This window comes from Chiloscyllium punctatum, chromosome 51, assembly GCF_047496795.1.
Source record: "Chiloscyllium punctatum isolate Juve2018m chromosome 51, sChiPun1.3, whole genome shotgun sequence".
Classification (NCBI taxonomy): Eukaryota; Metazoa; Chordata; class Chondrichthyes; order Orectolobiformes; family Hemiscylliidae; genus Chiloscyllium; species Chiloscyllium punctatum.
The window spans coordinates 22,923,751-22,995,839 of record NC_092789.1 but is presented as its reverse complement, the minus strand read 5'-3'; positions in this window follow the sequence as shown (position 1 = coordinate 22,995,839).

Sequence of the window (72,089 nt, the reverse complement as noted above, 5' to 3'; positions counted from 1 at the left end):
CGATGTTCCACTCTATCTCCCACCTCTTCCCGCTGCTTCTCTCTCTTGCCTTCTCCCACGGTCTCTGTCCCTGTGCTACTCTATCTTCCTCTGCGACTCTCACTCTCCACACCCTCGCTCCCAATAACTCTGGCACTTCTCCCGCCCACGCTCTCTCTCGCCCCCACTCTCTCTACCCTTCATCCACTCTCTGTCCCCACACCCTCTCTATACATCTCTCACTGTTCTTCTCTCAAACTCACTCCCTCTTTCTCCCCACTCTCGCACCGACACGCACTATACCTCTCCTCGCTTCCCATTCTCTCTCTGCCCATCCAACTGTGTCTCTCCTACCTCCGATTCACTCTCTCTTTATGTTCGTCCACTCTCAATCGGTTTCCCCCTAAAGTCCCTCTCTCGCCGCTTCCAACCCTTGAACTCTCTATCCCCTTCCACCATCTCTCTCTCTCCCCACCCCTCTCTCTTGCCCCACTTACACTCTCTCTCCCTCTCCCTCTCACACTTTCTGTTCCCCCAGTCTCTCTCTCTCCCAAATTTTGCAGTCTCTCCCTCTTCCTCTCTCTCGATCCTCCACCCTTTCTATTTTTGTCCAACCCATTTTCCCCCTCAGTCTTTCTCTCTCTTCTCGCTCCCACTGTATCTGCCTCTCCCTTCCACACTCTCTCTCTATCTGTCTCTCCGACTTCTCTCTCCTTACTCTCTCTCTCTCTGCCCCTTTCACTCCGACAGTTCCTTATCCATCTCTCCCTCTTGCACTCCCTCTATTACTACCCCTTCTTCCAACGGTCTCTTTCTCTCCCTCCTCCAACGCTCTGTTCTGAAGCCCCTCCCAGTCACACTCACTCGAACCCTCCTACTCTCTCTACCGTCTCCCCAACTTCTTTCTCGCCCCCTTCCACTCTCTCTCCCAATGACTTATTCTCTCTCTCCTCCTCACACCCTTTCTAATCCTTACACCATTTTTTCCAACAAACTCCCTCTCCCAATCTCCCAAGCCCACACTTTATCTCTCCTTCCGTTCGACTCGCTGTATCTTTGCCCATCCGACTCTCTCGCTCTAACCTCCAATTATGTCTCCCTTTCTGTTCCTCCACTCACTATTTCTTTTTCCCCTTCCCAAATCACAATCACTATTCTCTTATCATCCTCCTTTCTGTAACCACTTCCACCCCCATTCTTTCCTGTCCTACACTCTTTCTTCCTTTCTGCCCCGTTCTCTCTCTCTCTCTATCTACACCGCACTCTCTGCACCTCACTCACTATCTAACTCTTCTCGCTGCACTGCCGCGGTCTCTTCCCTTTTCTCGACACGCTCTGTCCCGCAACACCTCAAAGTCACTCTCTCTCACCATCTCCCTCTCTCTCAGTCCCTTCTACGCTCTCTCGACCTTTCCAATTCTCTCTCCCCATCATACTTTCTCTCTCTTTCTCTCTCACTCGCATTCTCCATCTCACCCCACCTCTTTCTGTCTCTCTCAATCTCTCTCTTTCTTTATCTCTTTCACCCCACACTATCAATCTCTCTACCCCTTCTCAGTCCGTGTGTCACCAACAGCCCCAATCTCTCTGTCTCTCAATACCCCCACCCTGTCTCACTCTTTCTTACCAAATCACTGTCTGGAACCTCTCCCACTCTCTGAATCTCTATGCCAGCCCAATCACTGTTCCCTCCCTCTCTCTCACACTCCCCCCCCACTCGATGTCTCGCCCCCCCGTGTCTGTGGGTCTCAACCTCACTGTCTCTACCCCAAACCTCACGTCCTCTCCTTCGATCCCCACTCCCTCTCTCCCCCATATTCTCTCCCCTCCCATGCCTCGTCTCTGAGGCAATGAGGCTGAGAAAAAGGAGAATAGATGGAAAGGACGTAGACTCAAACAGAGACGGCAGGAGAGTGGGAGAGAAGATGAAGTGGAGAGAGTATAGGGAGACATGGGGCGACTGGAAATTGAGAGAGAGTGAGTGTTAGGAGGAATGAGTGAAAGTGAATATGGCGAATGAAAGAGAGACGGTTCAAGAAGAGAATGCAGAGAGATATAGAGAGCGAGATGAAGAGTAAGAGTGAGGCAGAGAGAGGTAATGGGGTAGAGAGCGTAAGGAAGGGGGCGAAGGCAGAATGAGGAGAGCGAAGGATGGAGAGAGAGAGAGACGGGTGAAGACGGTGCGAACGTGGTGGAGAGATCAATTCTGTGGAGGCCAGGTCAGAGTGGCTGAGACAGAGTTGAAAGCAAAGACAGATTGACTTAAATTCAATCCCTGAGCTCCGGACCCCTATGCTCCCCTTTCGCGAGGACCACGACTTGGAGCTGAGTCTGTTTCTCTCCAGCTCAGCTTCTTCAACTCACAGATAAACATCAATACACTTCACTCCACATCATCGCAAGTTTTAATCAATGTTTTCATTATTTACAAAATGAAATGATAGATACAAGTTGGGATGGTGCCGTGTCTCACTGGCTCCTGACTGGAGAGAAACATTAAAATGTGTCCATGTCACACCCTGTGGTATCATTTTGGGAATACTGGACCTACCTTCAGTCTGATACCATCATGACAGATGCTTCATTGGAAACATATTAAACTGAAAAAAAAATCCAGAATGGATTGATTAATGAGTGAATTGGATTGCTTGATGAATTTGTGCGAAGGGATATCTCAGCACATTCTTCAGATTTTGTCTGACCTTAGTCTGGTTCATGGCATAAATCGCGGTGTTTGTGCAGCAACTTAGGAATTGCAGCATGAAGCCTAATTCCTGCACGAAGGGATGGAGATATACAGGGCTACCCATAATATACCACATTCGGAACCATACACAATAGAGCATAAATATTGACCATAAAAGGATGAAATTGGCTGAGATCATAAAAAGTAAAATGATGGATTTTTTTCGATTTCTGATTTCTGTGTCAGGCTGAGGGTCCACTATGGAGTCAGCCCGGAGACTTCTCCAGGCTCTGCTGGTCGCTAAAATGTGTCTGACGGTGATAACATTGAGCAGCAGAATGAGGAGAAATGGGAGAGGCGGGTTTAGAATGTAGTAGAGAAACTCGATTGTGGCCCAGACATGCGAGGATAAAACATCATCTGTTTCAAAACAAAACCAAGGGACGTTATCCATCCAGTACCAACCTGTGAGGATAAAATACCAGAAAATGTTCTTTAAACTGCTCAGGACAGTCACTGCTGCCAGAACCACAACCGCCGTTTTCTCATTGCATTATTTACTTTTCAGCTTCTGGCAACAAATGGCCACAAACCGATCAATGGTGAGAGTTACAGTGAACCAGACAGAACAGTCAGTGGCTGCATAGAGCAGGACGGCATGGATATTACACAGTGGGATGGACTCGAAGAAATAAAACTGTTCCCGATAAACAATGGGGATGTGTCTCAATATCAAGTCGAAGGCAATAACCAATAGATCTGCTACTGTCATGGTCCCTAGGTAATGTCTAGCGCAAGAAGACAATCCACAATCTTTATAAAGCAGGACGTAGATCGTCACTAAGTTAACTGTGAGAAAGGAGAAGAAACACATTATACCTCAGTCTGAAGAAAAAATAACCAGATTGCTTGAGGGCAAAGTGATACTTTCACGTGTCACTTTATACAGAGAATTATTGAAAAAAATTGGAGATGAAATAACAAATTGAAAGGTTTGAATTACTGACGAAAATGTGACGTATCCCACAAGGCTCCCTCCCTCCCCAAGCACACAGGCACACATTCACAAGAACGCGTGGTTTCGAGAATATTCCCACATAACTGATCACTCAAGAGCCGACACAGCTCACTTCTTTACAGTTCCTAATACCGATAGTGTTGCCATCCTGAAGGATTAACGCCCAGTTCCTTGTAGACAAACGGAAGTTGGAAATGTCAGTCTTTTAATCTCAATTGTGGTAATGCTCATGCGTGAATGGATGTAAATGAAGGGAAAACGTATTCATTCTTTTATCTGCCTGAGGAGGCTGCGGAACAGTATCCCAGGAAAAGGATCTCTTCCCTCAGAACCTTAAGGTTTGCAGAATTCACTGACGTTTGGCCGTTCATAATTCCAGGGAGTTTCGGGGAAGGGAATGATCCAGCGAATGTCGGTTACAGCACATTACAGCGAATGTAGTAACGGAAAGTTCTGGGAACTATCGGTTGTAGAATGCCACCGAGAATGACGGTGGAAGAATTTTCATTGGAATGTCGGGTACAGAACTTCCCGGGAACTGTTGGTCAGAGAATGTTCCAGGCAATGTCGGGTACATAATGTTCCGGGAAATGTTGGTTAGAAAATGTTCGTGGCAATATTCGGGTACAGAATGTTCCAGGCTATATCAGTTGTAGTATGTCACAGGAAATACCGATTAGAGAATGTTCGGGCGAATGTCATGCACAGACTTTTCCGGGCGTGTCGGGTACAGAACGTTCTGAGGATTGTCAGGCACAGAGGCTTCTGGGTAATTCGGGTACAGAATGTGCTAGAATCATGAAGAACCACATCATAAAGGCCCTTTTGCCCACTAGGTTTGGTGACACGCATTCAACTTCATGGTGGACATCTCTCCCCATGCTTAACTCAACTGGCACTTTGTACACAAAACCAATGTGGTCAATATCCCATTCCTTGATCAGTTCCGCAAGATGCTCTTTTACAGTCATACAAATGCCATCGCCGATGAGGACGTCGACCTCACCTCCTTTTCATTCTCGTTTAACACACCGAAATATAAAATGTCCGAAATGGTCAGTTCCCTATATCTTTCGCTTTGGAGCCATGACTGATTAATACCATTATATCATTTCCATTTACCTCGATGCATGCAGTGAATTCCTCAATCTGTTTTGTTAATGCAACCCTATTCATATAGAGTGCCTTTCAATCACCTTTTTAACACATTATTCTGTGCTCCATTTTTAACTTTTATTCGTCATTTTGACGAATCATGAAGCAGTCTGACATTTCGATACTCGCATAATCAGATCTGATGGTGAATATTTCTTCAAGTCCCATCACCCATCCCTGCGTATATCCTGTCCCATGGGCAGGACAGTCCCTCACTTCCGGCACCGTGGTATAGACTCAGGACAGGCATTGCCTTGGAATTCTCAAACATTGATTCTAGTAACCCGGAAATCTCATGGGAACAAGTCAAGGAAGTCGCCGGATGATATGCACCGACTGACCTAGACATCACCCATCAAGGATAACACAGTTCCCCTCGACGTTGAAAACAAATTGGAGGCAGCATTGAGCGCGAAAGGGACACAAAACGTCCTCTGGGTGTTATATTTCAATGTCCATCACCAAGAGTGTCTCCAAAGACCCACACTGACTCAAAATGGCGAGGTCTCAAATATCCAAGAGGCAGACTGTAGGAATTGATGGGAGAACCTAAAAGAGGGTAATAATCTGACGAAACTAATTGTCACAGATGTATCTGTGCCTAACAATATCTGCAGGACATACACCACGCAGTCCTGGCGGCGGAAAAATCTCAGTCTCATATTGAAGAAATCATCCACTGGGATAAATTATTCTTTACAAACTAAATAGGAATTAGATCAACAGAACATAAGAAAGACCGTCTGGAGGAGGCCAACTGTCCCTCAAGCCTGCTCCATCTTTCAATAAGATCATGGTTGACAGTTTAGTGGCCTCAGCTCCACTTATCCACCCAATCTCATGACCCTTATTTTCTTTAGTATTCAAAAATTATATAACTTAGCTTTAAAAACAATTACAGAGTAAGGTTTACCGACATAACGGAGCAGAGTATTCCATAGATTCGCAACCTTTTGGGTGAAGATGTGCCACTGCGCATTTTTCACCATGAAGAAAAGGATTTGCAATGCATAAATAGAGAGAGATTATCAGACTTATTCAGACATGTGTCCGAGAGTGTTCACTTTGACGCATTCAGACACCGAAAGTGTTCCACTATCTCCTTGACTGTCTCTTCCAAATTGTTAAGTATGTTACCCTTGGCTAATTTCAATCTGACCCACAGAGAACATCACCTCACGATGTAATCTGTTAAATTTGGAGGATCAAAGAATTATCCCAGTTAGCTCGTATTCAAATTAAAAAATAATTTTATTCTGTAAAACAACAACTAGTTTCTCTTAAACCTATCCTTTACCTCCCACTCCACAATAATGACCTGATTTTTTTAAAAAAAACATTAATATGTGCAAAAACATGAAATTACATTTCAAAAAGTCAGCTAGCTTTGTCAATTCTCCTTTGTAGATGTTCCTCTGTACTTTCCTCCGTCGTCTTCTCTTCGGTCTTCTGCTGCACAACTTTTCTTATGGACAGGCATCTGTCAGCGAGTAATTCAGCTCGCAGTGCATACTTATTGTTGCACTTTTCTGCTTTTCATCTAACTGTTCAAAATAATCAGTTTTATACCTAAAAACTTCGGAACATGTTATTGGTTTGATTTGTCATCCCAAATGTCACTCTTTAAAGGTGACAGGTGGAAAGTTTAAGCGGGATACAAGCGGCAAGTACTTCACACAAAGGGTGGTGGGCGTTTGGAACGCGTTGCCAGCAGAGATGGTTGAGGTAGGCGCGGTAGTATCATTTAAGATGCGTCTGGATAAATGTATGAGTAGGTGGGGAGTAGAGGGATACAGATGCTTTGGAATTGACCGACAGGTTTAGACAGTACATTTGGTTTGGCTCAGGATGAGCGAGCCGAAGGGACTGTTCCTGGGCTGTAAAGTTTCTTGTTCTTTGTTCGAATACGATTCAAATCATTTTGGATTTTGGTATCAGGGTTACAATTTATGCTAACGGACAGTATTTGGATTTGTTTCTGTATCATATTTACACAGAAACAAATATTTATTTCACCAAAATGTTACATGTTAACCTTGTTCTGTGCATTCTTTCTTTCCTTGCTCTCTCTCTCTTCAAGGTACAGTACACAATTAAACCCGACAACAGCTGGAGCCGCATTTATTTCAATACGCACGGGATATTTTGATGTGGATCTGGAGACTGGTGATGGGTAAAGTGCTTATGACCATGTAATATGGGGAAGCCTTCATCTGAGCGACCATCCATTCTTCCTTCGTGGAGATTCGAAGAAGATGAGAGTGGCTGACTGCTTCTGTTTTAAGAGGCCGTGGCTGCTGCCAGGCAATGGGTACTCACCAACGTGAAATATTGTGCATGGTCACACTGCAACATTAATCGAGTAAGAGATCCTCCAGTTCCACCATCTCTCCCCATTGACATGGGGACCCCGCAGAGCCATGTACACGATCGGGAAATCCGCTTTACTTTGAAAACAAGATCATATCCGGCAGCGCACTGCTGAGGGAGAAAACATTGTTTTTAGCTCATGTGGCATTTTGGCATCCATCAGTGGATGGTGATATTGATGTCGACATACTGGGTGATGATGGATATGTCACACACTACTGCCTGGAAAGTTCCAGATCCTCGAAACTGAACAAAACTGTGACACTAACAACCACTGGCAGCACAATCCTTTCCCTGGTGCGAAGCTGCAAGCCGTGCTGAAGGCTGTGACACTGGTCTGTGACGAACTCATTTTTAAATCAAGTCCTCTCATACTCTGGTTATGGGCGAAGTGTAGCTTGGGAAGCTGCTTTTGCAAAACACAGAGAAGATACAACAAAGCCCTTTCCCCACACATTCTAACACCATGCTCTCTGAGCTATCCCTCTGTCCTGCCTCTGCTCCACTTGGCGATCATATTGCAGACTCAGATGCTATAACTGCAGTCCCCATGCTCAATCCAGATATCAGTCAACAAATCCTCAGGTATCCCTTAAATGTCTGAGGAATCTCATGGCACGACCTTCAGCAAACCATCCCCGGCATCTCCACCACCTTTTCGATAACAATAATCAGTCAGAAGCCTCTGAGCTACATTTTAGATGCTTGAACATTTATAATAATAATCATTAGTTTTCCTCGTGTTAATGACTGCACGATCAGCTGAGAGGCACAAACACGTGTTCAGCAGACAGGCACAGGCCAAGTATTAAAGCGTTGTCTCAAAGCTGCTGAAACACGGCCTCCCATTATGGATCACCACATGGGACACACAGGGAAGTGAACAAAAACCCAAGGCACACCATTGCATTGTTGCTGATCTTCACAATACTGGTATTGGGCGGAATTCATGATTCACATCTGAAATTATTTAGGACAACATAAAGATTCACAATAGATCTGAAAGAAAACAAGTGTGGGAGAGTGAATGAACAAGTTCACTGATGCAGTCAGTCGTGGTTTTTGAATATCACTTCTGTCCTCTGAGACTCATCAGGGACAAAACTGTAGAGTAAATTATAAGAACAGTAATGCTGTCATACACTGTTTAGTCAAGTAGTAGCTGCACGGTAACACTTTCCAGGGACACTGACGACAGCCGGTCAAGGTAAATCTTAAATATTGTACAATGCAAAGTCAATATCGGATCTGAAGTTGTAATGACCATTGATAATAACACGTAGAAAGACACCAAACATGCCAGGAGGATCTTTTGTCAATTGTTGGAACAATCTAGTCTATTAATTCTCAGATTCTGATCTCTCCTTCTCCTTTCATTGGAGCTGCTGGCACTTGTTAGTGCTGCCTGTGATGCTTCTCCTTATACAATGGGATAACATATTGAACGGAGTCCATTTATCATTAAAAGATGGAAACCCTCCAATGGGATAATTACAACCAATGGAGACTGACATGAATCACAGTCCACAAACAAACAGGTTCAGTTGACTCATTTCTTGCATCACTTTTCATATCACAATAAATGGGGCCATTTGATCAGATGGATTGAATGGATGAGTGTTGCTGATGGATGATTCATAAATCGTTCAACTTTTTAAAACTTTCTTTCTGGCCAAAACACTGCAGGTTTGTAAATGCCCTAACTGTTTATCAAAGGCGACAGGGATGAAATAACAGATCAGCTGCATAAAATGCCTGGTGGGGAAATATTTAAAGATCGTAAACCAGGCTAACATTACCCTTTGCTCAATGACTTTGTATGATGCTGTTCGCATTTTTATGTGCCCTGTTATTTAACCGATTCATAACATTGAGATATCAGTGAGAGGATTGCAACTGCTGCTCAGTCACACGAGAATACAATACTATCCCAACGTGCCTGTTACAGAGGGACAGGAGGAGTCAATTCAGCTTACACTAACCTGTTACCGCTTCAAAACTTGGAAATATGGAACGGTAGCACATTTTGCACAGCGAACCATTCAAAGCATAGAGAGGTGTTACTGCAACTGTAAGAGGTGCGACTGAGAGGATAACTGGAGTACATTGTGTTGGTTGTGTTTGTGTACCTGAGAAAGGAGGGACCTCCATCAGATACAGATGAGCGGCATTTCATAATCCATGGGTTGCTGCACCATTTCATGTCTCCGGCCTGTTACAGAGAGACAACAGGAGACCATTCAGCCTGTCGAACCTGTTACCGACTGACAGGAGGAAGCTGTTGAACTTCGCAAGCCTTTTGCAGAGGGACAGGAGTACGTGTATGTCGCAGCTATTAAGCTATTAGTTTTAAAATAATTATGGATGGAGGAATGAACTGCTATAAAAGTTATAGAATTAATTTGCAACGAACACAATTTGGAATATATTAGGCAAGCCCTTTGAAAAGCTAACTGGAAGAAAGCATTCTACGGCAAAGGGAGAGCTGGAAAGTAAGAGGCTTGTGACCAGAGGTGTGTCACAAGTATCGGTGCTGGATCCACATTTTTTTGACATTTAGGTAAATGATTTGGATTTCACCACAAGAGGAAAAGCTAGCAACTTTGCAGATAACGTCGAAACAACAGGGCTGGGCATATAGGGAATCTCCTTGAGAGTGTTTGCAAGAACAAAACTTTTATTGACATCATAGAACCCCTAGAATGTGGAAAACAATCCATTCATCCAACCGAGTCCACAACGACCCTCTGAAGATCATCCCACCCATACCTACCCCATCCCTGTGACTCTGCATCTTTCAGAGCTAAACCACCTAGCTTGCACATCCATAGATACCGCAGGAAAATTTCCCATGAAAATCCACTTAACCTTCAAATCTTTTGATTATGGGAGGAAACCTGAACACCTGCAGGAAACCAACGCAGATGCTGGGTGTAACTATATTCCTTTTCTATTTTCTCGCTCTCACTTTATCTGTGACTTCTACTTCTGGAGTTCCCCACCTTAGGGAAAAGACCGTGACTATTTTCCCTTTCTATACTCCTCATGATTTTGTACACACTCAGCTTTTAATGCTCTGGGAAAATAGTCCCAACCTCTGAATCCTCTTTCAGCTGCTCAAACACTCTAATCCAAACAACATCTGCAAATCATTTCTGCACTGTGAGATTTCCACACCCAAACTTGTCAGTGCAGAGGATCAGTGAGTAATTGGCGTCCATGTGCATAGATCCCAGGTAGTTGCCACCCAGGTTGGTAGCGTTGTTATGAGGAAATATGGCGTTTTGCTTTTCATTAACAGGGAAATTCAGATTAAGAGACGCGAGGTTTTGCTGCAGTTCGAGAAATTACTGTTGAGACAACACTTGTAATATTGTGTCTACTTCTGGTCAGCTAATTAAAGGAAGTATGCCGATGTTTTCGATGGGGTGCAGAGGAGATTTATCATTATGCTGCCTGAATTCCAGTGCTTGTCTTATGACGAGAGGCTGAGTGATCTATGGAATTTCAAAATGTAGGGAAGAAGGAAGAGTGGTGACTCGATAGAGGTGTATACTTTAATGAGAAGCATACAGAAAGTATATAGCCAGAGATATTCCCGAGGGTTCATAATTTTAAGGTGATTAGGAGAATGTATTGGGATATGTCAATGGTAGAATCTTTTCGCAGAGAGTGGTGATTACGTGGAATGGGCTGCCAGCGGTCGTAATAGACGTGTTGGGGACATTTAAGCGACTGCTGGGCAAGCACATGGACGGCAGTAAATTAAGAGATGTATAGGTTCGGTTGATATTAGATTAAACGAAATGCTCAGCACAACAACGTCGGCCAAATGGCTTGTACTGTGCTGTACTGTTGGGTTTCCAATGTTCGAACTCTGATGGACGGGACCTTCAGCTGTCTTGCACGTTTGCCTTCACCCTTTCCACTCCTTCCTAGATCAAGTCTTCCATTAATTCTACAGCATGCAAAATATCTTTCTGTCTAAAATAACTCAAATAACTGAAAAAGAACATTTCTAATGAAGAGTCCACAGATTGGACATGTGTCTCTGCTTCAGTTTGGAGACATGGCCTGGCCCAGTCTGGACACTCGGATCTGGCACAGCCTCTGTTCTCGTAAAAAAAACACTGTAATTCGATATATTTCTTTATTTTCCTTGTAATCTTTTGGCGGAACGTTCCTTTAGTATTCTTTGAAATTTGTACCAAATACTTCAGAATGTGTATCTGTCTATCTATTACCGAAAATGGCGCCATAAGCGACTAGAATTGCGAACCTTTCACTGAACTCTTTAGAGCACACGTGACAATAAAGCTGTTTCAATTCAAATGTGACAGAATCACTGTCATTGATGCCTTTTGCAAACGAGGCTGCTGCTTGTGCCGTGGGGTAAACAGCAGAGGGTGGTATTACTTCACTTTAAACAAAGGAGTGAGACATGATGACGAGGTGCTCGTGTTGGATTTGGATGGACAAAGTTCAAAATTGCACAACACCCGGTTATAGTCCAAAAGGTTTATTTGGACTTACTAATATTCAGAGGACTTCTCCTTCATCAGGTCGCTGTGAAGCAGGATCATAACGCGCATACGTTACAGCAAAAACAAGTCAGAGTGTCGTGCAGCAGATATGATATATTCATGAACCCGAGATTGCTGCGAAGTGTTTCATATTTTAGAATGTGTTACTGGTTTTTGTTCATTAATATTTATTTCCGAGACTTTCATCCAAATCAACTTTCCGAGTTTACGTCAGGTTTTATGAAAACATTAAACTACATCTCAGCTCAGACAGCATGTTTAAGGTGTGAGTTTAAAGTCTTTCGGTATTCAAATCTTGAATCAAACATTTTCAGTTTCCCAAGAAGGAATTTACATAATCGTACTCACATGGATTGACTGTCTGGAGATTATATTCGTTTTGAACCAAATCGAATGTATCTCGACTTAAAATTCTGCAAGGCAAATTCACCTCAAAGATGTAAATTTGCGTTTGAACGCATGTGAGGGAGTGACACAGAGAAAGGAGAGAGTGTAGGAGTGAGTATGAGTATCTGAGTGTGAGTGTGAGTGCATGTGCCAGTGTGTATTCGCGGACTTGACAGAGTGAGTGCATATGTATGAAGGAGTATACGCCTGTGAGAGGTTATGCATGTAGGTGTGAGTGGGGGATGTTGTGCGTGTCGGTGTCTGGGAGAGACCGTGTGGATGAGGCAGAGTCTGCATGAATGTGTGTGTGTGTGTTTGTGTAGGTCTGTATGTGCATTTGTGCTTCGGTGTAAGTGTTTGTGTAAGAGTATACAGTGCGGAGGGATGCACAGTAGAGTGAAAAGAATCCAAGGGCAACTCTGGGGGCAACCTCATGAGTATTGACCTTGGCTATCAGTCTCTCTCGGCCAGTCTGTGTTGCTGCATCTCCACAAGTCCGCCTTGGCTGATAGTCACCCGAAGATCCGAGGGCGAATGTCCCTGGCCTCCAACTGGGAAGAAACATCCCTCTCTGGTTATTATTGTGCAGCGTTCATTCATTCATTGTTGCAGCATCTCTGTACCATGCCTCAGGCCATCCCTGTCTGCAGCGAATGAGATAAACAGTGTGGGACGAGAAACATGAGTACCTGCTGCGTACCTGCCGGGTGTTTCCCCTGTGGTGTAAGGTTAGTATCCATGTCAACACTCTAGCATGTCTTGCAGTGGTTGCCTTGACAGTGTTGTATGGTGTCGTGGTTGATGTTGCCCTGAAGGCTGAGCTGATTACCGCAGACGTTGGTCTGCTTAACGTTTGTCAGTTGATTAAAGGTGAGAAGTGGTGGAGTAAGATGACCTTGGCTGGGTGCTCATTCTCATCGATAATCTGTTGTCAGCTGCGAAGAACACGGTAGAGATTCTCCTCTCCTGGGAAGAAATGGACAACAAAGTGTACCCTATTAATCGCAACTCGTGTCTGTCTTTTGACGATATAATTACAGTTTCTCGCTGTGACACGTCGTAAATGTCCTTTGATGAGTTGAGAATATTACCCTGATCTTATGTATGCATCCTTGTGCACCTTGAGTTGTCCGTCAGGGTCCTCCGTGCCTTAACAGATCCTGTGTATATGTAGGGCTTGCCCACAGTGAATGGCTGTCTTAATGTGTTTAGGGTGGAAACGAAAGAAGCGCAGAATCATGAGATTACCCTTGGGTTTGTGACACAGTGTCGTACTGTGGTGCAAACCAAGATGTAGCTGTATGTATCCACGAATGAGACAGACACTTAAATATAGTCGATGGTAAGTTTTTTGGTGAGGTGAACATTGTTGATATCACTGTGAAGTTGTTTCAGTGATTACTTGCCAGAGGTCCAGAGGAAGAAAATGCCCTCCATAGATCTGGTGCATAGTGCTGTCTGAAGGCCCCGTCAGTAACGAAGTGCCTTCGAACTTCTGCATTAAAGGGTTGACATACAAAGTATTTTCCACATGGTTGCTCCATGCGTCTGAATGAAGAATGGTGGTCAAAGGTGAGGAATTTGTCATTGAAGGTGAAGGAGGTGGTTTGGATGACAGTGCTCGGAAATTGGTAGTTGTTGGTATTGATTACTGACGCTGTTGCACTGATACCTTCATCATTGAGGGTGCTGGTGTCGAATGCCGAAACGTCCATTGCGACGAGCAATGTTCCCGGTTCGACCAGTCCGGTGGTGCTGAGTTTCTGTGGTGTCACGATAGAAGCTGAAGTTCTGCAGACAATGGGTTTCAAGATAAAATTATAAAATTTTGTCCCCCGATGAAGTCGTCCTGAATATCCCTGCTCTAATATTGCCTCTCTAAATGGAGATCAATTTTCTCCATCTTTATTTTCTCCAATGCTTTCCGTTATACTGATCTGGTCCTCACTGATCTACAGTTTCCTGTTCTACTGTAAAGTGGAACCATATTAGCTATTCACCAGTTCTCTGGCAGCTCCCATGTGGTCAGATTCTGCTTAAAGTTTTGGGTCAGGTCTTTTCTCACTCGTTTCCCACAGCAGCCTGAGATGCAACTCATCCGGACGAAAACCGTCAATCTGATCCACATCTTCACAGTCCATTTTCTCGAATTCTTCACCTGCCATATCCTTTTCTGAAGTAAAACAGATGTGAAGCTATCATGGAATATTCTATCAATGTTTGTCAGCTTAACCCACAGTTAGTCAGCTTTGTTTATAAAGGGCCCTTGTGTTGGGAAGGTAATTCTTTTGCGCTGGTGAACTTATAATTTTTATTAAGATTCTCCCTAATCTTGCCTGCTCCAACTTCTCCATACCTGGTGCTAGTATGTCCTCTCAGTGTGAACTTTGTAAATTTCACTGCAATCATCTCTCATTCTTTGAATCAAGAGACAGATCATGCCGAGCTTCCTCTGTTTCTGAATGCTCAGGAAAATGAAAGAATTGTGTTTAGCAATGTTATCAATATGCCTCGTACCGTTTCCTCCAAGATTCTGGAATGAAGTACATCAGCTCCATCAGACTTATCAACGCTCAAACAAACTATGTTTACAAATACGACCTCGTCACTCATATGAATTTTTCGAGACTTTATTTATACAAGTCCCCTGGTCACTGGTATTTCTGGGAGATTTTTTGGATCTTATCCATGAAGACAGACAAAAGGTACATGTTTACTTTCCCTACAATTTCTCTCTTTTACGCAATAAATTATCCTGTCCACATATTCACTGCTCCACCATTGACGTTGATGTCATTTTCCGATCGAATATCGAAAGAAGCTTTTTAGCAGTGCTGATATTTCTAGTTACTTCACAGTCTTGTTCTTTTTCTCCTTTCCTTATTAGTTTCTTGTTTCTCCTTTGTTGTATCCCAAATATCACTGTATAGATGGTTATCCAGAGCATCTTCATTTTATCTAAGCTGCTATTGATATAATGTGATCTTTAACTTTTATTAAACATCATTGCCTCACATTTTCCATTTTAATACATGTATACTGTACATCTTACCGTGTTTCTACTAGAAACATACAGTGAATGTTTTCCAAAAGGTCTTTTTCACAAGCTCTTCGAAATCACTGAAGCCAACTTGCCCTCATACCTGCAAAGGTGTAATATTCAGGTTTTAATTGTATTTTCAAAAAAGAAACAAAAATCATCTCGTACTCCAATATCATAACTAAGAACAATATATTAAGGTCACCATTTACCGAAAGGTCCTTTACAGCAAGGTATTCTTTTGGACCTTCTGATCACACAACACCAATTCCAAAACAGCCTAATCTCCAGCTCAGTGTTCATCATAACTTTAAAGCAAATCATCTCACACAAGTTCATTAAATCCTTTTTTCCAAGCATTAGCACTAAATGTAAATTCAATTTTTCCATTATTACATCATTCCCCATAAACATTTATATCTAAATTCCCAGGATTCGTAGTTCAGTTTTGATTCTGGTATATAATTCTCATTAATGTTTGCTTCTTCTACGGTTCCTGAGCTCTAACCTTCCAGATCATGTGAAATCTGAGTAACATTGGCTTTGAGAGATGAATTGTAGATTAGGGCGAGATATTCAGCGAGGCAATTTTTCATCAAATTTGAGATCATTTCGCGGAATCATATCTGCTCTTCTCCAGGGTCATTGTGAAGTTTTCACCAGATGTGCCGTTATGTTGGTGAAGTAGACACCGCAATGAATCTTTAACAATGATGTACGTTCTACTACACAGCTGAGACTACTCTAATTTGTTTGGCGACCTTACAACAGGCTGGGAAAATGTTGCTGTTGCTGCTGCAATGCAGTTGAAGACGTATAGTTTACCGTTAAGTGAGTGAATGCTGCCCTGAACTGAAAGCTTACAAGCACCAGTAATATGTCTAGATGGCACACTCACTGCGCTCACTGTTTACTGGAAAATTGAAAATATGTAACATTTGGTTGTGAAATGGATTGTGAAGTGGGTTGCAGTATTGAGAACAATTCGAATTTAAGCAATCAGTTACAATTGTGTCCCAGGATGGTAAAACCAAATCGGGATTGATTTTATTGCTTTCCTAACTTCGAACCAATTATACAGTCCACTGTTGGGGACGTTAAAAATGCAGACATTTGGAAAATTGCAGACAGACCAACTCATCAACACAGATTCAAGAAGTTAGGAAACACTTTCTATCAAAGCAACTTTTTCATATGAAATATATTCGTAATAAATAACGAAGAAGGAGATTTTGATTTAACTTTTGGACTTAAAAATAAATTGGCGTTTTTTCTTTTAATAGTCAAATTTGGGATTTTTCCGTCACTCATATTTTAACGGGGGTATAAAGGGAGTGAAGAGTTGTTGCAACTCTTCTAGAAATTACTCAGATATTGACTAGGTTACTGTGTCCACTTTTGGTAACCTGACTGAAGGAGGGATGTAGTTGCATTGGAGGTATTTTAGAATAAGTTCACATGGTAGATTCCAGAGATGCGGAGTTTGACTTCTGAGGAGAGATTGAGCAGTTCAGGCCGATATCCCCTTGAATTTAGAAGAATGAGAGGTGATCTCATTGAGGTCTGTAGGATGCCTGAGGTGGAGTGGATATTTCCTCATATGGGCCACTCATATGAGGTGAGGCAAGCTTTTTTGTGTTCTTGGTTTCGTTTAAAGAACTGTTCACAGCCGTGTAGTAACAGTGTGCAGTAAGTTAATGAGATCACATCGAGTAGTTTGTATAGACATTTCACCTCCTCATTGAAAAAAGGTTTTCCTTGCATTGGAAACATCTCAGGAATGTTTCTGTCGACGGATTGCTGCGATGCATGGGTTTTACTAATAGGGCAAGGATGATGGAGTCGATCCAATATCCATTCGAGTTTCCACTAATGAATACAAAGAGAGAGGCAAAGAGTCAGGAACAGATGTCAATTGCACACTTAATAGAGGAACCAATACCGCTTTTCCAGCCTGTTACACAGTAACGCCAGAGGCATATTCAGGGCGTAGACACTGTTACTAAGATTCCATAAGACTTTATGCCTCTTACGTATAGTAGGAGGAGAAGACTCATGTCATCGAGACGATAAAGTGGCAACACCAGAAAGCCATCAACCCACCGATTTTTTGCGCGCAAGGAAGAGAATTAATCTATTCAGGCACTCATGCCTCTTAAATAGCAATTGTAGTAGGTCATTTCAAGTTATGTGCCAATGACACAGGATTGGAGGAGGATGTAGTTATTATAGAGATATACGAATTTGGAATTATCACCTTCACAGTGGAGTATGAAGTAGGTGAAAACTGCTGGAATACAATAAACATTGTTGGATTCAATAATTCAGAATTTAATGAAAGGGCGTTTTCAAAGTCAAACTGCAATCCATCTGAGTCAAGATGAAATTACGCAGGATAATTAGAGTTTCGGTTATTTGCTATCGCTCCGCAAAGATTGAAAAGCAAGCTGGATAATGTGGATTGTAGAGCTGAAATATAACTGGTCTTCCAGAAGGCATTGAACAAGATCTGCATTTAAAAAATCTGTAGAATAAGTTTAAGTGTTTAGAAGTAATTAATTAGATTGGATACCGGATTGGTGAACCAATACAAAGCAAAGTCTCATTTTCTGTTAGGCAAAATGCAACCTTTCGGGTGCCTAGGGCTCCGTCTCCTGGCCCCAAATATTTATAATCTATACTTTTACTTATCTGAGGGGACGGAACAGGCTTTAAACACATTTTAGATCACTCTAACAGGTAAGAAATTGCAATGAAGGTGTAAGATGATTGAAAACGGTTATGGATAGTTTAGGTCAACATTTGGCTGATGTGACTGAAGAAGGAAAAACATGAACTATCCATTTATTCCGTGTAATGGAAAAGCACCTTATTATCCAAAAATGGAGAGAAACTCCAGAGTGCTTATGCAGTGAGGGATTTAAGTGTCCTTCTTTGTATCACCAAATATTCAGACGCTTGTACAGCAGGTAATGAGGAAGTCAAGCACAATGTTGGCATTTTTTTCCAAAACAAGAGAGCATACAGGGAGAGAAGCATTGCTGGAACTCCGCTTGACATTGTTGACACATTAGTTGGAGTTCTGTGTCCACTTTTGTTACCCCTTTTGGAGGAGGGATGGCGTTGTACTGGAGGCATTTTTGAAGAGGTTCACGAGATAGATTCCAGAGATGTGAGTTTGTCTTCTGAAGATAGATTGTGCGGTTCCAGCCGATATCCTCTTGACTTTAGAAGAATGAGAGGAGATCACATTGAGATCTTTAGGATGCTAAAAGTGATGTACAATGTAAATGTGGAGTGGGTATTTCCTCATATGGGCCAGTCTAGAAAAAGAGATTATAGATTTGAGAAAATGCAGAAAAGATTTAAAGCAAGGACGAGGCGAACTTACTTCTCCCAAAGGATTGTGAATGCGTGTAATCCGCTGTCCCTCAGTTCAGTGGACATTGGGTCATTGAGTAAATGAATGGAAATGGAGAGTGGTCAGGAAAGTGGAAATGAGGCCGAGGTGGAATCAGTCATGTTTGTATTAAATGCTGCACAAGCTCGAGGGCTGAATTGATGACTGACTCGCCTTGTTCTTATTCAGTTTTCGACTAAGTTACACAGGAATGGGGAGGAATGGATACCAAACAGGAAGCAGACAATCGGGAAAAAAACAGGTTTTATCAGTTTGAAAGACTGTAATCAGTGGAGTGACACAATGATCAATGCTGGGTCCTCAGTTATTCACAATATACATTAATGATCTGGAGTCGTGAAACAAATATACTGTAAATACGTTTGGTGACACACGAAGATACGCAGGAAATTAAGGTATCAACAGAAGATGGAGAGTCTGAAAATGGATATTGACTGGTAAAGTCAGTGGATATCAGATTGGCAGGAGATATTTAATGGTACAGATAACTTGTAATTCTTCTTTTCCAGGAAGAATGGCAGGTAGTATGTTACCGTAATGGGGAGAGATTGCAGGACTTACTGGTATAGTGTGCAATGGAGTATTGTCTCTCAGCGTTCACACACCGGAAGAGTTACTCCATCTCCTTGATGGTATGCTGTTTGACGATCCAAGTGACTCCATTGCTCTCAGTACTTACGGGATATTTGAGGTGCTTGGTTGGCAGTGAAGAGTGCTGAGGAGAAGTGTGCTTTAAGCAAATATTTAAGGGAATTGCCTTCCTACGAATGGCCATCCATTCTTTCGACGTGGAGACCTGAAGACAATGGAGATGGCTGACTGCTTCTCAATGAAGAGGCTGTGGCTGCTGGCAGACAGTGGGTATTCACAACAATGATGCCCTGAGCATGACCACACTACAACATTAATGGAGTGAGAGTTCCTTCATTTCCTCGACCTCTCCATTTCATATTGGTATCCTGAGGAGCTATATACATAATCAGGAATCCCACTTTGGTGGGAAAACGAGGACACACCCGGCAGATCGCTGCTAATTACATAGAATAGGCAAGGAAAGACGTAGGAGAGGAGTGGTCACCTTGTTGGCAGTTTTCAATCGTCCTCCAAATAGTTGTAGAGAGGAACAGGATAGGATAGCAAATAAATTGGCGTTCAATAGTACCGAAGGTGACAGGGTAGTTGTTGTGGGGGACTTAATCTTTCCAAGTATTGAATGGAAATCCTGTAGTTTGAGTTCTTTAGACGCGTCAGTTTCTGTCCAAGTGTGCAGGAGTGTATCAGGCCACATTGAATTTTGTGTTGGTAATGAACCAGGACAGGTGATAGATTTGGAGGTAGGTGAGCGCTTTGGTAATGATGACCACAAATCGGTTGTATTTACTCGAGCGATGGAAAGGGGTAGCTATATACCACAGTGCATGTGATATAGCTGGGGAAGCCAATTATGATGCAATAAGGCAAAATTTAGGATGCATAGAATGAGCAAAGAAACTGAAGGGGATGGGCATAATTGAAATGTGGAGCTTATTCAAGGAACAGCTACTGCGAGTCCTTGATAAGTATGTACCTGTCAGGCAGTGAGGAAGTTGTCAAGCGAGGGAGCCGTGGTTTACTAAATAAGTCGAAGCTCTTGTCAAAAAGAAGTAGAAGGCTGTATTCTGATGTGACGGGAAGGATCAGTTAATGCGTTTGCGAGTTGCATGTTCGCCAGGAATGACCGAATGAGAGACTTAAGACGACCGAGGCGGGAAATGAGAAGTCGTTGGCATGTTGGGTCAAGGAAAACGCTAAGGCTTCCTGTCAGTATCGCGTGTGTTTTGTTAAAAAATTCCCAGACTAAGTTTTGGACAATCAAGGATAGTACTTGGAATTTGTGCTTGGGGTCAGAGGAGTTAGTGGATGTCCTAAATGAATATTTTTCGTCAGCACTCACATTGGAAAAGAAATGTTGTCGAGGAGATAATGAAATACAGTTCACTAGATTACATGGGATTGAGGTTCACAAGGAAGACGTATTATCAATTCTGGAAATGTGAAAAAAGTCCGCAGGTCTGGATGGGATTTATTCGAAGATTTTCTGGGAAACCAGAGAGGAGTTTGCAGAGCGTTTGGCTTTGATCTTTCTATAATCATTGTTTATATGTACAGTGCCCGATGATTGAGCAGAGTAAGACTTGTTCGCTTGTTCAAGAAGGGTAGTACAGTCAGCCCACGGAATTATCGACCAGTGAGCTTTACTTCAGTTGTGGGTAATGTGTTGGAAAATGATGTAAGAGATAAGATTGATAATCATCTAGAAAGGAGTAAGACGATTTGGGATATTCAATACAGCATTGTGGAGCGTAGGTCCTGCCTCACAATTCTTTTTACGGTAGTTCAGAAGAAGCTGACCAGACCGGTAGTTGAGGGTAAAGCGTTTGATGTGGATTTCAGTAAGGAATTTGATCATTTTCCCATGGTAGGCTATTGCACACAGTACAGTGACATTGGATTGTGTGTGATTTAAAGGTTTGGATCAGACATTGGCTAGCTCAAAGAAGAAAGAGGGTGCTGGTTGATCGGAAATGTTCATCCTGGAGTTCAGTTACTAGTCGCGAAAAACAAGGATATGTTTTGGGGCCACTGCTGTTTGTCATTTTTACCGTGAAGAAAGAGTAAAAAGATAGGTTAGTAAATTTGCGGGTGAGACCAAGGTTGGTGGAATTGTGTACTGAAGGATGTTGTCGGGTACAGAGTGACGTAGATAAGCTGCAGAGCTGAGCTGAGAGGTGGCAAATGGAGTTCAATGCGGAAATGGGTGAGTTGAGTCACATTGGAATAAGTAACAGGAACGCAGAGTATTAGGTTAATAGTGAAAATCTCCACTGTATTGATAAACAGAGAGATCTCGGTCTTAATATACATAAATTCCTGAAAGTTGCCACCCAGATTGAAAGGGTTATGAAGAAGGCATAGTAGAAGGATTGAGTTTCGTTGCCATGAAGTCTTTTTGCAGCTGTAGAACACTCTGGTGCAGCTGCACTTCGAGAATTGGGTACAGTTCCAGTCACTACATTTGTCGGAAGGTTGTGGAACCTTCGGAGTGGGTTCAGAGGTGATTTACTGTGATGTTTCACTGTTTATGGGAAAGGTCTTATGAGGAAAGACTGAGGGACTTGAAGTTGTTTTCGTTATGAGAAACAGTTTGGGAGGCGACCTAATTGAGATATATCAGACAATCAGAGGGTTCGATAGGGTGGACAGTGAGAGCCCCTTTCCTCGAATGGCAATGGCTTGCAAGAGGGGACACACCTTTAAAATGAGGGGTGATGGATATAGGACAGATATCCTTTTTCAGAGACTGTTAGGGGTGTTGAACGATTTGCCTGCAGAAGTAGTCGACTCGCCAAATGTAAGGACATTTAAATGGTCATTAGTCAGACATATGGATGAAAATATAATAGTGTATAGTAGATGGGCTTCAGTTTCTTTTCGCTGGTCGGCGCACCATCGAGGGCCGAACAGCCTCTGCTATGCTGTAATGGTCTACCTTTTGTGAAATTTCCCAATTTCAGTTGGAAAACATGTTTTTGATTGTTTGCTTAAACGGCTGAAAGTAGTAAGCAGAGAGGTTAATCCTATTTTAAAGAGAGATACAGCGAAATACTGTGCAAACTTGGCATAGAGAGTAACTGCCCTTGAGTCGTTTAGGGCACATATCAAGCTGAAACCAACTGATGTTTCCATGTCAAAGTACATGTAACGTTTTCACCTGTCAACTATGCAATTCCAAACATTCCTGTAGATGTGCACAATATCGTTCACGAAAAAGTTGTACAGTGTCTTGTTGAGGATTTAATATCAGAGTTGCAGAAAACAAAGAATATGCCAGCTCAACTGAAATGTAACAGGCTCAGATAGGAGATGTTGAATTGTCACGTAAATTGTTATGACAGTTTATTCATAAATAGCTATCTGCATTAAGTTCCAGAATTATTAACTTATTCTAGACAGCATTGATCAACTTCAACGACAAATCTAAGGTAATATATGCAAGTAACGGTGCACAAATTAACTATCAATATTTTTAATCATTTGACACTTTAGTGGCTGATACATTCGCTTCACAGGAACGAAAACTAAAGATTGAAAGCTACAAAGTTCCCACTTCAGTTTGCATCCCTTTACGTCAGCAAAGCTTGCGTTTCATTTCCTGGAGTTGATGAAATGGAAAGATTTGTATTGATTTTTTTGGCGAATTCACATTCGCCTGAAATGGTAACTGCAACCGTCTGAAAGTTTAATCGATTCAATTGAAAGGAATTGCTTTCAATTTATTGTCATGTATACCGAGACACTGTGAAACACTTTGTCTTGTGAGCAACACAGGCAGATCACATAGTTAAGGAGCATAAGTAATAAATAATAGAAAAATAGCGGCCAAAACAAAAGCACAATTAAAGCGAACGTTAAGAGTTTATGAATCCGTACAGTATTCTAATAACAGTAGTGTCGAAACTGTTGTTAAACCGGCTGGTGCGTGTGTTCAGGCTTTTGTAACTTCCGCGCGATGGTCGAGGTTGCAGAAAAACATTGTCAGGTTGTGATGGATCTTTAAAAATGCTGGCGACCTTTGCTTGACAGCGGGCCTGGTAGATGGATTCTGTAGATGGGAGGTTGGCCATTGTGATTTTCTGGACCGAGTTCACCACTCTCTGTAATTGTCTCCAATCTTGAATGGTACAGTTGCCATACAAGGTAGTGATACATCTACACAGCATGCTCTCGATGGCACACGTATAAAAGTTGGCAACAGTATTTAACATCATGACAAATTTCTATAACTGCCTGAGGAAGAAGAGACGTTGTTGGGCCTTGGTAACTCCACATGTAGAGTCAAACATAGCTTATTGTGGATGAGCACTCCCAGTCGCTTGACACTATCCATTCGTTCCACTCTGTGTTTTTAATGTATAGGAAGGCATGAGTAACATCCCGACCAAAATCCATAATGTGTTCCTTGATTTTGCTGGCATTGAGAGCTAGGTTGTTCTCAGTGCACGATTTTCCAGGTCTTCCCCCTCTCGTCTGTAGTCTGTTTCGTCGCCATCTGAGATTACACTAACAATGGTAGTGTCATCAACGAACTTATAAATGGCATTAATCTGGTATGTGGGGACGCAGGCATGGGTATTCAGTGAGCACAGTTGGGGGCTGTTCACGCAACCCTGGGGGGCTTCAGTATTGAGTGTTAGTGAGGATGAAATATTGTCGCCAATCTTCACAAATTGTTGCCTGGGGGTCAGGGAACTGAGGATACGGTTGCAGAGAGTGGGGCTTTGTCCAAGATCAATAAGTTCAGTTATCAGTCTCGAGGGTATAATAGTGTTGAAAGCTGAATTGAAGACAATGAGTAGGATTCCTATGTAGGTGCTCTTGGTGTCAAGACGTTCTATGGAGAAGTGAAAGGCAAGTGATATGGCATCTGACATGGATCTGTTTGTCGGTTCGGCAAATTGGAGTGCGTCATGAAGTAGAGAGGAGGCTGGAGTTGATTATTGCCATGACCAGCCTTTCAAAGCTCTTCATGACCACCGAAGTTAAGGGCACTAGACGGTAGTCATTGAGACATGCTGCATGAGCTTCCGTGGCATAGGAATTATTCTGTTCCTCTTGCAATAGGAGCAAATATATTGCAGTTTACTGTATTTTTGTGGAGGGTGTGTTTAGGATACAGTCTAGCAGCCAATTTACTGTATGTGTTTTTTTTTAAACTGGAGGGAATGTGTTTGGACCCTGTGGAGAAGGTAAGTTCCTGTTTGTGTTCCGACTTGTCCAGTTTGTTCCTGGTTTCAGTTGCCACTGATTTGTTATTCCAGCTCCAGCCATGTTTTTTTTCAGAGGTATTTGGGCTGCTCTCCGGGTAAGTTCTGACAGATTTCATGTCGGGCAGACGGCTTATGGGGCCGAGATTATTTCGTACCAGTTCTCCTTCCTGCGTGTTGTCCAGATCTTATTTAAGAGAAGAGTTAAACACAAACTTTTGAAGAGCTACACCACACCTTCCTCATTACACAAATCATCCATTAATATGTCCTAACCCCAAGACTTACTCTGTTAGCGACAGCAAAATACAAACAGATTTCATTGACTATAAACATGCAAATATTCAAGGAAGCATTTTGTGTCAGTTCGCTTACTCCTGCCACCGAATGCCGCCGTTTTTACCTCAAAGTCCCGATAATGCATTGGCCATTACGCTTGCCACCTGCCACATGCATAATTTTTAAATTAAATTGCTGCAATAATAAGGACCATCGGAAAGGCCTTGTGGTTTTGCTGCTAAACTTCTCGAAAAACTTTTATCAGTTATGGTAAGTATACACAATTGTCTCAGCGCATTTCTGTTAAGTAGTAAAATGCTGCAAAAGTGTAATGGTTAGGCATCATCTGAGGAGCAAGAGAGGTGACTTTTCGGGCATAATCCAGTAGCCAGGAATGTTGAGGGGGGTACAAGGGGGCTGACAGATAAATGCAAGATGGGGGGCTGCGGTGGTGGGAAGGTATCCAGGAAAGGAACAGGTCACCAAAGGCGGGGGATGATGGCGATACGTTGGGGTGGAGGGTGGAGCAGATTTGTGGGAAGGAAGATTCACAGTTAGGAAAGTTCATGAGAGTGGCAGCGAGTTGCAGAATTGCATCTGGCATAAGTTGCAGGGAGTCGAGATGAGAAAACTGGTGAAATCGGCATTGATGCTGTGTGGCTTGAGGCTCCCGTGGTGTAAGATAAGGCTTTCTCCCTCCAGCCGTTGGATGGTTAGGATGTGGCGGTGGAGGAAGCCCAGGACATTCATGCCCTTGGTGGCATGGGAGGGTAAGTTGAAGTGGTTGGCCACAGGGTGATGAGACTGTTGAGTGCATGTGTTCTGTAGGAGCTCTTTGAAACGTCCCATACGTTGCCATCCTGTCTCCGAGGTTTAGAAGAGAAATTTATCTCTCAGCACCCTTGTGCCCACCCGATATTTCTGATGAACGACATTCGTCTGAAATGTCGAATTCCCTGCTTCACGGATGCTGCCTCACACACTGGGCTTTTCCCACACGACACATTTTGACTCTGATATCCAGCATCTGTATGCCTCGCTCTCTGAGACACATAACTGGCAACATAACCTTTGAAATGTTGTAACACAAACACCAAACTCAATTTATCCTTCTCAATTGTTGAGTATTTCGGTTGATGAATATTTAATTTTCTGGAGAAAAGCCGATAGGCATTTCTAACTTCTTACAATTCTGCTGTAAGAGCGCAGCACCAGAACCCAACTTCGTCACAGTGATAATTACCTTGAATGGCTTTGTGTAATTAGCTGTGGCGAATAATGTGGCCGGGATTAACTCAACTTTCACGCTGTCGAATGCCTTCATCTGTCCACTGAAGCTTCTTGGATTTCTTCAGTAATTCAGAGAGCAGAACTGCCGCGCTGTTACAATTCGACAGGAATTTCTGATAAAACCTATTCAATCTCAAGGAATCACAGTACTGGTGTCGTCTTTGATCGTATGGGAAATTCCCCATTAAGCTACGTTTTCACATTCTGTGTAGCCATACGTCCGTCTCTGATAATATGATCCAGGGATGTGACTTGGGTTGTTTCGAACTCACTCTGAGGCAGGATTATCACCAAGCGTGACTCCTGAATTCGATAGAATTGATTCAATAAATAGTGAAATTGTTCTGACTCAATAGTTAGAGGGTCAGATAGAAGGTTTTTTGAGAACATACAAGACGCGCGGTTGGTGTGTTGCCTCTCAGTTGCCACGGTCTGTGATGCCTCAGATCGTATCTTTGGGGTCCTGAAGGGAGACGGTGACCAGCCTCAAGTCGTGGTTCATGTAGTTACCGATGATAAAGGTCGAAAGAGCGATAAGGATGTATGGCAGGATTTCAGGGAGCTCGGGTGGAAACAGATCTAGAACAATCAGAGTTGTTATCGCTGGTTTGTTACCTGTGCCACATGATAGCGAGACAAGGAATGGGGAGAGATATCAGCTGAACACGTGACTGCAAGGATGGTCCAGGAGGGAGGGTTTCAGGTACTTGGATAATTGGGGTTCATTCTGGGGAAAGTGCGAATTCTACAAAAAGGACAGTCTTCACTTGACTCAGAGGGTACTAATACCCTGGTGGAAAATTTGCTGGTGCTATTCGGGTGGGATTCAACTAACTCAGCAGGGGGATGGGGACCTGAGGTGTAGCTTTAGTGTACCGGAGGATGAGAGTACGGAGTACAGCGACCGGATTTCAGGATCACAGGAATGTTTTGGCAGACAGCAAAATGGTTTGAGGTGTGCCGACTTCAATGCCAGAATTATCCAAAATAATGTTGGTTAAATTGCAGCAAGGATAGGTACTGGGGTCTTTGATGTTGTGGCCATTTCGGTGACATGGATAGAGCAGGGTGAGGAATGGATGTTGCGGTTTCCAGAGAATAGATCTTTCATTAAGAATAAGCAAGGGGGTAAAAGAGCGGGAGGTGTGGACTTGTTACTCAAGGATAGTATCAAGGTGACTGAAAGGAAGTTTGATGAGGATTCGTCTACTGATGTAGTGGGGCTGAAGTTAGAAACAGGAGAGGAGACGTCACATTGCTTGGAGTTTATATAAGCCTCCGCAGAGTTCCAGGGAGGTGGAAGAGTGGATTGGCAAAATTATTCTCTGTCGGAGTGAAAGGAACAGTGTAGTCATTATGGGGGACTTTAAGTTCCTCAACATTGACTGGGAATGCCAAACCTTACCATGTCGGATGAATCAGTTTTCATATAATGCGTACAGGAGGGTTTCATGACACATGTCGAAGGGCCGATAAGAGGGGAGGCAAGAATGGATCTGGTGCTTCGTAATGAACCAGGCCATGTGATTGATTTGTAGGTGAGCACTGTGGAGAGTGTAACCAAATTTCAATTACATTTAGTTTAGCCATGGAATGGGATGAGAACATGCACAGGTAAAGAGCGATTATAATGCGATTAGACAAGAATTAGCATGCATAGAATGGGGAAGCAAAATACAGGTGATGCAGAGAATGGAAACGTGGAGATGGTTTCAGGAACAGATATTGCATGTCATTGACATGTATGTCCCTGTTAGGACTGGAGGAAGTGACAACGTCAGGGAACCGTGATTTACAATAAAAATTGCATCTCTTGTTAAGCAGAAGAAGGAGGTTTATGTGTTTGTGAGGTAAGAAGGTTCAGATGAGGCGATGGAAAGTTACAGATCACCGAGGAAGTATTTATAGAGAGAGTAAAGAAGAGCAAAGAGAGTACACAAACAGTCTTTAGCAAATAGAATAAAGAGGAACCTGAAAGCTTTCTATAGGAATGAGAGTAATAAAATGATGCCTAGCGTAGGAATAGGGCCAATCAAAGACAGAAGGGGGAAGTTGAGTTTGGATCCTGTGATGATCAGAGAAGTGCTAAAAGAACATTTCTCATCGTTTGTCAAGGGCACAACATTTAGATATGAAAGTACTGAAACCAACATGGTTACAAACCGGGCAACACCAGGTTATAGTCAAACAGGTTTAATTGGAAGCACAAGCTTTCGGACCGCCACTCCTTCATCAGGTGGTTGTGAAGGAGCAGCGCTCCGAAAGCTACTGCTTCCAATTAAACTTGTTGGACTATAACCTGGTATCGTCTGATTTGTAACATTGTACACCTCAGTCCTACACCGGCATTTCCAAATCATGGATACCAACATGGTCATTCTAAAAGATGAGAGACTTAGCAAACAATCCAGGTATTTTTCAATATATCATTCCAGTTAAAGTGTAAACCTTTGCTATGTGTGCCTTACAAATTAATTTTCCAGAATAACCTGATGAAGGAGCAGCACTCCGCAAACTATTGCTTTCAATTAAATCTGCTCGATTATAACCTGGTGTTTGTGTGATTTTTATCTTTGGATGTTCCTCAATGTTAGCACCCACAACGAATGACAAAACAGAATCCAATGGAAACAACATCCAGGTGACGACGTGAGCCCTGAGAGAGCGACAAAGAGAGAATTGCAATTCAGACGACCTAGCTCTAAATGCTCGCAGCGTCCCAAATGGGGAAAAAGGTGTATTTGCACATTTAACGTCTGTTTACAATTGCCAGAGTATTATTGGTGCCCATTCTTCCGAATTATTTCCACAAATGTTCTTACTGCAGATGAGATTTATTTAAGAACTATGAAAACTGTAACAAACCTAGTAAAATGACATTTCTTGGAAACGTGCTGCCTGTAGGAAGTTACTTGCCTCAGTCTATCCTCACTGACTGTCTTTGTGAATGCAACTGATGTGCTTCTGAACTGCGTGGCTCAGAACCGCATTCATGATATGAACAGTAAAGGCATGGGACTCATTTTGCACGAGTGCAAGGCCAACTCAAATATGAATGATCTCACTGCAACACAGTCCGATCATTCTCTGTGCTACTGAATGCAACAGAAATTCGACAGACTTTGCAGCATCTGTGGAGAGATATTAACGTTTTATGTCCAGTGACCCTTCCGCATAAGTCTGATCGGGGAATTGGGACTCAATCCGACGAAGGTGGGGAGGTGGATGTCGGGGTTGTGGGAGGGGAGGAGGGCGGAGAAATGGTCGATGGAGTTGAATCAAGGCAAATGTGAGGTGATGCATTTTGACAGGGCTAATTCCAGAACGAATTATACAATGAACGGAACAGCCCTGGGAAAGGTTGATGAGCAGAGACGTCTGGGAGTGCAGGTCCATTGCACCCTGAAGGTTGCTGCACAGGTGGATGAAGTGGTCAAGAAGGCACATGGTATGCTTGCCTTCATCGGACTGGGTATTGAGTATAAGAGCTGGCAATTCATGTTAAATTTGTATAAGATGTTGGTTGGGCCGCATTTAGAATATTGTGATAAAAACAATGACTGCAGATACTGGAAACCAGATTCGTGGTGCTGGAAAAGCACAGCAGATCAAGCAACATCCGGAGAGCACGAAACTCGACGGTTCGGGCAAAAGCCCTGCATTAGGAATACAGGCAGAGTGCCTGAAGATTGGAGAGATAAATGAGAGGAGGGTGGAAGTGGGGAGAAAGTAGCATAGAGTACAATAGGTGAGTGGGGGAGCGGATGAAGGTGATAGCTCAGGGAAGAGGTTGGAGTGCATTTGTGGAAAAGAAGATAGGCCGAAAAGAAGATTAGGCAGGTAGGACAAGTCATGGGGGCAGGGTTGAGCTTAAAGTTTGCACTGGGGTGAGGTGGGGGAAGGGGAAATGAGGAAACAGTTGAAGTCCTCATTTATGCCCTGAGGTTGAAGTGTTCTGAGGCGTAAGATGAGGCGTTCTTCCTCCAGGCGTCGGGTGGTGAGGGAGCGACGGCGAAGGAGGCCCAGGACCTCCATATCCTCGGCAGACTGCAACGGGGAGTTAAAATGTTGGGCCACAGGGCGGTGTGGTTTATTGGTGCCTGTGTCCCAGTGGTGTTCACTAAAGCGCTCTGTTGGGAGGCGTCCAGTCTCCCAAATGTAGAGGAGACTGCATCGGGAGAAACGGATACAATAAATTACATTGGTGGATATGCAGGTATCCATCAACGAGAATTGATAACTTTTCCCCGTTCCAAATCTTTCCACAAATTTCAGGAAACATTTTAATATTCAGTCGACTTCCAAATCCATCGTTGCAGGCACCCTTTACAAATAATCTAAAAAAAAATGTCTTGGTCAATGTATGACTGCACAATGCCGTATTGAAGTAATACAGTTTTTCCAGTGAGAATCGGTGTACTCGTGGCTCCTCATCAACCGTTAGCACTTGTATTTTAAGCAAGTGTTCTTACAATAAGCACTGACCTAATTTCTGCTTTTCTTGCAGAAAGTAGTTTATGATAGTGGGATAACTGGTTTCTGGGAGTTTGCTTGTCAGACACAGCCTCCAGGTCATTTCCATTGTCACCCATCCTCTGTCTCCTTAGTTCCTGGCAGATAAAGTCAAAATGACCGAGTATGACATTGTAAAATTTTCAAAGCTTGATGTTATTTTTAAGTTATAACTTTAAGTGCCTCAGCGGAAGAAATTGACATTTGTTTTCTCACAGAATGGAAGTGAACACCACTGAAGAAAAATAATTGTTTTCAAAACATTATGTATTTATCTCTCTGCCTATCCAGCAGGAACTATTTAGTTACTCTGTTTTTAAGAATAAATAATTAATATTAGGTTTATTTTATCTGAATTGTTTTCGAATTGTTTTGAGTTGTAGTTAACTTACATCAAACGGATATTTTAATATCGAGACGCAAAAAGACTCATTTAGTACATTCTGGTATCATTTATTTCACAACGTACGCAGAGAAAACACAATAAATTATTCAACAATTCTGAAGGAGGGTCACTTTTTAAAAATGTTAATGCTGTTTTATCTGCTCCCTAATGTGGCAGATGTTTTGATTTTGACAATTATTTTATATTTTTGTGGTGTTATTAAAGATACCGCTGCACAAATCACAATTCGCACAAGACTTCAGTTTGATTGAATGCGAGTGTGAGAAAACTCCAAGACAGAAGAAGCGAGATGGAGCATCGATGGACTCTGTGTGGATGGTTTCCTCTGCAGAACTTCCGTGGTGTGAAAAGAGTCTTGCCATATTTCTCTTTGGAACACTCTCTCGCATAACGTGACCATCTCGTGCAATATTCTGATCTTGTACCTGAGAGAATTGTCAGGACATGTGGATATACCGCGTTGTAGTTTATGATTAAATGGCTTCATATAGAGGTTCTCGAGTTCATTGGCTGCAATTGAATCCTCTGTATTTCATATGCATCCTCAAATTCATAAACACCAGGTTATCTTAGGTTTTTGAATGCCTCCTGTGCTGTCTTTACTAAACGAAGATGTCTTTTCTCAATGGGTAATTGGGAAAACATAAAACAATATCCACAGCAAAGCTGTTCTGGTAAGGCCAATATATTTGAATGGAGAAATGAGTCGGGTTTCATTTTTACTAGAAACAATGATGTTTTCGGTTGGAAAAAGATGTGAATGTAAAACATTATTGGCGAAAACATTTCTTGGTTGTATTCATTTTATAGACCTCTGTCAAAATTACCTGCAAATTAACACCAACGGATATTTTACCATCTTTTTGAACTCTGCTCTGAATTTGCCCTGTGTCGCTGCATAAATGCAAGGGTTTAGAAAACAACTAAAAAATTTCAAGATATCTCCAACTTCAGTTGCGATAAATGCCGGGTTTGAGAACTTGCCTCGGTAATAAACGGTGCTTGTTATTTTGGTAAGACCTAATGTAACGGCATTTGTCAGCCAGAGCAAGAGAAAGCTTACTGATATCGAGAATAATAAAATGATGGACTTTCTGCGGTTGTTCATTTCTGAGTCAATTTGATTCCCAGTCTTGGAGCTACGGAGTTCATTGCGGGTTCGATTCGCCAGTACAATGTATTGTACAGTTAATGAATTACACAAGGCAATCAGAGTGAAGGGAATCCAAATGACAGAGGCGCTGTAAAACCAGACATAACCTGTACCTGCAGAAGTGGAAAAAAATGCTGCCCGGGACTGGCAGCCCCACTGTACCTTGTTAATAATTTCCTCGGGTCCATAAGCAAACAAAACTGGTAAGTCTTTCAGTACAATCACAACCGTGATAGTAATGACCAGTGTGACAGCAGTTCTTTTGGTGCAATATTTTCTTTGAAATTTCTGGCAGCATATCATGATGAATCGGTCAAACGTGAAAGAAACAATGCACCAAACAGATATATCGGGAGTGGCAGCAAACATGTATATAATGACTCTGCAAACAGGAGTATGGGACAGGAATGACAAAGGAAAGTGGTAACTGAAGATGTGATAGAGTATTACATTGTTGATCAGGACCAGCATATCTGTTGTTGCCATGGCCAGCATGTAAACAGTGATACACTTGGAAAGACCACAATTTCTTCGTGAAAGAATCCAAATTGTGGCCAAGTTCGCTGTGAGACAGAAAGGAAAATCAGCAGTGAATAATACATCAGTGCCTGATTTCTCTAAATTCGGTTCTATGAAACGTTGGAAGGAAAGAAATTGGTTACTTGACTCATCATACAAATATACAGAAAGAGAGACGACAGGGATCAACACAGAGAGATTATAATGACACATCGAGCTGCCTTCTGTGACGATGCCAATGCATGTTCCTCCTGGAGTGAGAAACACTGGGTCGCGTCCCACGACCTTCAGGCATTTCTAAAACATCTTTGAACAATTGGATGAAGAAAAATTGGTAGAAAAATGTCAACTCACCAGGAACAGCTACGGATGCAAGCAACGGAAAATAAATCTCTTTCACCAGCAGAATTGCAGGCTTCCCCATTTTGTGTGAAAGTGAATAGTTTTGTGGACGCTGGAGTTCTCTGAGTTGCTACAGCCGTGACAATGGAAGGGAATCTATATTTATATATGTATCGTTCCTCCTGGGAATTGTTCAATTTCATTAATCACAATTAGTTATCAAGTAAAGTCAGGGAAGTTTTTTTTGTGTCTGAAACATTTGATTGAAAGAAACAAGAATTGCAAAGAGGAAAGAAACGTTTGATTTCTACCTACTGAATAGCAAAAGGAATTTTTCACCGAATTATTCTATCAATATCCGTGGCAAAGTTCTGGTGGCCCAAATCAATCTGATAGTGCTTTACATCACTTCCAATCCGAAACCCTCTGAGCTATCTAAGCTCTTCCGTCTCCTGCGTCTTGAGAATCTCCAACTTTGTTGGTCGTTATTAGAGTCATAGAGTCATAGACATGTACAGCAAGGCAACAGAGCATTCTGTCAAACCCATCCATGCCAACAAGATATCACAAATCAATCTAGTCCCTCCTGCCAGCACCTGGTCCATATCCCTCCAAATCTTTCCTATTCATATACCCATCCAAATGGCTTTTAAATGTAATGGTAACAGCCTCCACTCCAAGGTCTCTTTTTTAAGCAACACTCCCTAGGACCTTACAATTAAATGTATAATCCTGCTATGGCTAGCTTTCCCAAAATGCAGCACCTCGCATTTGTCGGAATTAAATTACACCTGCCACTTCTCAGCCCATTGACCATCTGGTAAAAATCCTGTTGTAATCTGAGGTAACCCTCGTCATTGTCCACTACACCTGCAATATTGGTGTTTGTCCCTTCAATCACTCGGACAAGTCCGTCTCGGAATTTCCAGAAAACAGAGGATGGTATTGTTCTCTGGGCAAACTCGCATTCTCCTGTGCATCAGGAACACTTTATGTATTTTCTTCAAACCTTTTGTGTTTTGTCCGTGTCAATCAACAAACAAATGCGTGTTTGAGATACAGGGTGACTCACTGTCTTTGATCGTTGCTCAGGGCGTAAAAGCTTGCAATCTGTCTTAATGGGTATGTGAATGCATTCTGATGTGAATGCATTCTGAGTTGATTTTCTTTTTTTACAATCGTCGTCTCCCAATCTCAGTTATCACATTGCCTATTCATTGCAGCTTCCCAAACAAAATGTTTAGAATTAGCGGTTTTTACAACTGGCTTTGCAATGCTTTCACAACTTGTGATATTTCGATGATATCTCTGCTTTCTGAATCTGCACCACCCTCCATTTATGGCAGTCTGTGCTACAGAAAGCTTCACGAATGCATGAGGTGAAGTCTTTGGAAGATCTGCCCACACAAAAGTTGATTTTAGCTCATAGCCTCTCTGATCGAATAAGATTCCAGGGAGAATCGAATCGATGCTCATGGGACTTCATTCACAGACACATGATACTGAGCGGGGTTTCAGTTGCTGTCTTCACCGTGAAAAGATGTATATTATCTCACACAGCAAACACCACTTACCTCATGTTTAATGAACTCGTTGATTGCACACTTTCTGCCCGATTGGTAGGCAATATTTTCTCTCAACCATGTCTTGTATTCACAAAATAACAAGCTATGGTAATAAGATGTTAATGAAGTGCAAAAACGTAATGTTTGTGAACTAATTACACATCTTAAATATTACCAAGGTAGTTAATACCCTCATTATCATAAAAAAGAGCGTAGTGGTTCTGTTTGTTTACCTGCATTATTCGTCCAGCTGCTACTTCTGAGCCATTCATCCAGTGCTGCTGTGTTTGCATCTCTTCTGCATCTTCCGAGATGGCTCATCTCCATTGTTGGCATGACTGCAGATGATGTCTTCAAAAGATGTCATGCGAATTGAATACATTCACCGTTGTGCTCATCCCTGTTCTATGGACTAGGCAAGACGCCCTCAAAACATTTTTAAAATGTAGCCTGGACCGTAATTTTTTTTCAGTTCTTTTAAGCAGTTGCAGTGGATATTCCTGGAGTGATGCAGCTTGACTAAGCGCTTACTTTGGAATTAAAAATTCAGTTATTTGCAAAATTATCAACTGATTGACAAACGAAATAGATTAGAATGCAAAATACCTCAATCAATCTGAAATTACAACAGATAATCCCAACAGAATGAAGCCGTTCTAAATACCTGCAACTATCCCCATATACACGCTTTTCCAAACAAAAAGGAAAAAGAAAAAAAATCAAAGGCAGGCTTTTACAGGCGAGATGTCAGATAGAGGAAGGATCAGCGTGGACCTGCTTCTTTGGGTCCAGCAGCTTCAGAACTGTTTGCTTGCTAAAATAAAATTGGAGTAGTGCTGAGTTAGTAGAAATGGACGCTGCGTTTTCAGTAGGAAATTTGTTTTTCAAATTGGATGTCTTTTGTCTGATAAAGCATCTATTCGCTGTTAACAAATTGGCCCACAAACCCCTTAAACCTAGGCACTCAGGAACCTGTGTATTTACCACTCCTCCAAGAAAAGACAAGGACAACATAACCTTGTTATGGGAGCAGCATCATTATACATGTCTTAGCCCAATGAATTCTGATATACCGGGTCACCTGCATGCTAATATCTTTCAGCAAAAATACTTTCGCTGTCCAATATGCTGCATTTCCCCATTTCGAATACTTGAGCTGCCCCTGTACCGCTCCCTCTGAACTTTCACCCGAAGCTGACTGGTTCATTTCGATCTGTCGACATAACAGTAGTCGCCTGAAGTTCTCTGTTCCCCTTTCCCCATCCTATCTCCCACTGAACTGCCTGCATTCCGTGCTCTCAGAATCAACCCTGACAGTTATTAAGATTGTCACTAAGGGTGGTGCTGTGGTGTCTGGCCTACTGAACAAATATTGCAGCTGGTTAGCTTTAGTTGTTGTATAGTTTCTGCTATCTCCATGTGGACCATGACTCCGCCATAGAACGTCAGTCTAGATTGTTCACAACTGTCACTAACCATATTTTATCCTGTGATATCCTGTCCACTGCCTCCAAGCCCTTTGTCCCCCAACTCGGCACATCCCGCTTATGCCTCCTTCCCAAAGTTCACAAACAGGTACTCTCTAGGATATCTGTGGTTTCTGTCCACTCTTGCCCTGCAGGACACAAATTAATGTGTGTTCTCCTCTTCTTCGGTCCAGTCCGACGTCCATCTGCCACTCCTCCGACACTTTACTCCAGTTTCAAAATTTCCAGTTCCCAGGCTCCAGCCAGCTTCTCTTTGTAATGGGACATGCAATTCCTTAACACCTCAACCCCAATTAGAGTGGTCTGATGACTCCCCGCTCCTTGAACAACAGGCCCCATCCACCACAGCTCTCCTCTGCCTGGCCCATCTTGGCCTCAAACGGAACAATGGCCCTTATCGCTCCACTTACCTTCTTCAGGTCAGACGGGTGGCATGGTCCTATGTTAACCTTTTCTCTTTCTGGGATACATGGGACATGCCTTAGTCCATTCCGGCAGTGGTCCCCACCCACAAATCGTTCTGCAGAGTATCGATGACAATATCGGGACTGGTTCACTCTCTCATAAGGAATTGTAAAAGTTTATATATTTCGCTTTCAATTTTTACTCTGCTTCCACCTTCACCTTGTCCAGCTTTTACATGGTCGATTCACTTTCTCGACATCACTATTTAAATTACTGGTGACAGGTTGGCCGCCAATATCCACTGTCAGCCCAATGACACGCACAGTTTCTTTAACTATATGTCCTCACACTCTACTTTCTATGAAGCCTCTATTTCATTCGCCAAGATACTCTATCTCTGTCGCAAGGATATAATATTGACAAAGGAGTGACATGATCACACTGTCTCCATGCATCATTTCTTCTCACCTTCCCTTACATTCCACTCTGCAACCCATCTTGTGCAGAAACAAAAATCATTTACTTTAATGCCATCAGTGCTGAAGAAGCGCCTTGGACCAGTAACATTAAGCCTGATCTCTCTCCAAAGGACCTGCCAAACCTGCTGAGATTTTGCAGTGATTCCTGCATTTGTTTCAGATTTGCAGCATCTACAGCTCTTTTGCACTTTTGCTTGATGTACCTTGTAACTTGGATCAGAAATATGCAGCATCTTTGCTGGTCTGGAGTCTTTAATCTCTTCTCATTGGTACAAACGTTTCCATCTTAAATAACAAAGTTGGGTCAGAAATGTGCTTTGAACATTTTTTTCAGATTCAGCGATGATATACAACCGTAAAACATTGACTTGCTCTTCTTCCAATTCGATAGACCATAGTTACTCCTTTTCTTATCTTGAATGGTCTTAACTGTCGACAGTTAGTTCCTTCCGGACAAATAAGGATGGACCGTAAATGCTGGCTGAACCAGTGAAACCCTTTCCCATGAATGAATAAAGTCTAATGAACTTTATGTCTTGCTACAACTAAAATTTTGTTGGAGGAAGCAACTGATGTGATCTTTATTTTTATAATCACCTTAAAGTCTTTAGGCCCAATAACGTTCTCACACCAAACAATGCCAGTCCATATATGAAGTTTCAGTCAACTGATCTTCACCGACATGTCCCTCATTTTGTGTTCGGTCCTGCAGCCACGCAAACATATTCCCAACATTCCAATTGTCATGTCTAACTTAAACTAAACAGATGTGACCAAGTCACTGCTCATTTCAGTTTAGGTTAGATTAATTACAGTGTGGAAACAGGCCCATCGGCCCACACCGACCCGCCGAAGCGCACCCACCCAACCCATTCCCCTACATTTACCCTGCACCTCACACTACGGGCAATTTAGCATGGTCAACTCACCTAACCTGCACATTTTTGGACTGTGGGAGGAAACCGGAGCACCTGGAGGAAACCCACGCAGACACTGGGAGAATGTGTTTAGTTTAAGTCAGTCGCCTTAGGTGGGAATTGAAGCCAGGTCTCTGGCGCTGTGAGGCAGCAATGCTAACCACTGTGCCACCGTGCCGCCCAGTTGAGCAGAGTGTTCATAATAATCTTTATTCATGTCCGTTCTTCTCGTGAACTCAAAGAAGTATATTACCTATTCAGTCAACTTTTCGAAACAGATGAACATAAATTTCATATTCTGTGGTCTTCCAGCTATTTCGATTTGGTAGAAAAAAATTCCAAACGGGCACCTTCAAGTATGCATAGATCCAAACTCGACTGTGGCATATCAAAATATTTTGAAGTAATGTTTCAACTGCTTCCCTTATTCTTTTTTCCTTCGCTGTTTTGAACATATCCTTCCTTTCAATGCTCATCTCTCAATATTTCCTTTTGAATTGTCTGTAATTGCGTTATTTTTCTTTCCAGAACAAACTTCGACAGCTTTGTTCCAGCAAAGCTGATGAAATCAACTGTTAGATTGAAGCTTTAACTGTTATCTCACCCTTTTTCACTGTTTGTCTGTTATCTGTCTTACTGTGCATGCTGTTTTGGAGTTTTTCCTGATTGTTGCTCACTGTAATTGTTGACTTGTAGCGATACCACTAATTTTCATGTGTGATCGACATATTACTCCCTCCTCTCTTGGGTGTAATCCGTTTTATTGAAGGAATCTTACTTCCATTCTTTGTCAAACCTCCATTTTATGAATTTTTGACTGAAAGCTGGTAATTTACAGTTATTGTTGGTTTTCTTTTATTTCCTTTTTTTAATGCAATTCTTCAATGTTCTCAGATATTTTGAACAGGAACGCACATTGTCCCTTCTGATCTTTTGTTTTGTGAGTGAGATTTTGAAAATAGACTTGTTCACGTCTTTAAATGAGCTTTTCTTTCCTCTCAGATGGCTTTTTTTGAATTTGTTTTCCACCCGTAAAATCGCTTTTTAACTTTGTTCTCATTTTTTCTTGTCCTGAAAAACACTTCTTCACAATTTCTTTCCAATCTCACAGTCCTCTTAGTGGTTTCCTCACTTATAGTTGTCGAGTTTGTCTTTCGTCTGCAGATGTTTAGCTTCTCCAAACCTCACCCGCAATGCAAACCACTCAACAAAGATCTCACACCCCATCACGCACACACAAACCACGACTAAGTTTTCTGCTTTTTTACCTTTCTTGCGATTCACTTTGACGTTGCTTACGACATTCTATGGCCAGTCACTGACTTGGAATATCTTTGAGCCTGCATTTACATGTTTTGTGATCCTCTACTGCTCATGGTGTCTGTTACAAGGTGATTTCCTTGTCTTGTTTTTCAACACGCTCCTTGTCATTGAAAGTTGGAAGCACCTATCAAAACACTAGATTGCCATTCTCTGCGTCAGACATCTTCCCTGTTTTATATCTACCAAAATTTTCTTTGTTTGGCAGTTTAGAAGAATACTTCTTCCATCTGTTCTGAGCACTCACCTTTCACATCAGTGTAGGCCACTCTCACTCTGTGTTATTGACTTGAGATATAAATATGCAAAATTGTAACGAGTGTAGAGCATTCGAGTGACCTCAGAGCTCAAATGCATGGATCTCAGAAAGTGGGGTCACACGTAGGAATGACAGTAAAGAAGGCACTTCGCCTTCTTCAGTCACGGCATTGAGTATAGAAGTTGGGCATGATGTTGGTGATGGCTGCATTGGTGCATTGTGTTCAGCCTTGGTCACCTGGCTGTCGGAAAGATGTTACTAAACTGGAATGCGGAAAGAAAAGAATTACAATAATGTTGCCACGATTAAAGTCTCTGAGTTAGAGGAGAACTTGGACAGCCCCAGACTTCTTCCTTTCTAACTCAGTTGATTGTGGGGCGTGATTCTCATCGAAGTGTATAAGATTCTGAGCGCCATGGATAGGGTAAATGCACTTGGCCATTTATCCCAGCGTCGGGGAATCGAGGACTAGAGGGCACCAGTTTATGGTTATAAACGAATAAAAGTGAACCTGAAATGCACTTGCACAGAGGGAAGTACAGATATGAGCTGCCAGCGGAAATAGTGGGGGCGGGTACGGTAACATTTAAAAGGCATTTTATAAAATACATGGATAGAAAAGGCTTAGAGGGATATGGGTCAAGTTCGGGGAAATGGTTTTGGCGTTGATCGACATTTCGTTCAGCAAGGCCCTGTTTGGGCTGAAGGCCCGTCTTCATGCTACAGGAATCTATTACTCTATGCATGACTGTACCGTGAACTGATACTCACTCTTAAATATGATTTGTTCAGAGGTAAATATAATACTTATGCTACATTCAGAGTAATAGTTGCAGTCTAAGAGAATTAATAACAGCAGGCCAGAGTTCAACTATTTGATACATCCAGTGGCATCCATCATTCACCAATAACAGAGCTGGGTTCTCAGCTCCACTTTCTGTCTGCAGCTCATCATTATTGAGTCCTTTACTGAACAGAACTGGATCCAGCTCAACGTTCAATAATCTGAACGACAGAGTCTCCATCACACCCTGCCAATCTCAAACCATTCTGTTGGAGAACTCAATTCTCTTGAACGGATTCTTAATAAAATGAGGATGAGTAAATAGTCAGTAGAACTAAATTACACTGTCAACATTCGTCTTAGGTATATATTCAAACTGAAAACTTCAGTGACTCTGAAAACTGAACTGAGTGGTTCATAACCAGGTTTTGCGAATCACCATTAAGACATGTACTTAGCCATAGTTAATGTGAATGTGAAGGTGATCTACAGTCTCCACCTCTTCCTTTGAATGTCCTCATCTACGCACAGAGATACTTTCACATCCGGTAAAGTATCTTGCACTCATTCCTGCTCCAGCATTGATTGTCCACCTCACCAAGTCTCTGCAGCGAAGGATGAAAACATTGCTTTTGCTGCAGATCGACATTGTGCTTGTTGAGCCCATCACTACTGATGGCGAATCGAGACCCAGAATTTTATTTCCTTTTTAGTGCGTGTCTCTGAAAACTAACTGCAGGAGCAGAATGTGTTGCAATGCAATTGAATTCTGATCGATTTTTTCACCTTAATTCAAACAGTCCAGGAAAAGTTGTTGAATAGCATCTATCAAGCATACCCACCATTTAGACATTTTCTTCTTCCATCCACAAAGATCTCAGCGAGTCTCCACCTATCACCTTCCCATATACTTTCCCCAAACTCAACCACACTCTGCTGCTAATCTCTCAGCTCTGTCGCCCGCCCCCACATCCCTGATGAATGGCTTATGCCTGAAACGTCGATTCTTCTGCTTTTCGGATGCTGCCTGACCTGCTGTTCATTTCCAGTGGCACAGTTTTCATCGCTGGGAAGTATTGCCAAATGAAGAGACTCAGAGGTGCAGGAGTGTAAAATGTTGAAAGTGGAGCTGCAGCTAAGAACGATTTTCGAAAAAAAACATTTGTCAAGTGAACTATCATTGCTCAGTGCATTCAGTATAAGAGTTGAAATGTCATCTTGCGGCTGTACAGCACATTGGTGAGGCTGGTGCCAGAATACTGCATTGACTGCAACAAGCATTACATCGGACAGATAGGCAGGATTCAAGACACCATGGTATATGAGCAGCAACGAACCACCAAACTACATGACCAATTACCACTGGTCTCTATTCACACAAAGACGAGCAACAGTTCGACTCGTAAACAGGAAAGACTGGGAGATGCTAAAGAAAAACATACACGTGAATTCGTCGAGTCCCAATATTGAAACCACCACGCAATTAACAAACATATCGATTTAGACCCCATTTGCCAAAGGCTTAGAAAAACAACTGGAGGAGATATCGCCCACCACAACAGACCCAGGAGATAAATAGCAAACAGGACAGAAGTCCAGCGGTTCATCGGAGGCTCACAGACGGTGATATATACCATGCGGTTGAACAGCTCAACGAATAAACTTACAACTGCATCATAACTGAGGCACAAATCATCTCCAAAATCGCACTATTAGACATAGTTTGGAACGATAGAAAAAGAACAGGGCAGTTGCAGTGGGTAAAAGTGACTACTCAAAACTGAATGGGATTCACTTTGTGCTCAAGGTCTGGGGTAGAATTTGTAAGAAAAATTCCAGAGAGTTTCTTGTCAGATTATGTAAGTGATCCAAAAATGGAAAGGGAGCACTTGATCGAGTTCTCCGAAATGAGGCAGGCCACGTGGGTAAAGTTTCAATGTGGGAGCGTTTCGAGATGAGTGATCATAATACGATGAGAGTTATGATATGCATGATTTGGGATAACGGCAGTTGGAGTTACATTTGGGGATGGCGAGCTACAACTGAGCATGCATGTGTTTTTATATGGGTGTCTGTGGGTGAGTCGGTGCGTGTGGGTGTGGGTATGCATGTATATTTGTGTATGCGTGTGTTTGTTGGTGTATGCGTGCGCATGTGCGTGTGTGGCTGTGTGTGCATGTGTGTAGCTATGGGACTGTGTGTATGGATGTGTATGCTTTTGTGCGTGTGGATGTGCGTGTGTGCGTGCATGGGTCCAGTGTATGCGTCTATATGTGTCAGTATTGAACGAGTCCCAGTCTGTCAGTTTGTGTGTGTGTGAATGTGTATTTCCCTGTTTATGTTTCCCCTTCTGTCTTTCTCTATATTTTCTTCTCACCGTGATCAGACTGAGTGACATTTCAGGTTCGATCTATAGATTGGGCTACTCTGACTGGCAGTTTCTTTGTTTCCACGAGAATTCCCATAACAATGTGGCGGCAACGAAGTGAAACAAGGGCAGGTCTCCAAGGACGAAGAAGAATATTCGCATTATATGCTGGTTAGGTACTCCAGTCCTGGACAGGGCAAATGGCTAAGTGAATCTTAAACCAGTTGCAATCCCAGGGTCACGGGTATGAGCTCCAAAAACCCCATGGAAGGGACAAGTCAGCAGTAGAGTATTCCATCCTGGTATCAGAACGGTAATAATGGGACTTTCAATATGAAAAGTGTTTTGACGACTCTTTCTCTCTCTCTTTGCCTCTCACACTCTCCCTCTGTTTTGTTCCCATGCTCTGACCAATACAGGAAAGCCTACCAAACGACTCCTTCACGATCCGACGCTCATGTGACTCTAATTTCAAGGTACTCTGACCTGCCCTCCGACATCTCTTTGTTCGGCAAACCCCCCTCCCCCGAACCTTAGTATTAAGTGTATACATCGTGCCTTGATTTGCTTTTCCAAAATGCAGCACATCCCACTTATTTCGATTAAACTCTATCTGCCACTCCTCAGCCCATTGGCCCATTTGAATTGAATTGATTTAGATTGAATTCCATTCAGTTCAATTTCTTGTCACGTGCACTGTGGGACAGTGAAACGCTTTGTATTGTGAGCAGTACAGGAAGATTGCATACTTAAGTAGCACTGATCGTAAAATATAGTTAAACAAAACACAGGTACCGGCTAATGTTAAGGATTTGGGAATTCATTCAGTCTTCTAACAACAACCTTCTCTCAGATGGTCGAGGTCGTAGAAATCTGTTGCCAGGGTGGGAAGGATCTTTAAGAATGCTGGCGGTCTTCCGTGGACAGTGGACATAGTAGATAGATTCTATCGATGAGAGGCTAGCCTTTGTGAGTGTCCAGGCCGACTTCACCGTTCTCTGTAACTGTCTCCGAAGTTGAATGGTGCTGTTGTCATACCAGGTACTGATACATCCAGAAAAAATGCTCTTGATGACACACCATAAATGCTGGCAATGGCATTCGCCGTCATGCCAAAATTCCTCAGCTGCCTGAGGAAGAAGAGACGTTGTTGAGCCTTCGGAACCAATGCGTCCACATGAAGAGTCCAAGAAAGCTTATTGTGGAGTACCACTCCCAGGAGCTTGATACTCTCCACTCGTTCCACCTCTGTGCTTTTAACGTGTCGGGGGCATGAGTAACATCCCACCGAAAGTTAATAATGAGTTCCTTTATTTTGCGGCATTGAACGGAGATTGTTCTCAGTGCATCACCTTTCCAGGTCTTCCATCTTCTGTCTCAAGTCTGTTTCGTCGCCATTTGAGATTCTGCCGATGGTGCTGGTGTCATTAGCAAACTTGCAAATGGCATTAATCTGGTATTTCGCGACGCAGTCATGGGTATACATTGAGTACAGTAGGGGGCTGAGTACGCACCCGTGAGGGGCTCCAGTTTTGATTGCTAGTGATGATGAAATATTGTTGCCAGTCTTCATTGATTATGGCCTGTGGGTCAGGAAACTGAGGATGCAGTTGCAGAGAGTGGCGCTTAGTCCGAGATCACTTTTGTTAGTAATCAGTCTTAAGGGGAGAAGAGTGTTGAAAAATGAGCTGTAGTCAATGAGTACCATTCTCACATTACTGTTCTTGGTGTTAAGCTGTTCTCGGGAGGAGTGAATTGCAAGTGATGTCGCATCTGCCGTGCATCTGTTGGTATGATTAGGCAAATTGGAGCGGGTCATGAATATGGGGAGGCTGGAGTTAATTAATGCGATGACCAGCCTTGTAACGAAGTTCATTACCACTGAAGTTAGGGCCACTGTGTGATAGTCATTGAGACATACTGCATGAGTCTTCTTAGGCACAGGAATGGTGTTGGCCCTCTTGTAACAGGCAGGGACAATTGTCCGCTGCAGAGAGAGGTTGAAGATTTCTGACAAAATCTCTCCAGTTGACCTGCGCATGCTCTGAGGGCATCGTTCTTTGATCAGGATTCGATCGTACTCTAAGGTAATATTCTTCACTATCCAGTACATGTCCAATTTTGATGTCGTTTGAAAACCAACGAACTATATATACTATATTCAAATGTTACATCCTTTCCATGTTCCAGTACGATCTGAGAGGTTTCACGTGGGGCATGTACGAGTGCACGCCATCAGTGACATAATGGCGCATTCCAAAAGAATGTGTGGATTTTAGGTAATGGTAGTTCTTTTTTAATTGCAAATCTCACTATAATGCTTTACACTTGTGAATTTCATGTTGTCCACAAGATTTCTCTTCTGTCCAGGAAGGATTGGTGGAACTTGGGAGCTGGTGGAATTTAGTTCTGTCAATAAAACTGTAATTGAAATCGAACCATCAGCGGTAGTGACCCCTGAGCTACGATCGATTGTGGAGATAACTCCTCTGGTTCGCTAATGTCCTTCAGGTAATCATTTCTTGGTATGGCCCACGGACCCACAGCAATGCGCTCTGAAGTGGGTTTAGCAAGTTACTCAGTTCAGGGGAATGGCGTTTTTGACAAGGGATGCCATTGCTGCTGTACTGAGGGAAGATAACTCTGGAGATACATTCAGGGAGGTTGTGGAAATGAGAAATAAGTAAGAGATGATCAGCTTATTGGAATTGCATTGTAGACACTCTAATAGTCAATGGGAAATTGAGAAACACATTTGTAAGGAAATCTCAGTTATCGAAAAGAATAAAAAGGTGTTTATGAAAGGCGATTTTAACTTTCTGAACACAGACTCGGGCTCCCATAGTGTTAATGGTTTAGATAGACAGGAAGTTGTTAAGAAAGTCGAAGAAAATTTTCTGAATCAGTACCTCAATATACATAATAGAGAATTGCCTACTCGTGCGAAATAAGGCAAGGCAGGTGATTAAGGTATCAACAGAGAAGCACTTCGGGGCCAGCAACCAATATTCTATTGGTTTTAAAATAGTGATTCAACAGAATATACCCGATCTAAAAGGTGGAGTTCTAAATTGGAGGAAGGCTGATTTTGACGGTATTAGGCAAGAACTATCAAAAGCTGGTTAGGGGCAGATGTTCGCAGGTGAAGGGACAGCTGGAAAATGGAAAGCCTTCAGAAATGCGATAACAAGAGTCCAGAGACAGTATATTCCTGTTAAGGTGAAAGGAAAGGCTGGTAGGTGTAAGGAATGCTGGATGACTAAATAAATTGAGGGATTGGTTAAGTGAAAGATAGAAGCATCCGTCATTTATAGACCGGAGAGATTGAGAGGATCAGTACAAGTGTAAAAATGCAGTAAGAATATATTGAAGATGGAAATCAGGATGGCAAAACAGGGACATGGGATAACTTTGGCAAATACAGTTAAAGAGAATCGAAAGGGATTTTACGAATACAGAAAGGACAAAGAGGTAACTAAGAAGAGAATACGGCCGCCCAATGATGAGCAAAACATTCATTGTGTGGGGCAGCAGGAGATGGGGGAGATACGAAAAGAGTATTTGGCATCAGTGTTTACTGTAGGGAAGGACACAGAAGATATAGAATGTGGTAAACTTGATGGTTACATATGTCCATATTACAGAGGAGGAAGTGCTGGATATCTTCAAATAGAGAAAAGTGGATAAACCCCCACGACCTGTGAATTCTGTGGGACGATAGGGAAGTAATTGCGGGGCCCTTTTCTGAGATATTTGTATCATCGATTGTCGAAAGTGAGGTGCCAGAAGACTGGAGGTTGGCTAATGTGGTACCATTACTTTAAAAAGTTGGTAAGAGCAAGCCAGGGAACCATAGACCAGTGAACCTGACATTTGTCGTGGGCAGGTTGTTGGATGAAATCCTGAGGGTCGGGATTTACACATATTTGAAAAGACAAGGACTGATTAGGGATAGGTAACATGGTTTTATGCATGGGAAAGCATGTCTTACGAACTTGATTGAGTTTTTGAAAAAATAATAAAGAGGATTGGTGGGAGCAGAGCGGTGAATGTGATTGATATGTGAAGTAGGGCATTCAACAATGTTCCCATGGGGGACTGGTTCGCAAGGTTGGATCTCATGGAATACTGGGAGAACTAACCACTTGGATACAGAAATGGCTGAAACGTTGAAGACAGAGGGTGGTGTTGGAGAGTCCTTTTTTCAGACTGGATGGGCTGTGACCAGTGGAGTGACACAGGAATTGGTGCTGGATCCACCAATTTTCGTCGCTTACATTAATGATCTTGATATGAACATTTTGTAATTTTCTAGATAACACCAAAATTGGTAGCGTCGTGGATAGCGAAGACGGTTTCCTCAGATTACAATAGGACCTTGATCAGATGGGCTAATGTGCTGAGCAGTGGCAGATGGAAGTTTATTTAGATATAAACCAGGTGCTGTATTTTGTAAAAGAAAATCTTAGCAGGAATTATGCACATAATAGCACGGACCTCAAGCTGACCAAAGAGACCTTGGAGTTCAGGGTCATCACTCCTTGAAAGTTGAGTCGCAGATGGATAGGTCATATTGTGTCTGTACAGGACATTGGTTCGGCTATGCATTTCTGTTCTGTCTCCCATCAGAAGGATGTTGTGAAACTTGAAAGCGATCAGAAAAGATTTACAAGGACGTTGCCAGAGTTGGAGGAGGATTTCAGCTGTAGGTAGAGGCTGAACAGGCTGGGACTGTTTTGCCTGGATCGTTGGAGGCGAAGGAGTGCCGTCATAGATGTTTATAAAATCATATTGTGCATGACAATGACAAATTGACAAAATCTTTCCCAAACGAGAGGGCATAGGTTTAGGGTGAGAGGGGAATGATACAAAAGGGACCTAAGCGGCAGAAAATTCATGCAGAAGGTGATGTATGTACGAAATAAGCTGCCAGAGGAAGTGGTGGTGGCTGGTACAATTGCAACATTTAAAAGGCATCCGGATAGGTAACATGAATAGAAAGGATTTGGAGAAATGTGGGCCGAGTGCTGGCAGTTGGGAAAAGATTGGGATGGGAAATCTGGCCAGCATGGACGAGTTGGACAGAAGGCCTGGTTCCGTGCTGTACATCTTTATGAATCAATGACATCCAAGTCATTGACATAACGGACAATAAATAGCGAACCCAACATCTGTTTGTCTCTGTGTTATCTGTTTACAGCTGATATGCTCGGATGTGAATGAATAAATAACAGTTCAAGAATTGTACCTACCTGTAGCATTTTCTGGACTCTTCTTTATTATTTTCCTGTCTGAACACTTGCAACAACTGAACATTTTCACAATCAGGTCTCAAGAGTGGAGCAGGGCAGAATGATGGAAAAATCCACCAATAGGGTGGGAACTTTTGCGGGGGAGAGGCCAAATGACATTTCTCTGAAACCACAGCACCAATGTCTTCACCAAATCTAATTTCTATTCATTAATGGGACATGGGTGATGCTGGCCGGTCTGACATTTGTATCCCGTTTCTCGTTGCCACTCTTGAGAAGGTGGGGTGGAAGTCGGGGTTAGCTGTTACTTGAACCTCTACAGACTGCGTCGTGCAGGCAGACCCACAATAAACTATGAAGAGGTGAATTCCAGGATTTTGACTCAGCGATAACGAATGAATAGTTGAGGTCAGTGATACGTCATTCTTCTTCAATGATGTAAACGAATTGAGGAATACATTGAGATCAAAGGGGCACACAGCATACTCTGGGTGTGACACTTCAATGTTCATCGCATAAAGAATCTCCAGAGGAAAATCACTGACTGAACAGGCTGAGAGACTACGGAAAATGATTAATCAGTCATCAAACGGAAGCATCTTAAATGAACAGATTCTGAAACAAGCAATCTGCCACAGATGCATCGGTCTACAACAGTAGCTCTAAGCGAGTTCAGAGCACAGGCATGACAGAGGTGAATTCCCAGCCATCATAAAGATTCCCTTTATAGTGTTATGTGGCATTACTACTGGCAAATTGGGACATACCTTTCAAGAATACAACAAGTCTAAACTGAACAACCATGAGGAAACTTCGGGCCATCAGCAACAGCAGAACTGTAATAAACCACTAACATTTAGATGAGAAATATGGATGATTTTCTTCTATTAGAAGGTGCATCTTACATTCTTCACTTCAGTCCCTGTCAAGGTTTGACTATTATATGCATTCGTAGAGGCTTCCTCTTAAATGACTAAGTGATTCAAGCCTCATGGGAAACAGGTGGAAAAGGGGGGCTGATGATTATCAGCTTAAGTCACGATTTTCTTTTTTGTTTTGACAGAGAAGAGGTGTTTAGTTGAATCGCCTTTTTGTCCCTCGTCTTATTATCTTCAATTCAAAAGTTATGTTTAAGTGCAACCTGCTACTCAGTGTTTGATCTGTTCATTGAGAGGAAGATTCTCATTGCTGTCGAGCGGCAAATCGTTTTTAGAGGCAGAGGGTGATGCCTGTATGGAATGGGTTGCCAGAGGAAGTGGTGGAGGCTTGTACAACTACTGCCTTTCAACGACATCTCGATGGGGACATTAATACGACTGGTGTAGAGGGATATGTATCAAATGTTGACAAATCGACGGAGATTTATTTAGGAAATCATGTCGGCATGAATGAAGTGTGTTTTTCCATGTTGTAAATCTCGATGACTATAGGAGATCTACCAGGAAATCAAGGTTTAAAGGACCAGAACAATGTGAGAAAGATTACAATAATGTCAGGGTCAAGCAATATTTTACAAGTCTAGAAAGCTCCAAATCATGAACCAAGATTGTCTGTGAGACTTTGTTCGCAGAATGTCTTTGTGCTTTTAATCCCCTTGGCTGCAGAATGTTGTTCTGCCTCTCCGCAAGGTTCTGTACCTGTCACTGTCACTTGTCCTCCCATAATTTCTTTCTTTCAAAATGAGTCTGGGAGAGGTTTTTCGGACGAAAATGCACCAGTTAGTAAATGGGATGGCTTTAAAGATGAGATGAAAATAGCCCAGAGACAGCATGTTCTTGTAAGAGTGAATGGAAAGTCTGGTAGGCAGGAGGAATGCTGGAAGACTAGAGAAAAAGAAGGAGGCTTTTGTCAATTATAGACAGCTGGCTGTGAGTGAATCCGAAATGAGTATAACGGAAATCGTAGGATTTCAGGTGGAAACTCTGGAGGCAAAAAAGAGGCATGAGGTAACTTTGGTGAATATGGTTAAGCAGAATCAAAAAATATTCCACAAATACGTTAAGGACATATGAGTGACGAGGGAGCGAAGAGCCGCCTCCCCCCATACCCCATCCCCAAAAGGTCAACAAGGCCACGCAGAATGTGCGTAACTAATACAGACAGTCGAGATACTAATCAAGTGCTTCACATCAGTATTTATTGTTACGAAGGAAATGAAATCAAAAAAAGTTGGAGAAATGTATCGTCATATCGTGAGAAGACTTCATATTACAGAGGAGGTGGTGCTGGATATATTAAAATGAATAAATGTGGATAAAGTCACATGACGTGATCAGATGAATGCCAGAACTTTATGGGAAGTTAGAGAAGTGGTTGTTGTGACCCTTGCTGAGGCATTTGTAACATCAGTCACCACAGGTGAGGCGCTGGAAGTCTGGAGATTGGCTAACTTGATGTCAATACTTAAGAAAGGTGGTAAGGAAATGGCAGGAAAGTAGAGATGAGTGAGCCTGATGTCAGTGGTAGGTAAGCTGTTGGAGGGAACCTTTAGAGTCAGGATTTACATGTATTTGGACAGGCAAGAACTAAGTATGAGCAGTCCACGTGGTGTTGTGCAGGCGAAATTGTGTCTCATGAGGATGACTGAATTTTTAAAGAAGTGACAATGAAGATTGATGAAGGCGGAGCATGGATTTGTCCAAGTGGACTTTAGCATTTTGTAATGCTTTTTGTAAGTTTATGCATAGAGGACCGTATAGCAAGGTTTGATCACATTGAATCCAGCGGAGCTAATCATTTGGGTATAAAATTGCCAGGAAGGGGGGAGACAAGTTGGCTGTGGAGGGTTCTATTTCAGACAGGAGGCCGAAGAAAAGGGGGGTGCCATATTAACTCTGACTTAGCTCCACAAGTGCTGCCAGACTTGCTGAGCTCTTTCCAGCATTTTCTCTTTGTGTTGCTGGCAAAGCGGCTCAATGAATTAAGGATATCTGGGCAAGAGCAAGTTTGACACTGACACACGTGCCGTACAGTTTTACATCTTTACACCTTTATGACTCATTTCTTAGTCCTCCATTTCAGACCCTGCAAGAGCGCCGTCTTGATTGATTGATTTATTGTCACGTGTACAGAAGTACAGTGAAAGATTTTTCTGTGAGCAGGACAGGCAGATGACAGTAAGCGAGAATGTACAGATCAATACGACTGAGGTAGAGACTTTGTACATTTCCACACTTTTCCAGAACAATGCCAGCAAGATCATCATTATTTGAGGCCAAGGAGTCGATACATCAGTCTAATACAACCAGGGAAATGTTGGCAACTGGATAGATGTAGCATATGGATAGAAGGCAGGTTTCTGTGATGGTGTCGGCTGAGCACCTCACCTTTTGTAGCTTCTTACATTCTGAAACAAAGAAGGAGCACTTTGGAATCGTGGTAGTTCTGAACGACTGGAGATGGAGATTTAAATCACAGGAAGTTGCCATGTTAACAGTGAATTCCGCATGCCCTTTTCAGAGGTTACCACAGACTGCGTCTGTGTTTGAGGACTCCATCGCATTAGGAGAATAAAGGCTTTTATTTTACCATCAACTGTCTAGGCCCTGCAGTCACTGCAATCAAGTTGTCCAGAGATTTAAAACTTGAAAAGATGCACATCGAGTGCATTATATGGTTGTTCCACGTTATCATCCAACGCTCCATCGGTCAATTTTGGAAGTAGCTGCTGCTGTAAACTAGATACATCATTGAAGTAGGGATTCAATTCGAGAACAGGAAAACTGACAGATGTGATAACTACAATGTGGGGTTCACACATTCCAAACAAAGAGGCATTGCTTCCTCCTGTGTACATGTGAAAAAAACTCATGGAGCTAAATTTTATACATGAGTAAAGAAAATGTGGTACTGGGGAATCTTCTATTTACATCCTGTCCCATGTCAATCCAGAAACATAACTGGGAGAAAATGCAGCTATAACAAATTTACTCAAAAGCGAGTTAAACAAGCAGCTATTGGATCAAGTTCAGGAGAAAAAGAAGAAAGCGGTTGATTGAGCTCAGCGGAGTGAAACCCGAAGAGAGCTGTGAATGACAGTACAGGGTGAAAAGTCAGTTGCTGGGCTATGTTAATGTGCTTATCTTGGGATTCTCATCTGTTTAACTGGAATCTTTAGATACAGCACTAGAACAATATGAAATACAGATCTCGAATTCATGTTGTAGTTTCGCAGTTTATGGTGTGACTACATTTTAAGCTGATCAGGAGAAAGTGAAGACTGCAGATGCTGGTAAGTAGGTTCGCGAATGTGGTGTTGGAAAAGCACAGCGGGTCAGGCACCACAGAGAAGGAGGAAGATCGACGTTTCGGGCAAAAGCCCTTTATCAAGAATCAGATGAAGGGCTTTTGTACGAACTGTCGATTTTCCTGCTCCTGGGGTGATGTCTGACCCGTTGTGCTTTTCCAGCACCACACTGTCGACTTTAAACTTATCAAAACCGGCCATTTTGAGTGTTTCAGGCTCTAATTAAGTCTCAACACCCTGTGTTTTTCATCAAAAGTGGATGTCACGCATGTTCTAATCTGTTTACTCAAAATTTACCAAATGAGAAAAAAACACTTCGGTGTCCCAGTGGATGCCCCAGAAAGTATAAAACGAATGCACTGGTATGGAACGTTTCAGAGTTGAACTTGGAAAACTGTCTGCAGTACAAAACAACACAGAATTTTGCAGAGAAAATGCATGATACTGTACGAGTTGCCAGGAAAATATTTTATACGATCCTTACTATTATTGGTATTCCTGGTAAGTGTTTATAACGTTAGAAATTGTTTAATTGTCTATATGCATTGGCTTTTGATGCGCACAGTTACTTCATATTGTACTTACTGGTCACTCTATTACCGAGAACATAATGTTGTTACTCGTACCAAAATTTCATTTTTATCAATGTTACCTTTATTTGCTGAAAATGTCTGTCCTGTTTATTTGACGCTCGCGCGCAGGTGTGTATGTGTGTGTGTGCGTGTGCGTGTGCGTGTGAGCGAAAGAGAGAGAGAGATGTCTGTCCTGTGAAGCTCGAGACAGGATAGGGGAACCTTCCTGACAGTAGGTATTGTTGGAGATTATCAATGTTAGGTTTACACTATGTGCGATGAAAAATGGACAAACGCACGTCATTATCAGTCGCCATTTTATACTAAGAGAAATTATAGGTTAGCTTTGCACTTGTGTGGGTGATTGCAAACAGTAATTTACTTTTAATCTAATTAGATGCAGTGATTTATTGACAGCACTTTCACATCTTGATTAATGTTCGTTCTGGTGCACAACTTAAATTGAATCGGATGTCACATGTCCTGCTTTAATAAAGAATTGATACCAAGACGCAGAGATTAACGCAGATGATTAATATTTTAAATACACGTAGTGGGAACATAACAGGATATAAACTAGATATTGATATTTTCTGAGCCGTAATCAATTTCACATCACTTGATTCGATGTTTCCATATTGTTCCATGGCCATCTCCATCGCTTTTCTCCAATCTCTTATTCTTCCCGCAATATCAAAGGGAACTCTCATCAATAAGGAGTAAATCGATCTATTTTCTCTGTTGGGTGATTTGTTTTTTGTGGGTTTAGTGATGACTGCGGCATAAAGTCCAGATTGTGGCACTTCCCCATGGTTTCCACCTTCATTGTTCAAACCAGAGTATAGCTTAAAGGTCTCCACTGCACAAAATTTCCAAAGTACAGAATAATGGTAACGGCTGTTCAATGTTGCACAATTCATGTTACATTCCTGTTATGGAATTGTGCTTGTCCAAGAGAAGCGTACCCCTCAGTGCATCCTAATTGCTTTTCTGCTGCTTTGAAGATCACAAATCGTCCAGCTCAGTGAGCAAACTTACATCCATCAGAATTCTGTCTCATGCTCCAACATAGGGGTGAGACACTATGGGGCTCATAGTGTGAGACTTTTAGCGAAATATGTTTCGATTATACGAATACTGTCCCATCGAACTATTTTTTTCCCAACTGAAATCATTATGTATCTGTTTCCAGAACAATAGGGAATGGTCCAAGGTGGATGGGCTCAGAACACAACAGAAAATCTTGAGTGTATGACGATGTTGCAATCATCGGAACAGTTCTTACTTGGCAGATCATTTCCCTTTTCCACCTCCTTCATTGAAATGTGTTCTCAGGGGTTAATACAGCGCCACGGACCCAAGTTTGATTCCAGCCTTGGGGTGACTGCCTGTGTGCATTTTAGAAATGTCTGCATGGGTTTCCGTCGGGTACTTCAAACTCCTCCCATGGTCCAGAGATGCGCAAGTTCTTAGGATTGACCATGATAACGAGCACCTTAGAATACCTACAGTGTGGAAACAGGCCCTTCAGCTCATCAAATCAAAACTGAACATTCACCAACCAGACCCATTCTCTATGCCATTATCCTATTTTTACCCCTGACTAATGCACCTAAGGCACACATACGTTATAACTATAGGCAATTAACCATGGCCAATTCATCCTAAACTGCACATCTTTGGACTGTAGGAGGAAACCGGAACACCCAGAGGAAACCCATACAGACACGGGGATAATGTGCAAAGTCCGCGCAGACAGTCGGCCGAGGTTGGAATCAAACCCGGGTGTCTGGTACTGTGCTAACCACAGAAAACAGAGTTGAATAAGGAAGTTGGAGATGAAAAACGTTCTGCAAGGTAGGAACTGTTCAGATGATTGGATCATTGTCTGCACTCAAGATTGTCTGGTGTGACCTGACCCGGCGCTGTGAGACAGCAGTGCTTATTACCGAGCATTAGTATTCAGGGTCGTGCATGCTCGGTGAATTTGCCATGGGAATTGCGAGATTATCAGATTGGCATAGAAAAATCTCGTGAGTTTATGGGGATTGGTGCTCCAGATATAGTCTTCCGCGGGTCAGCTCAGCTTTGATGTGCCAAGCAGCTTCGGTACTTATTCAATGACTCTTTGGATATGAGAATATTCAGACCTTCATATCAGTCAATTCGTACAAATCACCAGTTTCACGTTATGAAATAATAAGTAAATGCAGTCACAATTAATTGCCTTGGCTTAGTTATGGTTTAAACAAAACAAAAGGGCGGATGTCCATGTTTCCAACCAAATCTCAGTGCTTATTATCTCCAGACGAATATAAACAAAATTGAGCACCTTTCTGCCTCCTTTCTGTTACAGCAAATCTCGTGGCAATTGTGATCCTATCCCAGGGCAAGTGTGGGATCTCCCACTGCACCACTCGTTACCTGGTGGCCATGGCAATGGCGGATCTACTGACGATTATCATTGAAGTCATGCTTTTCCGAATTAATTGGTACTATTTCCCGTTTCCTTTCCTAACTCTCACTACTGTGTGTAAGGTGAACTACCTCCTGGCGCGATTAGCAATGGACTGTTCAGTTTGGTTCACTGTCGCTTTTACTTTTGATCGATTTATTGCAATTTGTTGTGAGAGGCTTAAATCTAAATATTGCACCAGGAAAACTGCAAAAGTAGTTATTGCAACAGTCAGTATATTTTTTAGTTTAAAAAACATTCCCATTTACTTTCGATTTAAGCCTAAACGAATAATAAACAATGTTCCTCTGTTGTGTTCTAATAAACGAAGCTATTTCAGTGATCCGAGATGGACTGTATTTAGAATGGTTGATAAGGTTTTAACGCCATTGTTACCATTTGGTTTAATTCTGTTGCTCAATGTTCTGATAGTAAGGCATATATTAATGGCTAGTCGAGTCCGTAAGGGACTGAAGGGTCATAGCAAAGGACAGAATGATCCAGAGATGGTGAGCAGACGGAATTCTGTGATTTTACTCCTCACCATATCGAGCAGTTTTATTCTGTTGTGGTTTCCGTACATTCTGTTCATTTTTAATGTTAATGAACTCTTCGATGCCAATTCTGAATATACATTTAAGAAAGTTGGATATATGTTGCGAAATTTAACCTGCAGCACAAACACATTAATTTATATTGTGACACAGTCCAAGTTCAGAGAACAGTTGAAAAGCATGGTAAAACATCCGGTGACATTAATTATGAAAATAGCCTCAAAAAGAAACAACTCAGAGCTGCTGAAATGATGAGATGCGAATTGAAAGAGTGGTTGGCAGAACATCGATTGGAAAGAAAACTGAGAAGCAAGTATTAAGGCGTCGTGACCAATCCACATGGCGTAACAGAGGAACTTATAAAGAAAAGTGGCACCAGGTCAAACAGAAACATTCTCCAAGCCTGAAAGAAATGAGCAGGCATAACCCAAAACCACAACAGCAGCAAGGCAAATCCTACATCAACTTGTCTGGTTAATGGCAAAAATATCAGGAAAATTCTAACATCTTAGAGCTAAGAGGACAAGGCCTCGAGATAACACCCGTCCTGCAATCTCGTTTGTAATGTGTGTACAAGGAAGAAAAACGTGGGTTAAGCTTGTGTGCTGCAGGATACTATTACTCACATTGCAATCAACAAAATAATTTTCTGTCAGACAAGGCTAAATGATTCAACAAAAAAAGGATCAACTGGGCGTTGAACTTTATTCATCATATTATTGCCATTGATACAGGGAGAAAGTGAGGACTGCAGATGCTGGAGATCAGAGCTGAAAATTTGTTGCTGAAAAAGCGCAGCAGGTCAGCCAGCATCCAAGGAACAGGAGAAGCGACATTTCGGGCATGAGCCCTTCTTCAGGAATCATTGATACAGGGAGACGAGATGCAATGGTTTTCATGGTGAAGAACTCATCGCCACTCTCCAAAATGTGCATCCAGCATCTTGAACGCAGGCGTCTGAAATATGATGAAATACTCGCAGATTTGTTCAGAATGGTCCGGCTTGAACAATACGTGAGATTCTCAACCGATGGAGCAGGAATTTAACTGGTGAAACGTTTTTTAATCAAGTCAAATTTTTGCGTCAGAGTCAGGTTCTGCCCAGAGATACATAAGTTTAAGTAGTGCAGTTAGACATTCAGCTCCTGATAAAGCAATTATCCAAATATCACTGGATATCCTTCACTTGAACATCGCCCTCAGTATTGTGTTCACGTCTTTTGAATACTGAGGGGGTGGGGGTTTGGGGGAAACTAATCCATAGAGTGATTCATTACAATTTTACATCCATAGGGTTGAATAATGATATCTGGGAATTGGTTGACAGTGAGAATTCTGCCTAATGGGGGAGGAAGTGGTTCACTTAGCATTTCTTCCAAATGGTAAAGTGTGCTGAGCGGAGGGTTTAGTGCAGGATTCCAATTCCCCCACATGAAACCACCCCAAAGTATCACATGCTGTTGAGTTGCAGACAGATGACGTTTCCGCAATTGCACAAATTGCTGGAAAATGGTCAAATCGCGAAAACTGTCCTGGGGTTCTTTTGATTTTTGTGCATTGGGTCTTGCCTGAGGGCGTGCAGAGTCTCTGCAGTGTCTAAGCACTAACTAGACTGGGAGAGATAGGTGTGCAGAACTGGAATCTAAAACGACAGTGAAGATAATATGAATGTATTTGTTTCTGAATGAAAGTAGCAACAAGTGTCCTTTTGGAAACGTCATTGAACTCAGAGATCTCATGCTGATGATCTGAGGATGTATCTTCAAACAGCACAATTGCCAGATGCAGCTGTTTCCCTGATGATACCTTTTCCACGAATATAACACAGAATCTGGTTCGACACTCGATTATTTCGACATTTTCTCATTCTTTGGTATTCTTATTTTATAGCACACCAGAGCTGTACACAAGTTTTAGTATCTGTGAAACCTACGGTCCAGCCACCAGCTTTCATTGCTATTTGTCATTGGGTTATTTCGGATAACGTTAAGCCTTTTCTGGCAGAAATCTGACAGAAACTTTGTTTCATCGTCATTACAAGCTACACATAAAATTACCAATCATGGAACGAGTCTTGTATTGTTTCTCGAATCGTCTGTTGTTTCTCTAAGCAATTCGCATCAATAAATGGAAAAACTAAGCCAGAAACCATGCTCAAATTATGTATTGTCCTGTTTCTATGTTATTGAGAGTAATTATAACTTTGACCAACTGTGTTACAGTCCTTAACTCTGGCCACTAATTGCCCTCACAATCTGGAATTATGACATTTACAGATTAGAGAATGTTGCATGCAAATGAATTGTGATTACCTTAGACAGGTCATTTAGGGAATGATAAAGGTGGAGTCGAGTTCTAGGTACATGTCATTCAATTAAATATCTGTTCCAATATGGTTTGATGGTAGCTTCCTTCTTGATTGACTGGTTTTATACAAAATAAACAGTAATTCAGACAGTACTTCAATGATTGTTGATTGACGTTTGTGCAAACGTCCTGTGTTTGATACATTGTCTCAATCTCCGAGGATGTAAAAGAATATTGAATTACTTCTGCATTATCCAGTGTCTGGTACTGCATGTGACCAAGAAGTTCTCATTTTCTCCCCAACTCTCACTGTCAGATTCTCGAATCTCTGGAACTGTGGAACTTAGTGTCTAGTTATACATTGAAAGTGGGATTCATTCTGTCTCTTAATCTTGCTGTCTGTAAGTCAGAATCACCAGTTTTGCACATGAAAGTGCGATCTACCCTTCACTCAAGCCTCCGTGAGATGATAACGTTCAGTTATGAAGCTCCGTCTGTCCCAGTTACTTAACACTCGGTAATATACAACTCAGATCAAGACACAATGACTTGCACCACGTCGACACACAGAGAGCTTTTCTAAAATGATCTTCTCTAGGGGCTCGACCATTCCCGTGCGTTCGGGATCAGGGAGAAAATAGTCTCTCCACTCAGATCAGAGAGAAAGGGAGAGAAGAGGATTTTCTGCATATCCCTCGACAGGATCCGATATCTGCCCCCTACAAACACACACACAAACCTCAACTGAAGCAACACCTCCTGCCCCAACGTTTCTAGAAAAATTGCAGGGATGTGACACAGCAATTGAGGAAACGCCACTCTGTCAGAGCGTTCTTTCAGAAGGTCAGTGCTTAGGGAGCGCTGCACTGTTGGAGGGTGAGTACTGATGGCGTACTATACTGTGAGAGGGAGGGAGTGGCCACTGTCAGAGAGTAAGAGCTGAGGCAAAACCACACTGTTGGAGGGTCAGTGCTGATGCAGTACTGCATTATGAGAGGGTCAGTGATGTGGGAGTGTCATGCTGTCCTACGAACAGTGCTAGGGGAGTGCCGCAAGTCATATGGGAAGTGCTGATGAGCGCCGCAATGTCGGAGGGTCAGGGTTGATGGGGTGGGCACTGTTGGAGTGTCAGTGGTGAGGGACTGCCGCACAGACAATGTCAATGCTGAGGGAGTAACTTACTGTCAGAATGTCAATGCTGATGGAATGCCGCATGTCAAAGGGATAGTGGTGAGGGAGTGGGTACAGTTGGAGGGTCAGTACTGAGGGAGTGCCGCACTGTTGGTGGGTCATTGCTGAGGGTGTGCCGCAGTGTCAGAGGGTCAGTGCTGCCGGAATGCCGCACTGTTCAAGGGTCAGTGCTCAGGGAGTGGGCCGTGTAGAGGGGTCAGTACTGCTGGAGTGCCGCACTGTTGGAGGGTCAGTGCTGAGGGAGCGGGAAGTGTAGAGGGGTCAGTGCTGCTGGAATGCCGCATTAGACCATAAGACCATAAGACATAGGAGTGGAAGTAAGGCCATTCGGCCCATCGAGTCCACTCCGCCATTCAATCATGGCTGATGCGCATTTCAGCTCCACTTGCCAGCATTCTCCCCGTAGCCCTTAATTCCTCTAGACAACAAGAACCTATCAATCTCGGCCTTGAAGACATTTAGCGTCCCGGCTTCCACTGCACTCCGTGGCAATGAATTCCACAGGCCCACCACTCTCTGGCTGAAGAAATGTCTCCGCATTTCCGTTCTGAAATGACCCCCTCTAATTCTAAGGCTGTGTCCACGGGTCCTAGTCTCCTCGCCTAACAGAAACAATTTTCTAGCATCCACCTTTTCAAAGCCATGTATTATTTTGTACGTCTCTATTAGATCTCCCCTTAATCTTCTAAACTCCAACGAATACAATCCCAGTATCCTCAGCCGTTCCTCATATGCTAGACCTGTCATTCCAGGGATCATCCGTGTGAATCTCCGCTGGACACGTTCCAGTGCCAGTATGTCCTTCCTGAGGTGTGGGGACCAAAACTGGACACAGTACTCCAAATGGGGCCTAACCAGAGCTTTATAAAGTCTTAGTAGTACATCTCTGCTTTTATATTCCAACCCTCTTGAGATAAGAGACAACATTGCATTCGCTTTCTTAATCACAGACTCAACCTGCATGTTTACCTTTAGAGAATCCTCGACTAGCACTCCCAGATCCCTTTGTGCTTTGGCTTTATTAAGTTTCTCACCATTTAGAAAGTAGTCCATTCCTATATTCTTTTTGCCAAAGTGCAAGACCTCGCACTTGCTCACGTTAAATTCCATCAGCCATTTCCTGGACCACTCTCCCAACCTGTCTAGATCCTTCTGTAGCCTCCCCACTTCCTCAGTACTACCTGCCTGTCTACCTAACTTTGTATCATCGGCAAACTTCGCTAGAATGCCCCCGGTTCCCTCATCCAAATCATTAATATATAATGCGAACAGCTGTGGCCCCAGCACCGAGCCCTGCGGGACACCGCTCGTCACCGGCTGCCATTCTGAAAAAGAACCTTTTATCCCAACTCTCTGCCTTCTGTTAGATAGCCAATCCTCAATTCATCCCAGCAGCTCACCTCGAACACCATGGGCCCTCACCTTGCTCAGCAGTCTCCCGTGTGGCACCTTATCAAAGGCCTTTTGAAAGTCCAGATAGACCACATCCACTGGGTTCCCCTGGTCTAACCTACTTGTTACCTCTTCAAAAAATTCCAACAGGTTTGTCAGGCATGACCTCCCTTTACTAAATCCATGTTGACTTGTTCTAATCAGACTCTGCTCTTCCAAGAATTTAGAAGCCTCATCCTTAATGATGGATTCTAGAATTTTACCAACAACCGAGGTTAAGCTGATTGTCCTATAATTTTCCATCTTTTGCCTTGATCCTTTCTTGAACAAGGGGGTTACTACAGCCATCTTCCAATCATCCGGGACCTTTCCTGACTGCAGTGACTCTTGAAAGATCTCAACCAATGCCTCTGCTATTTCCTCAGCAACCTCAGTAACGTCATTCATTCTCGTTTGGATGGCTCTTTTTACAGTCAGAATCTGGTACCCTCAGACATTTATGAGAGACGTGTAAATACACATATCCATTTAAGTATTTGACTGGTTACCTATTTTTCCATTTCTAGACTTTGTTTTGTGCATTCTGGTGGAATTTGTGCACCGTTGGCTGGGTTGGAATGGATTACCCAGCTGTCAATTCCTTTCATGTGTTAGGTTGTTGAATTTAATCTCTGCATGATTTGGAAGTGCCGGTGTTGGTCTGGGGTATACAGAGTTAAAACAAAAAGTCACAAGAAACTAGGCTAGAGTCCATCAATTCTTAATTTCAAGCAAGAGATTCCGGAGCACTGATCCTTCATCAGGTGTTTGTGGATTACAAGATTGTAAAACATAATTTATAGCAAAAGTTTGCAGTGTGATACAACTGAAATTATTTGTTGAAAAAGACCTGGATGAGAAAAATATGAGAGAAAATAGGAGAAATATGAGAGGAAATGTTCGGATTATACTTGGTGCATGCATATGTGTCAAGGGTCACGTGCTGAGTACGATATTAAAATTCCACTCATGTAACACCCGCTAATAATAACAAACAAATTAACATTTCCTGGTATTGTGGCATTTTCTTATTTTCCCGTTAATAGGTGGAGGTGCCAGTGGCGGACTCTGGTGAACAAAGTCAAAAATCACACGACACTGGGTTACAGTCCAACAGGTTTATTTGAAACCGCAATATTTGGGAACTCAATGTATGAGGAAGGAGTGGGAGTCTGAAAGCTTGCGGTTTCAAATGAACCTGTTGGTCGAGAGCAGGTTTCTTTTGGTTTTTGACGTTCCCCTTCAAAAGCAACAAAAGCTGTGTTGTTGAAAACCAAATAAGTGTTGGAATTTGAGGCAGTCAACAAAACGAGTAAATCTGAATTTTTTTTAACTGATCCATTAATGTCATTAAAAGATTTCCCACATTTAAAGTATTGCATTGGAAACCTCTGTTCTGCAGGAGAAATCGTTTTCGTTTTCTGGACACAAATGATGTGCTTCCTCAAACACATTTTCGCACCATCATAATTTCTTTAAAATCTTAAAGATATTCGGGCAAGGCACAGATTTGTTTGTATTGTATAGCCTTCTACCTCAATAAAGCTGCGACTATTATGTTATATGGAGTGCAATCGATTGGTTAAACTTTAGTGGCAGAGGTTGAGAGTTGAGGAAGTCCAAATGGATAAAATGAATCAGATGATTGTTGTTGCTTGTGGTCAAACACCTCAGTCCCAGGTTATGAAAACCGGTAATCCTCAGGGTCATGTGATGAGACTAAATGCATTTCACTGTTGATGAACGAACGTCACTCCGCCAAAGTGGTGATCGTTCCATCTCCCTTCACAACCTGACAGCCACAGCAGTCTCATTTATGACGAAAACTTTGATAATCAAGAACAATACCGGTCCGATGGGAGGCCCTTTGCTCCATCTACTCTCTTCTCACATTTCCCCTCATCATATTTATTCCTTTTCCCTTTGGTCTCTGGATGGCTCTCAGCCTGGCCTCTTCGTGTCTCATGGACGATCCCAGCCTGGTTGCCCGCGGCTCATGTCTGTTCCCAGGCTTGTCTCTCATCAGCTCACTGCATGTCCCACTCTTTTCTCCCAGCAGGTCATGGTCTGCCGCAGCCTTGTCTCTCAGCAGCTCATGGCGGTCCCACTCTGTTTCTTGAGCAGCTCTTGACCGGTCCCCCATTTTCTTTCAGCAGCTCGTAGCAGCCGCAGCCCGGTCTCAGCAGCTCATGGCGGGCCCACCCTGCTCTCTCAGCAGTTTATGGTGGGTCCCACACTGTCCTTTCAGCAGCTCATCGTGGTCCAAGCCGGTTCTCTCAGAAGCTCATTACAGCCCCACCATATTCTCTCTCTGTCGCTCACAGCATGACCTACTTTGTTTGCACTGCAACTCATAGCTTGTCCTTATCTAGTCTCTCAGCAGCGAAGGGCGGTTCGAGCCTGTACTCTCAGCAGCTCATGGCTGTCCCAGACCGGTTTCTCAGCGGTTCCTTGGGATCAAAGCCAAGTCTCGCAACAGCTCATCACGTACCCAGCCTGATGTCTCACCAGTTCATGGATGTCACAGCCTGCTCTTTCAGCAGCTCATGTTTGCTCGCAGCCTGTTCCCTCGACGGCTGGTTGTGGCTCCCGTGTTCGTCGACAGTGGCTCATGGTGGCTTTCAGGCTGATCACTCCACAGTATATCAGCTGATCACTCATGGGTTTAAAGCAGTATGTCAGCTGCAGCTTCGGCACCAGCAACAGGTATGTGTCGGGTCGTAGTCGAAATAAGGGGAGGAGTCATCAAAATCTGTGAAACTTTTAACTCATGACATGATCATCCTAGTTCAAACTATTCTCGATTTCTTTATTTTTCCAATATTCTCTGAAGTTATTCTTAACTTTTTGACTCTTGTGTCGGTTACTATTTTGTCCCTAAGTTTTTAATTGTGCCATCGCACTTGGTACCTAAGATGGTGTCATGTGTGGTAAAGTTAGACAATTCTCACTCTTCTCCGAACTGCTATACATGACTAATCAGCACCAATAAGAATTCGGATAATTTGCAACAATAAATGTGACATGATTGTGCAAGATTGTAAAAGTGGCTTAAATTCTGACAGAGATACGGCGTTTAAAATTAATGCATCACACACAGATCACGTTTGTCCTGGTCTAAATGTTTTTTTTTAGAGAATGTGAATGCAGACCTAATGTCATGGAGCCAAAGGGCATCGAAGCAAGCAAGAAAGTGGATTTGGCACACGGGCCATATCATCCACGGTCTTATCAAATTATGGAACTGGTATAGTGGACTGGACAACTTATATCGGTTGTTTACTTATGACTGAGTAGTTTAACAATGTCAAGAGGTAATTTTAACCTAATATTCCCTGGTTAGTTGTTGTGAAAATCAAGCATTCTTCATTCGAAATATCCAACGATACACACGCTATGGAGTGAGAGGTTGTTGATGTCGCTGGAACTGTGGCTTTGAGATTATAATGCGATCAGCCATAATGTTGTGGAATGAAAGTGCAAGCTGGAGTTACTTAGTTTTAACATCTCTCAACTCCATTTGCTTGTAAACCACTTTATCTTATTTCATTCTTCCACTGGTTTTAGTTCTTTTCAATTTATTAATGAATTCAATGCCCCCATATTTTTGCACACAACCTTCACCATTTGTGACCAAGGTATTTGTTCCCTCATCTCACTGCTATTATTTGTTGTTGTTTGTTTTTAAACCACAGTGTATTTTCTGTCGACAGTGAGCTCAGAATCACTCTGCTACACGAAGTGGAATCAAATCTCCTTAATTTAGCTGTGTAGCCGTGTGGCCAGAGCAACATGTTTAAGCCGAGTTCAGTAGTGGCAATGCATATGTCATAGAAAGAAAGTTGTGAGATCAAATTGGAGCGAAAAATAAAGCACTGCTCATCCCGCTGTGTTCACCTCTCCCAAAAGGCATGTTTGAACACTGCATGCTCCCTGCTCAAAGACACTTTCTCCCGACCTTTATCAATGATTAAAATAAAAGCACGACTGCTTGCATTCAGAGACAATTCTTCGCCATTTAACTCGTTGAAAGTACGAATGATTTTTAATGTCTGGTTATGGGGGTCAGGGAGCATCGATATTCATGTTACACAAACCTTATGTTCTGATATAACAACAGAATAATTAATGCATGCGGATCACAAATAAGATTCAGAGCAAAACACTGAGAGTTAGCACCTGTTAGCATCCTGCCCATATGCTTCCAAACATTTCATGATCATATGCCCATTCAGATGCGCGTTCAATGTTGTGATTTCCCAGCCTCCAGCACTTACTATGACAGCCCAATCCACAAACGCACCACGACCTGTGTGAAAAGATTACCCCTAAGATCTCTACTATACCTTTCCCCTCTCACCCTAAATCTATGCCCACTAGTTCATAGACTCAACCACGCCAGGGAAAAGATCTTGTCTATGTACTCTATTCATACTCTTTGTGATTTTATAAACGTTTATAAGGTCACCGCCAGCCTCCGACACTTCTGGGAAAACTTGCACAGCCTATTCAATCTCTTTCAATATCTTATGAACTATTTCAGGTTTCACAACATCCTTCCGATAGGAAGGGGACTGGAATTGCACTCAATATTGCAAACGTAGCCTAACCAATGTCCTGTGTTGCCGCAACATGACCTCCCAACCCCTGCACTCAACAGTCTGACAAATAAAGTCATACGTACCAAACACCTTCTTCATAGTCCTATATATGTGCGGCTTCAATTTCAAGGAGGTATGAACCTGGACTCCAAGGTCTCTTTCTCCAGTAACACTCCCTCAGACCATCCCATTAAGAGTAAAAGTCCCGCTCAGATTTGCTTTCCCAAAATGCAGCACCTTTCGTTTATCTAAATTAAACTTCATCTCCCACTCCTCAGCCCAGTGGCTCATCTGATTTAAACCACTTTGAAGTCCAAGGTTCGGTGTCCACTCCAACTCCAATTTTCGTGTTATCTGCAAATCTATCAACTAAACCTCTTAAACTCACACACAAATTATTTGTATGAATGACGAAAACTAAGTGACTCAGCAACAATCTTTGTGGCATTCCACTGGTCACAGGCCTCCAATCTGAACAACCACCCTCCGCCAACACACTCCATCCTCTAGATTTGAGCCAGTTCTGTAGACAAATGGCAGGTTCTCGTTGTATTTCATTTGATCTAACTTATCAACCAGTCTCCCATGGGGAGCCTTTTCGAATGCCCGATTGAAGTCTATATAGATCACGTCTACCGCTCTGCACTTATTAATCCTCTTTGTCACTTCAAAAAACTCAATTTTGTGAAACTTGATTTCCCATCCAGTTGACGATCCGTATTCACTCCTTGCCTTTCTAAATACATGTCTATCCTATTCCTCAGGATTCTCTTCAACAAATTGCCCACCAGCGACGTCAGGCTCACTAGTCTATCGTTCAATGGGTTGTCCTTACAACCTTTCTTGAAAAATGGCCCCACGTCAGTCAACCTCCAGTCTTCCATCAGCTAACCTTTGACTTTCGATGAAACAAACACCTCAGGAAGAGGCCCACTCATCACTTCTCTAACAGCCCACCGGGTTCTGGGGTGCACCTCATCAGCTCCGAGGGATTTACCATCTGTTATGCTTTTCAAGAAGTCCATATTTGCCAACATGTCAACATCGATTGCCCCCCCCCCCCCCCCATTCCATCTGTTCCCTGTCATTCTTCACAGTAAAAACGGATGAAAAATACTCGTTTATTATCTCCGCATCATTGCGGCTCCACACAAAGGCCACCTTGCTGAACTTGGAGGTGTCCTATTCTCTCACTCAGTACCCTTTTGTCCTTACCTTTTGTACTTTTGTACTTGACAATGGTCCAATCAAATACACTCAAAAACTTTTGAAACAAACTAAATTCACAGAAAATTTTCCTTCTTTATTTACATTCGAAATTTTAGGGCTGCCACTTCTCAGCATGTCTTACGAAGAAAAGATTGCTCCAATCTGTCCAAAACCGAAATTCTCCAAAGCCAAATGCAGAGCTTGATGACATACAGTGAAAACCCATGTCTTCACTGTTCCATCAAAAAATCCTGGCGTTTGTTCAGAACTGAAAAATAAAACGACACACTGCATTCAGTATGGAAGGTGGTCAAATAAACACTCATGTCGGTCCAGACTTCCCAATTACCTATCCAGGTAATCCCAATATCCAGTCTTATCTCCATATCCCTGTCGCGTCAATGTGTTGATTAAAAATTAAGATCATTTAATCGAGTAATTGCAAGGGCACGGTAGAAATGGGAAGTCTTGGGAGTCAAGTCGGTAATAGTGAGAAGAAAGGATGAGACACAGGAAATGTGTTGGAAATATTTGCTATTTCACGCTGTGTTATAATTAGACTTAATATTGATCAATTCTAAGTACAGATAGCAAATTTGATTCTTTTTTCTAAAACTGCAAAATTGAGAAAAGTTTGTTTGCGAGTAATCAAAGTTTTTTTTATATATTTGCATGTGTATCTCTATTAATGCTGCTAGGGTTACAGGTAAATGTTTGATTTCTTTATGTCATTCAATTGTCTAATCTTGAACTTCTTCGGAATACATTTTCACAAATGCCTGATTTTATTCAAATGAAGGGTAGAAGCAACAACAGCAGAAAAGAAGTTTGAGTTCAAATTGAAACAAGGATTATTGTGCCAATATTGACCAATGTTACAAATAAAAAGACAGATGTGGAACATCTCTTGCAAGAGATATTACAATCGTTTCTAAATTAAAATTTCTGTTTTATCAAAGAAGAATCTCAAAGGAGGTCAATATTCAAATTAATGGCAATTTCATTAAATTTTTAATGGACTGAACCTGAAGAAATGTCACAATTTTGAATGCATCAAAATGTAATTTTGGTGGTATGAATGCTTTCAAGTACTTGATTTGTTAATGCTTCGATGATCTTGCAACATCTTAAAATGTGTAAACATGATTGCCGTGTGTGATGTTGCTGCTCCTTTTACAAGTTTATGTTGTCTTTATTTCCAGGAGGCCGAAAAGAAAGTTTCCGAAATGCCTGCGGGAATGTACTTGAATAAGCTTTCACGTTTTAAAAAAAGAGTGTACAACCAAAAGGTAGTCGCCAGTCCTGCCAGCTCAGCTTCAGTCTGTTTTGGTTTGGCTTGATTTCAGCAACCATTAGTTGGACAGCAGCTGGATTCAAAGAACTCGGTCCATGTTGATCCTTCCTCTCCCTGATGTCTCTCCTGCCAGACCCTGTGTTTTATTTTACTGTTTTGCCAAGGGGTGTTCATGCATTTTGTTGCAAGTCGTTGGAAATACATCATTACGTTTGGATAATCTGTTGGGTTTTTGAATAGGTTTAGTTATTCTGTGTTCTCTTCTCTTTGCGAGGGATTTCATTCCGTAATCTTGCACATGAATTCCGTTTTGTTTAGAACAGACTGGTTGCACTAATTGCATCATCCATGGAATATCCACAACTCACCTGTTTAACAGAACCATGATAGTTACAGTCGGGGTTAAAGTTTTTGAAATTATTTTGGGTGGGCCTGTGTGTACTCGTTCAAAACACGTGCCTTCGTTCATTCGAATCACCTACACTAACGTCAGCGATGCGTCAGGTGACGTCCACAAAGCAAGATTCGACAACCAGATATGACTATTATTTTGATTAATTAATAAACACTTCTGTGCGGGAGAGAACTGACTTTTTTCAGAACATGATCATTGGGAGAATTCTTGTCCATTCAATTATTTAAAAAGAAGTACATCTGACCATCTCTCGACAAATACAGACCAATCTGTTGGGTAGGATTTGCACAATATTTCAGGATTATTCAACACGATTTCAGCCAGCTTCAACGGGATGCCTCCAACAGAAACATGTTTCCTTCTCTCTTGTCAGCCTTCCGCAGGGAACTGTTACCTCTGGTATATCCTGGGCCGCTCCCTACCCACCGTCGACCTCTCACCTGACAGCATCATGGCACATGCCCATGTAACCACAGATGGTGTATTACCTGCGGGATTACTTCGCCCCTCCTCAGTAATTGTGGGCCCGAAAAATCTTCCCAGGTGAAGCACGGATTTATCTGCAATTCACTCAGTATAATTGTATAGTCTAGTACACTTGTTGCTCAATGTAGTGTGTCCTATATTTCAGAATCTAAGCACACACTGAGTGACTGCTTTGTGAAACCCAAACATTTCTTCCACAGAGCTAAATTCCATAGTTTTCCTTTGCCTGCCACTTCAAGAATATGAAGCACATTCCGAGTCAACATATCCATTACAGGCTTACTGCCGTGCTTTAGCGAAGTTCAGCGCAAGCTTGAAGAAGAGGACTTGATTTCCTGCTTCAGAAATATACAGCATTCTGGGCTCAATATCGATTTCAGCAATTTGTGCCCAAATGCTTTCCCCAAGTTTTCCTCCATTTGAACCGACCCGCCCTTACTATCACACAGTCTACAATTAAGCACAACCCCTTGTTCGACACAATTAGAAGCCGTAAGATTGATAAAGGTGATTGCTATTCCCTTTTTTGTCGAGCCAACAGGTTTGCATTTCTGTGGGCTCTATATCTCTACCTATCATTTACTCCTAACCTCCTCTCGCTTCTCTGCATTCTTTTTTTTTAGAAAGTGCTGCCATCAGTTCTTTCGAAGGATCACTGGACTCAAAACGTTAAATGATATCTCTCCGCAACCATGCCAGACCGGCTGATTCTTTCCAGCAACTTCTGTTGTTGATTCTGCTTTCCAGCTTCTGCAGTTCTTTCTCGGTTGTGTTTCATATGTTGTATCTTAATATTGCATTTTCTTTTTTTTGATGTTTCCCGAGTCGCCCAAATTCTGTAGGGATTTGAATCATTATTGTCATTTGAGTGTTGCTAACCAAGACACCATTAAGTGTCTGTCCAGCAAATAAATAATGATTTCAAGCAACACGTTGAAGTCTTTACTCTCAGTCAATTTGGATTCACGTATCAGTTCCTGTTGCAGCCTTTGTGTAAGTGAAGTGTTTATTCAGCAATCCCAAAGGCCCTGAATTGAGAAGTGTATTACTTAGAAATGAAGTGACTTGTGTTACAGAATTAATAACGTGATAAGATTCCTTCTTTCCAAAGATTTAGTGAGCCATCTGCTGTTTTATGTAAGAGCTTAAGAACTTAGTGCAATTACATTCTTGTTTAATGACAAGTGTACTGAAAAAGACAGGTTAAGTATTTGATGCCAGGCCAATGTTTTTGCTTAGGTCTTCCAGTCACTCGGCATCGTACTTATTCCTTCACGTTCACTGCTGCTGGAGAGAGATTGCAGGGAATCCCTGCAGTGTGTATGTATGGCATTCAGCCAACCGATTGCACATTGAAACCCTGAAGTGCGACCCCTTCAGACCCGTATTTAATTCATCGAAGCGGCATTATAGGCAATTGAGCATGGTCAAACTACCGAACATTTGGTGGAAACCTAGACCACCAAGAGGGACCCTTCGACGACGCAGGGAAAATGTTCAAACTCCACAAAGACTTTAACACGAGGCTGGAATCAAACCATTTCCCAGGTGTGGTTAGGCAGCAGTGCTACTCACCGAGCCACATCTCCACCACGTAGCATCTGCATTAATTAGTTTTAGCCTTTGTATTTAACCTGTAAAGTTACTGACAGCCTGTCGTGATATGTCTGGCTGCTTTGTACTGATATTCTGTTTTCTAACTCAGTTATGGACAATTGTTCGTTACTTTATGCCTTTCAAATTGCTCTCAATCCTGAGAAATATTTTCTTCCTTCCTTCCAAGGGATTTGCTTTGGCATAATGCAATCTTAAAATTAATTTGGTAGACATCGTCCATTCACATTTTCAACTGAGATCTTCAAGGCATGTGTGTCTGATGTACACTATCTTGAACTGATTTAAATGTCACCCATTGCCCGTTCATAGTTAAGTCATTTGGCACATTTTCGTAATTCAGCGTCATCAATTTTCACAGTCAAACCTAGATGTCACACCCTTATCAGATTTATGCACCAAGACTTAAAATAATCATTTCACATTCATACCTGCTGTTGAACACTAATACATTAACGTCAATATATCATAAATTTTAACTACATTGGAGTTATCTAATTTACTTTGTTATTGCGTATTGTTTAATCAAACATAGAAAAAACCGAAATGGTATACGAAATTGAGGTAACAATTTCAGATATCATTCAAACAAAAACAAAGAATTACTTTTATTTCCATAATTCGGAAAGATTTCTCTCCTTTTCTCCACAACGACCAATGATACCGAGTAAATTCAATGGAAGGCTTGCAAATCAATATCTCGGTGTCACAAGCTTCAGTTATGGAGAATAAGAAAAGGAAAATACCATGTCGCCATGCCAGGCAAAGGAAACAGAAAGTAAACTAACATTTGTTGATACATTTTTATGGGACTTTCGGCCCATACAACAGGTTCGCATTCACGTGGTCTTCTCGAGTATTCTGAGTACATTTTGGGCCAAGGCAGATAGCAGATGAATGGGGTTGTCAGAGGATGATTTGGATGACACACTATGCGAATAGAAGTAAAAAGTAGAAAATGGCAAGAAATCGTACGAGGTCCACGAACAAATTTATTGTATTTTCAATGTAGGTATTCAATCTGCTTCTCCAAGCAGATTGGAAGCATTACAAAGCATTACAAAATTCGTAAGCATTACAAAAGCTAGACTTCAGCAAACATTGTGAAGATTAGATATCATCTGTGAAAATATAAATTTTTGTCTTCCTGTTTTAACAGCATTAGCTAAGTTACATGCTTGGCTATTCACTTGTGGTGAGTTGCCTTTTTATTGCTATTCCTCAAGATTGCAAAAGTGGATATATTACACATTCTTCGGTTGGTAGATCCCGTCTAACGAAAGTCATTTGCCAATATATAGTAAATGTAAGTTGGTGCCGTTTTGGTTGGAGTTTTGCAGTAAATGTTACATTCATTCTGTTTATTGCCACGAATGCATTTGTATTATTCTTTTCAATGAGATGGTCAAAACGTAATTGAAAAAAAAGAGGCAACCGTACATATTTTCCAGCGAGTTATGTGATTTCTTTTACCAGTTGAATAGATCTCTGCCGTGATAACCAATTGCTTTACTAGATTACTGTTTTATTTTCAGAGATATTCGTGAAACATGACATTGTGTTTTTGTTTTAACTTTAAAACAGATCATATTTGGTGTCAGCAGAAACTTCGATCAAGTTTATTTTGGTGTATCAGTTGCCTTTTCTGATTGGATTCATAATCCAATATTCGACTCTTTCTTGAGGCATGATATTGAGACAGTCTGTGTCTTCAGCAGATCTCTCGCATCCTCCTGGGGACTTAATGTGAATTTGTTTATCGTCATAAAATCATACAGAATTTAAGACAAACGCTTTGGTTCATCTGGAAAGTGCCAAACAGATGTGTTGAGAGACACGAGCTCCATTAGCCTGTGTTTGTCCACATCACTCTCAGCAATTCCTATTCATGTATATGCTCAATTTCTTAACCTGCTGTAGTTCTGATCGCTGCTACTGCTTTCTCCACAGACTTATTCCATATATGCACCAGC